Source organism: Gordionus sp. m RMFG-2023, chromosome 1 (genome assembly GCF_954871325.1).
Source record: "Gordionus sp. m RMFG-2023 chromosome 1, tfGorSpeb1-WG-v2, whole genome shotgun sequence".
NCBI classification, from domain to species: Eukaryota; Metazoa; Nematomorpha; class Gordioida; order Chordodea; family Parachordodidae; genus Gordionus; species Gordionus sp. m RMFG-2023.
In genome coordinates this window covers 74497109-74553302 of record NC_088775.1, presented here as the reverse complement: position 1 = coordinate 74553302, position 56194 = coordinate 74497109, and the positions used below count along the sequence as shown (strand labels likewise).

Below are 56194 nucleotides of genomic sequence, written 5' to 3'. Positions count from 1 at the left end.
ATGAAGTAATGGTTTTTGAATTACGATTTTTGTGATTTTGAAAATTGCATAAGGAAGGAGGTAAATGAAATAGAATGTTGTGTTTTTCTTTAAAGATATAATAGCAATTCTACATTTCATTAGAGCTCTGGTATCGTCCCGTCTAGTAGCAATGCAATAAATAACTCTAACAAACCCATAAATAGCGATGACCACATTATTACTTTATAATTTATTTTTTTTGTCAATAATATTCCATTATTTTTAGTTAATAATATTTTTATGCACTTCCCGCAGTTTATATATATATTCCAAAATATAAACCGCTACAACCGGAGTCCTCGTTATCATAATAAATCTAAGAACCGGAATTTAAGACGCCTAGCGACCAGAATTAGACCTTCATTTTGAAAAATATTCCGAGCCGTAAACCCATTTTTATGGTTCAAACTTTGATATAGTAATTGAAGTGCTATCATAAATATTTTTTTTATTCCTTCCATTGTACTTTTATGTGTTTGATTTACACTTTACAAACTTTCATATCGTATCACCCCAGTGGCATATTCAGGATTTTATTTTAAAACCTGTCCAAGTCTTATTTAAGTTTATATGATGAAGGTAGTTAAATTTTAAATTTTTCTTATACTAATATTTTTTTATAAATGAATAATAAATCTAGTGTTTGCAGGGGTCCGGTCTCATGTGACTATTGGGTCCGACGGGAAGGTCCGGTCCGGCAACACGGTCCAATAGTCCGGTCCGACCGAAGACCGATTAAAAAAGATAAAAGATTACAATGAATTATTTTTTAGTTAATGTACATCTAAAACATGATTATTTAATGCCTAACACTTTATAATATCTCATTCATCGCTTACTTTTTATTATCTTCCGTTTCATTTATTCATCAAATAATTTAATTTAGTAGTTAGTATCAGGCGCGTACGCAGCGGGGGGGGGCAGGGGTAGAAACCCCCCCCCCCCCCCCCCCGCCCAAGCCAAAAAATGCAGATGCCAGATATATTTTTCAAAAATATTATTGTCTATATTACATTTATTTATCACATTCATTTATTAAGTTATTTTATCAATTAATTTCGATTTCAAGTTTTCCGGTGTAATATTTACTTATTATTTTCAAATTTTTAGTGACGAAATATTTATCTACCATTTTCAAATTCCTAGTCAAATAATAATTATTTAAACTCCTTGTCCAACAGGGAGAAAGAAATTGCAAGCTTGTCCAACGAGATAGAGTCTTCGCCATCAAGCAGTAACAGCTTTTATGGAGTTATAAGAGCCGATTATTTGCTATTACTGAAATATCACAATGGCCTGAAAGAAATATTTCCTCAGAAGCAAGAAAATTATTGGATTCAATGCTTATTCCAAATTTTTTTTCTTATTAGAAAGTATTATTTAATTATGACATTGACTTGATTAAGAAGATGAGAATAAGGAAATTAGGGCTAATGCTGAAGAAGAATTTCATATTTTATATGTTATTGTTGAGTCAAAAGCTATTTGTCTCCCTCGACTTGCAGCAAGACAAGCTCATCGTTAAAACATTAATATAGGATCAGTAGAAGTATAAAACAAATGTCCCCTCTGTTAGATACATTTATAACCCAAATAAATGAATGGTTTTTAATTCATCATGCAGCACTTACTAATCTACAGATATTACTTCCACAAAAGCTTTACCAACCTTTTTCAGATGGCGATAGAAAAAAAAATATTTGTTTTATCAAGAAGATGTTAAAGTATCTTATGATCCCTTATTAGCTGAATAACTATGTTTATAAAATTAACTATGGTAGATATAGTCCCAATGCTATGGATGCTTTGCATTTGAAACACATTTTAGATTATATTTCCAATGTATTAAAAGGGTTTATATATATTAGCAACTCTTCCTATTAGTAAACTAATGAGAGAACATTCTCTTTTTTAAGAAATAACAGAGCCCTGCAGAGGTACCATTTGTAGGGCACGGGCCGAATTTTTTTTTTAGAATTTTTTACGGCCCTGTTTAGTTTTTAAAAAATTTTTTTTAGGCTTTCTCCGGCTTTTTTTAAAATAAAATTTTCAGGCCCGGCCCGGATTTTTTTAAAATAAATATATTTCTTTTTGATTTTTATAGCTAGTAATAACGATTTCAAATATAGGTGGTTTTAAAATATACAACCCGGCCCGGATATTTTTTTAAAAAAATTTTCAGGCTCCGCCCGGGTATTAAAAAATTAAAATACGGTCCGGCCCCCAGATCTCTGAAAAACATACCAAGAAGTACAACTTCTGAAAGTAGATTGGAAGGTTTGGATCTTTTGAATATTCATAGGCATTTGACGACAAACAAGGATGAGATAATTGAAAAATTAGCCCAATCTGAAAGAAGATTGGATTTTACATGTAAATAATAACATACAAAATACAATTATTCCTAATAAACTTTTTGTGTATTAATTTATATTTCCAACATTTAAATTTTTTATACTTTATAAATTTTAAAGGCTCAAAAAATTCAAATTACTATTTTGGGTCATTTAAGTTATTTATATAGTGGTTATATTCACTTTATATTTTATATCACATTTATTTTATAGTTTTTCCATACCGCCAGTTATATCCGTTTAATTTAATTCACATTTATTTTATAGTTTTTTATATGACGGTTAATACATATAATTTATTTTAATTTACATTTTTTTAAAATTGTGTATTAAAAATAGTTATTAGTTCTAATAAATTTATGCTTGATATTTTTAAAAAACAATAATATTTCTTAAAAAAATTTATTACTCCCTTCCCCCTAGACCCAAATTCCTGCGTAGGAGACCGGGGATGGTTGGGACACTTTTCGTTCATACCTTAATAATTTTAATATTAATAGACTAATCTGAATAATTAAAACATCTTCTGAATCCCAGAAGTATAGGCTATTTGAAATAATTAATATATATTTTATGAAGATTATATTTTTTTAGGAAATTGAAATAAAAAAAAAATTTTTTTTTGTCCCAACCATGACAGACTCTGTGTACGTTGTTGGGACACACATATGTGATAGTTGGAACACTTGTGAAATAGAGGTCTAAATAAATTTAAAAATTTAAAATCAGTAATCCAGTAAGACTAGAGACTATGACACACAAATTTCCAGTCTTATAAAATAATAGCTCAAATTATAATTAGTGTCCTAACTTTCCCCTGTACTCAATGTACCCCGGTCTCCCCTACGCGCCTGGGTAGTATTATGTTTTTATTTTTAGAAATGAAAATGGAAATTGAAATCATAGAAGATGATTATATTATTTAACAACCACCCTTTTCTACAGGTGAAAGAATAACTATTGATTTAGAAAATAGTGTTAGTAGTGTAAATGAAAAAAGGTCAAATTCAAATGTGAAGGATGTTAAACTATGCAAATTTTTAAGAAAGGATAATTTTGGAACATGTAAAATATGTCTCCATATATTTTCCAATTCTTCAAGCATAAGTAAATTATCCATATATATATATATCAATTGAGAGCTCAAAAATTTAAATAATTCTATAAAAACTTCATCAAATAAACTTATATATAGTTATGATTAGGGCTGTGAACCAATATTAAAAACCCAAAAAACGAAATATTGTATTGGTATTAGGTCTAAAATATTGGTATTGGTTTAAATAATATTTTCTATTTCTTGTATTGGTATTAGTTTATATTGGTTTAAATTCAAATTATTAATTAACAATAGAAATAGTAATTTAAAAAATCCATAATTTATAGTTTTAAATAATCATGAAATATTACCATAAAAACAGAGAACCAACTCTCAAAGTTTTACTGAATTCAAATTCTTTATTAAGCTGGGAATTTATTAAGTGATGTGAAATCAAAAATTTTTATATAATAAAATGATTTAATGATATAATTAAAATATTGGTAATTTTACGATTTCATTTTTAATAAATTTAACGGTATGACTAAATACTGAATTGCTAAAATGAATTGCTAAAAAGCAATTAATCATAATCAATCAAAATTTTATTATGTATATTTTATTTAATGAAAATTTTTAAAACTTTTTTTAAAATATACTTAAATTATTTTTTTATTAAATGAAGGATACTGATTAAATATCATATAATATATAATTTTATTTTGAGTTAATATTATTATAAAAGAAATATTTTCATAGCTTATTAAAACATAAATAAATTTTTTTCAATTTTATAAATTAACAAATATATATCCGTAAGAGGGCGTTATATGCGTAAATATGTAAGTATCATTTTAGGAAATCGGAATGATGATTGGATAGCGCTTTTTTTATATTTGGGTATATATACATATGAAAAACCTAAAAATTAAAAAAAAAATTTAGGTTTCTTTGATGTTTAATTTATGAGTAAGTTTAGAATAGTAAAATAATGGAAATTTTCTAAGGTAAATATTGCCGGCGTTATTTATCAAAATCTATTAATTTTTGTTTTATATGTGTTATTTACGTGCTAAGCATTATCCTAAAAAATTTTTGAAAATATTATGATTTGACCGAATGCCGAGCTTAAAACCGACCACTTACTAAATATTCGATTGACCAAATTTACTAGTAATACAATTTGAAAAATGTTGATTTTCGTTTTATATACCTATAAATACGTATAAAACATAATCCCAAAAAATATTTTTAAAATATCGCTATTTGGCGGATAACCGACTCGTAGCCCACCCAATGACTAAATACTGAATTGCTGGCGTTTTAAATCAAAATATCTTAATTTTTGTTTTATATGTGTATATTTACGTGCTAAGCATTATCCTAAAAAATATTTTGAAAATAATTTGATTTGACCGATTGCCGAGCTTAAAACCGACCACTTACTAAATATGATTTAAAATCCAGCAATTCAGTATTTAGTCATTGGGTCGGTTACGAGTCGTTTATCCGCCAAATAGAGATATTTTAAAAATATTTTTTGGGATTATGTTTTATACGTATTTATAGGTATATAAAACGAAAATCAACATTTTTCAAATTGTATTACTAGTAAATTTGGTCAATCGAATATTTAGTAAGTGGTCGATTTTAAGCTCGGCATTCGGAATCACCAACTAATTATAGATCAAAGAGTGCACGATATAGATTTTTATTTAGATCCAACTTAAGGATATTGCAGTTACAACAGTTGATTTATTTAAATTTCTAGATGGCTTATCAAATTTGACAAGAAAAATGACAAAATTTCATTAAAGGCCTAAACCTTTAATAACCTTCATATCTCCAATTTTTAATCTACTGTTTCCTTTAGTTACCTGTGTTAATTTTAAAAATATTTCATCCAATTAAAAAATTTCCTTTAGATGAACATTTTTTAAGTTAGATGAACATTTTTTAAGTTGAACTTTTATCCTACATATAGATTTTGTTTAAAATTCGAGGATTGGTAATCAAACTATAAAATTTTAATTATTGATTTTGAGTTTTTTAGTATTAATAAGTAAAAAAAGATCTTTTACCTATTCCTATATCATGGACTTGTATTAACATAGACTGCTCAGATTAAAAATTACCAGAGTTGTTAATATATAAATGTGGTATCTGTACCTATATAAACTCTTATAAAAAGTATCTGTATTAATACTATTTCAGCGGTATCAGTACCTGTTTTTAGTTATTTTTTAAGATACATTTTGATATAGTTTTATTTAACGCTTTTTAGTATTAAAAATAAAAATATTTAATTGCAAAATTCATTTTATTTCATTTGGGAATATAGTTGAAATAAATATATAATAAAAAATATTAAAACTTATATTTCCCTCGTTATTCAAATTCGGGAAATTTTCCATATCCTCTGAATTAGCAAGGGGATCCACTAGGTCCCTTGCTCTTCGCCATAGGTAAACATAATTTGATCAATAATTTAAAGCCTGATTTCAAATTAATTTATGATACCTAGAGGATTCTTTGGCGGATCTATACGCAAGGTTTTGTAGGCCATCGAGTATTTGAAATGAAAACTTCTGGTCTTTCCTTAAATAGAAAAAAATGTGAAATATCTTCCCTCAACAATAAGTATTTTACCCCTCCCCCAGATTTTAAAATCATTTCGCACGAGTAACTATGTCTGTTGGGTTCTCCTATTGGCTCTTCAACTCCCTTTGCCAAAATATTTCGACAATTTGATTCAATCTCTTTTTAATTAACTTAAGAATATTCCTCATCTTCCCAAGCATCAGTTTTTTTTCCTCATCAAAAAATGTTTTTTCCTACCTAAATTCTTACACATCTTTAAATCTTCCCCGGCTTTCCAATATAATTCCCTTCCTTAAGTCCTTCGAATTAAAATTAAAACATTTTATCGAATCCCTTCTAATTCTAAAGTTTTCCGATTTTAATTGGTCATTTGCCTCTATGCCTAATTACTAAGGAGGACTTGAATTTTTATCCCTCATTTTAATAGCAATTGCTTGTTTCCTTTCTTCAGGTATAACCTTTAACGACTTTATTTCCACGCTTATCGAGTTGAAAGATTCCCTTTTTTCGGCCAAACAATCTTGGCTTACTCTAGTTCTCCAAAGATCTGAGCACCCAAAGTCATTTAAAGAGCTTCTAGTTCTCACGCTTCACTGTGCATTTGAAAACTTTGTTTGTGTCCTGATCTAACTAACTTTTCACTACTCAAAAACGCAAAAAAACATTGTCACCCCGTCAACCGCTTTACCCCGGTCTCCTTATAACTTTATTTTTTTTAAAGAAACGTTAAACGGCTAGATTTGAGCCGATTTTTAAAAAAGCTAACTCAATATTTTAGCCAATTTTGATAATGTGTGTCCAAACCTTTGTGTCAACTATACCTAAAATATTCAGGCTTGCGTAATATTGTTCTAGATAAAGAGCTAGCCATTTTTAAAAATCGGCTCTCTAACTATTTAACAACACTAAATAAAAGCATTTATAAACAAATTTTCTATTATATATCATGTAAAAATAATTAAACAATTTAATATATAAAATATTGTCGGTTCTTTTCTCATCCTGAAATACTTATGTCAGTTAGAAATTTTTTTAAAAAATCCTTGTTTTTTATTATTAATTTTTTAATTGTGAATGTGATGTTTAATCACGGATAAAAGAAGAATTGAAAATAAAATTGATTTTTTTTATAGGCCAATGGTCTGGCCAATATATTATTTACGTTATTATGAACTAGGCTAGGGCCGAGAATTGACCCTTTAAAAAAATTTAAAGTTGTTTTTAATTTGAGAGCATGTTTGAAAAAAATTGTAGCAATACACCTTAGAAGATCTTATATCAAGATAGGTATATTATAAAAAATTAGAATTGAGATTCTGCAGTTTTTAAAGTTAGGATGATGTAAAAAGGGATAAAAATGGCTCAATTTCATTCTTACCACAACGTTTTATCCTAAATAAGGGGAGCTGGGGTTAGGTAAACCCCGGGACCTGGCAAAAGACTTAATCTCATTTTAAAATTAAATACAAAGAAGCATTGGCGTACGCAGCGGGGGGAAGGCAGGGGGAAAAATCCCCCCCCCCTCCCCCAAGCCACAAAAATACAGATGTCGGATTATATTTTCCAAAAATATTATTGTTAATATTAATTTATATTTGTTAATATTTATTCCTATCTCATATATATATATATTTAATTACATTTATTTATCACATTCATCTACTAAGTTATTTTATCAATTAATTTCGATTTCAAGTTTTCCTTGGCGTAATTTGCTTATTATTTTCAAATTTTAATGGCATAATATTTATCTAAATTTCTAGTCAAATAATAATTATCTCTGAAACTCGTTGTACAACATGGAGAAAGAAATTGCAAGCTTGTCCAACGAGATCGAGTCTCCATTATCAAGCAGTAACAGCTATTATGGAGTTAGAAGAGCCGATTATTAATGCTATTGCTGAAATATCACAATGGCTTGAAAGAAATATTTCCTCAGAAGTAAGAAAATTATTGGATTCAATACTTATTCCAAATTTTTTTTCTCATTAGAATGTATTATTTAATTATACAACTATTTTATGTAATACTTTTCAAAAACATAACATTGACTTGATTAAGAAGATGAGAATAGCGGAGAGCATTTTATTAGAACTCAAGGAAATTAGAGCTAATGTTGATGAAGAATTTCATATTTTATATGTTATTGTTGAGTCAAAAGCAGAGTTATACATGTTTAATATTTGTCCCCCTCGACTTGCAGCAAGCAAGCTAATCGTCAAAACATTAATATAGGATCAGTAGAAGAGTATTATAAAACAAATGTCCCCTCTCCCAACCTTTTTCATATGGTGATAGAAAAAAAATATAAATATTTGTTAGATTTTTATCATGAAGATGTTAAAATATCTTATGATGCCTTATTAGCTGAATAACTATGATTAAAAGATTAACTATGATTGATACAGTCCCAAAAAATGCTATGGATGCTTTGCATTATTTCAAACACATTTTAGATTACTCCAGTGTATTAAAATGGTTATATATATATTAGTACCTCTTTAGTGAACTAATGAGAGAATATTCTCTTTTTTAAGAAGAATAACAGAGCTTTGCAGAGGTACCATTTGCAGGACACGGCCCAGTTTTTTTTAAAAAAAATTTTCAGGCCCGGCCCGGCTTTTTTGAAAATAAAATTTTCAGGCCCGGCCCGAATTTTTATTAAATATATTATATTTATTTTTGATTCTTATAGCTAATAATGGCGATTTCATATAATTTAGTTTTAAAATATACAGCTCGGCCCGGATATTTTTTCTAAAAAAAATTTCAAGCCCAGCCAGGGTGTTTTTTAAAAATAAATTATGGGCCCGGCCCGGGTATATTTAAAAAAAAATTAAAATACGGTCCGGCACGGGGGCCGGGCCTGCAAGTCTGTGAAAAACATACCTATGAAATACAACATCTGAAAGTAGATTGAATGATTTGGATCTTTTGAATATTCATAGCATTTAACGCCAAGCAAAGATAGATAATTGAAAAATTAGCTCAAAACATGCAAAATACAATTATTCCTAACAAACTTTTTGTGTATTAATTTATATTTATAACATTTAAATTTTTTATACTTTATTGTATTTTAAAGGCTCAAAAAATTTAAATTTCATTTTGGGTCATTTAAGTGATTCATATCGTGGTTATATTCACTTTATATTTTATAATTCACATTTATTTTATAGTTTTTCAATGCCGGTTTATATATATAATTTTTTTAATTCACATTAGTTTAAAATTGTGTATTAGAAAAGTTATTAGTCCTAATAAATTTATGCTTAGTCTTTTTAATTAACAATAATATTTCTTAAAAAATTTTATTATCCCCCCCCCCCCCCCAGACCAAATTTCTGTGTACGCACCTGAATAGAAGGTTAAAATTTAATCATAATATAGTTTTTATTAGTTTACATTTGTAGACAAAAATCTTTTGAAATAATTAATTGTTAAAAATTTTATTCAAGAAATAAAATTTTGATGAAATTTTCAAAAGATTTTGACAGAATTTTAAATTTAATAAAATATATAATCATTTATTTGTAAATTAAATTTTATAGTAAAGTTTAAACACTTTTCTATAATTTGGGAAAGTATGATTATTTATTTTATCTAGATATTATTTCAATCATGATTTGTCAATTTAGAGCTAGCGGGGCTTGCTAAACCATATACGTCAATAATGGAAGTAAAAAAAAATTCAAAATCTTGAAGAGGCAATTTCATGGCTGTTTATGATTGGTATTTAATATGATAAGAAAAACAATAAAGTTATTCTATAAGTATCATTATTAATAAATAAAAATGCATTTCAATTTATTATGGCCTAAAAAACCAATGATTTAGGAAGCCCTTTGAAGTGGTTTGCCTCACCTCGTTATTGGGGCTTGTTGGACAAAATTAATTTAAAAAAAATGATTATATTCTTAAGATTTTTTATAAGACACCTTTATAGAGTATAGTTTTAGGTATCTAATCATATATTATTTTTTATATTATCTAAAAAACCAAGGAGCTATAATCAATTTTGTAAAAATTGGTTCGAATAACCCCAGTCTCACCCTACTGATTTTATTTTATACATGTTTCTTATTATTAATATACTATATCTTTCCTTAATATTTTTTTCGCCAATTATAATATTAAGCTAGTAGAATATATTTGAATATATATATTAGCTTAACAAAATCCAGAGATATTTGTATTATTTTGATAAATTTATTTAGAGCGCCCGTTTGAAATCTTAAATTAAAATATTTTCTTAATTACTTTGTAATAGAGGTCTACATGGGCAGGTAGCCCGCCCGCCCACACTCATCCATTCCCAGGGCAGGTGTAGTCAGGCAAAAAGTTTTAAACATTAAGCGGATGAGGCGGGTTAAAAATAATATTTTAAAAGGCAGGCAACGGGACGGGTGGAATGGATTTTTTGGGGCGAAATAAGCACTTTTCCTGATGTTAACTATATATAAATAACGGTATTTTAGAATTCTAAAAATTTTAAAATGGATTCTAGTTTCTAAAATTTTTAAATATGGTTCATGGTTCCGTTTTCGGTTTCTAAATTTGTCCCAGTTCAGAGAGTTTCATCTTTTGGTTCAAAGCTCTTCCAAAATAAGAGATTTGTTCCTTCCGTTTTTTGTTTTGTTTTTCCAAGCCCCAAAATTATAATATTATATTACTCATATAATAGTTGAAATGACCATAAAGGCCTCTAAAATATTATATATAAAAATAATTCTTTTTCTTTTCGCAGAATTTTTTTTTATCAATAAAATAATATAATTGGTCTCTTTTTTTTGGATGAAAAAAGGAAGAAATTATCGATTTTTCATGCGTTTAACTATTATTTAATTTTAAATTATATTTAGCATTATAATATTATTTCTAGGATTCTTTTAGTCCATTTTAAAAAATTATTTTTTTACACTATATTTTATTTTAAAAAACAATTTATTTTCATCTGTGAAACAATATGTGTTAAAAATAAATCTGAGGAAAATCTTTTCAGTCCTATTAGGAAATTAAAAGTAAGCCGTAATGTTTTTTCCGTGCATTTGTTAAAACTTTATTATTTTTTTCAATATTTTTCGTCATCGCAATTAGATTGGTCATCTGCAATGTGTGTAATCAGGCAATGCGCATGTCTTAAAGAATTGTCTAAAGTTTTAATTATTGGTTGCGCGCATTTTTAAATTTGAAGATCTATTTTGCCCAAAAATGCATTTACATTCCATTATATGTGTAAAATAATACTAATCTTATAAATTTTAAGCAATTTGTTCATAAACTTTTGAGTAATTTTTAATTTATATATTGTACGTGGATTGAATAAAATAGGCAATACAAGTGTATGTATTGCCTGATTACGCACATTGCAGAAATATAACAGATAAAATTATTCCTTGTAACAATTTTTAATAACTCAGTAACAGTCTTTTTTTATTTGTTTTAAAAAATAGTTTATTATAAGGGAGATTGAGGGATAACCATGGTTGGTGGGCACCCTTTATTTTCTTCATAAAATACTTAATTAGTGTAGTTAGATTTTTTGCCTAATATCTCATCAGTTGTATAGATGCTGCTAAAAAAATTTAGTTTAAACTTTTAAGTTTATATAAATTTTTAATTAATGAAAAATATATGATCTTTACTATAAAAAGTAGGTATACTTTTTTTAAAAATACGATCATTAATGAAAGTTTATATTTTGATAATTAATTGTTTTAGGGAAGATCGGGCACAGAGGACCGATTTTGTAAAATTTGTAAAGCTAACAAAAGATATTGCCTTGCCAGCTATTGCCAGCTACCTCAAATAGTAGCTGACTATACAAAGTATCTAGTGTTATATAATTAATTTTTTAATTTTTTTTAGAAAAGCAAAATTTTCAATTTATTTTAATTTTCAAGCCAAAAAACAGGGCACATTGGACCAAGTGGGGTACATAGAATTACATATAAAATTGCATATAAAAATATTATATTTTAACAATAATATATTTTATAAAGATTATGAGGAATCACTAAAAATATAAAATCTTATGATACAATAAATAAAAATATATAAAAATGTTACATTTCAATGGTAAAAATGGTCCTACATATTTCAGTCTTCCCAGCCCTTAGTCCTTAGACCTGATAAAAGATGATATAAAAAATACTAATAGATAAATATTGTAATATAAAACTCACACATGTGGTAGAAGAGGATTTCATTTCTCATTCGATATGTTATATTTGATGATTTATAATATATTTGTGATAGATTTGGATGTTGTGGGTATCAACAATCCCTCTATCGTGGACGCTAAAAATTATAATTGGTGTTTAATAATATTTGCTAAAAAGTAAGTTCTCCTACTAAAACATTCCAAATAAAAAAGTGAAATAAAATAAGCAATAAATATATTTAAAAAAATAGAAAATTTAAACAAAAAGGAGTTATATCTAAAAAAATATTCATATTAATATGGCAGGTGGTTCAAAAAAAACGTCACGTTTTGAAATATTTATTTCTGAAATTTTTCTAATTCTATTAAAGAGTGTATGAAGCTTAATATTCTTTAAAAAAAATTATAATTTGATCTAGTCATCTTTTAGAAAATTGAGATTAAATATGCTAAAATTTGATTAAAAAAAATCACTTCAAGATTCAATTTTATTTGACGAAAAAAGGGAAAATGAATTATTTAGATTATAGCCTCTCGCCATTTTTCTACCAATTATAGTAAAAATAATGAGGTTATCAAACGAATCTAATTCTAATAAGCCTCTTTTAGTAACACCCATCAGACAATTCTTTAAACAAAAAAATGGTATTTTAATAAGTAATCTCACACTGTTAAAATTATGCCATTGAAATACACTAAATTTGATTCGAGGATTCCCTAAGAAGAAGTAGAGCATTTGTGAAGTTTACGAGCTTTAAATGGCTTCATGCTTAAGATTTTTCAAATCTTATCAACGACCCTCTAGCTCCTCTAGTTTAATTCCACTTGGATTATTTATATGTGGAATGAGTTAAACACATATAAATAAATAACTTTTAGATTTTCAGATGAACTTGGAAAAAAAATTGTGAAATGTGACTCTTAATCTCGCAAGGAAAAAAAAATAAAGTTGGCATTATATCAATGGAAGAAAAGGAGGGCAGATTTAGCAAATATTTCGTTAAATATATTTTGATAATTCTATAATTGTTATTCGATTACAGATTTCAAAGTATGTTTGTGTTTTGTTATAATTTATAATAAGGAAAATATTTTGAAAATAGGCGAGCGTCCGGCTAGTCAAGCACAATTGGGACCCAATTTGATCTCAAATTTCTAAAATGACTTAATTAAATTCTAAAAAATCATGGAGATAATAAGTTCAAACACTAATACAAAATTTAATAAAAACCGTGTGACATGTTTTAGAATTATAAAGATTTTAAGACGAGAAGTTTTTATAAGCTATCTGAGATAATGCTTAAGCTAAGCCCCAACAAAGAACTCATTTCACATAAATGTAGCTTAAAATATCTCAGCCGGCTGGAAAAACAAATTACCAATTTCTTGATATTTAAACTATAAAATAAGATATTTTATTTATATGCAAAATAAATTATTATTTTTGAATTTTAAGCTACTCTTTTTCTTTTTTTTTAAAAAAACGAGGCTTCACATTGTCCTCGGTCTTTCCTATTCGGTTTAAATTGTTAAATAAAATATAGTTTATTTTTACAATAAAGCAAATTTTAGAAAGGAATGAAAAAATACCATTCATAATCGAACCGTTTTCAGTCTTATAAATAATAAAAATATCTCCTGTAAGATTAATAGACATTAAAGAAAAAAAAAAGGAATTTTTATCGGATATAAAAGTTGCCATGAAATTAGGATGTAAAATATTGGTTAATAAATTAAATAATTTTTCTACATAAATTTTTAAATACAAAATAAAATAAGTTATTGATTTTGTATGTCTAAAATGTAGAGAAGAAAAATAAAGAAAAGATTAAACTTTGGCATAATTTTTCAAGCCAGGCCCGAATTTTTTCACAAATATTTGTCCAACCCGACTCGATCCTTTGTCCTGAAAAACGCGACCCGAAATAACAATTATTTGTTCGCCTGATCCGGTTCGAATATATTAAAATATACATATATGAATTAATATATTTTTTCAAAATATTTTGACATTTTTACACTTAACATAATCTTTTGATCATTAGAAAAACAAATATAAAATATTGGCACTTTGTTTCTCTTAAAAATTTCACAATATATCAATTTTATTTCAAAATTTAAGCTTGAATATCAAAATCTAGATTTTACATTCTTCATTATATATCAATTAATCGACACTGGACCACAGAAAATCGATTCCAATAAATATCTAATCTAGTAATTTAAAGCATCAAAAAAATAACAATAATAACAGTAGTCAAGCAATTACAAATGAAACTATGCGAGTAAAAATTACGTGACCCTGATGAACTTGCATGGTAACAAGCTTGAAAAAGACATTTTCGAGCTATCCAAATTACACATAGGTGCCATTAACTACTTTTATTACAAGAACTGCAAATACTATGATTCGATTGGACAGGATAAGGATAATTATATACGGGTTAACGATTTGGTCAAGATGGACCCTCACCTCTGTAACAAATGTATTATATTATACATTAATCACCTACTGTATGAAGAATTGATATACATTTTAATCAAACGAAATAGTTGTACCAAAAATATAATATCATTAAAAAATTGTTCACAGATCCATATTAAGAGCACATACTTTCTAGAAAATTTCTTCCACCCTAAAACTTTTGATTCTTTCTTCAATTATTTGATTATATTAGAGCCAGGAAAGTTGGATATGCTCCTTAATTTACGATTTTACCAAAAAACTCGAAATGATTGCCATAAAAATAAAATTAATTATGCAAGTATTATTAAAAATGATGTAATACCGTCTCACGAGATTGCTGCCTATAGTGATATAATAGTTAGGACTCCTGATCAATATTTATTCGACGTTAATCCTATTTTAAACCTTAAATCAGTCTCATATGAAATTTTTAATAGGGTTGATATTGACACCAAGATCAATTTAATTAAGACCAATGTTAACGCCGACATAGAACATCGTAATTTTAACAACAATAATAATATAAAAAGAATTCATAAAAAATCCAAATTACTCGATAACATTCACACAATTAATAGAGATGAAGTTAACCGCTTCTATGACAAAAAAATAAGTGTAAATAGATCCTACAAACATATCATGGGCAGTTTTAACATAGCCAAATTCAAAAGTATGATGAAAGGTATAGAAAAAAATGCGTTGGAAAGCAAGCTTAACGATTTTTCAACTCCTGGCCTACTCAGATATGACAATAAAATAAACAATGTTATATTATGCGCTAGTGAAAACGATATAAACCGATTGATTTTAAGAGGAAACGTGCCTAAAGCATCCTTAATAATAACGGGTAACAAATTCGCGAGATCTGGTTTTCTTAACTTGATGAGAAAAAAAGTGTCAATACACAAAGCTTTGCAAAACGGTAAAAAGTATGAATCTATAGAGTTTAGCCCACAAAATAATTCAACAAAAAATTTCAAGACTTCAAAAATGACCTTTACAAGACAGGAGCCTAATAAGGATGAGAATGTCCCCTCTAAGACCATATTGATTGGAAGTAACACAAATCAATTGAGATCCCGTAAATTTAGTAAAATTTTAAATTCGAATTTCTTCAACCCTTTTTACAGAGTCAATAAGGTTGACGTGATAAGTAAATCGACTGCCAAGATATGCCAAAGGAAAAAAAAGTTTACACAAAATATGGTAGGTCATCGTAGCGACAAAAACTCTAAGATGATAGGAAAGATTCCTATTAATTCTAAAATTTCCTTTTCCAGAGTTTCAAAAAATTGTTTAACATCATATAATAATCATGAATGGGCAAAATTACCCAATTCAAAATCCTTATTTTATTCTACCCGTTTAAAGAGTAGTGATCCGCAAATTAATTTATCTTGGATGGTCGCTGACTATAATAAAAATAAAAATAGCAATTGCCCAAATAACGATGCGAAATATGTTTCGGCTATTATGGCATTAAAAAACATTGGCAGTGAAGATTTATTGGTGTCTTTGGCGAAATGGGTATTGAGAAAGTTGCATATAGTGTTGCTAATAATCGATTTGGCAGTTTGTGGTTACGAATTTGGCCAAGAACAAAATAATGACAATAAATCCATAGATTCCTTTGTACTTAGTACCTCAAAAAAAAAATTGGATTTGATAGGTTCAGATTTTGAATACGATAGTTTATTAAATAATGATGGTACGAATATTCAGAATAATTATGAATACGAGCGTAACTACCCTATTAGCCCTTACCACACCCCCATGTATGATAGCGAAGTTTATTTAAATTCTGATGCACTGTTACCTATTAAGAGTTTAGGCTCATCGTTCTTGAAGAAAGGTGTTGAAGCGCCAATCGACCATGATAATATAGAATATGTAAATGATTTTGAAATGAACAATCAGCGCAAGAGCCTTATTAACCATAAATTCAAAGCCTCATTTAAGAATTTGATGAGAAAATTTACTCGATTACAAATATCCAATCCCTCGCCAGATCAACTATCCAAAAAAATTAACCCAAGTATTAATAAGTTGTGGAATAAAAAATTGAAAGATATTGATACGAATTACAGTGTTCCTGGGAATTTGAAAGGGCATACTTATAGATTTAGTTATTCTCCTTACTCGAAAAAAAATTATCCAATACCCATTACAAATAATGTCAACAAAGACATGTATGATGGTAATAAGGAATCTCAAAATATAGTAAAGTCAAAATTTTCTCAGACATTTTTGATATGGAAGATGATTAACGCAAGCTTATCCCAAGACACCAATAAAGATACACGTCTTAAAAAATTTGTGCCGCAAAATGTGAAATCCTTAAGATCCATTATCGATATCAATATTGAAGATATAATTAATTGGATCAAAAGGATAGACCGAAAATTATGTGCCCAAGGCTGGCAGGATTTAAATTTCTCGGATGAACCAGCAAATATAATATTTTTATTTGGAATTTTAAAAAATCAGTTTTCAGTCCAAACAATTTTAAATCATTGCTTGACAGCTGTGAAAAAGTATGTCAAGCTTTACTCCCATAGAACTAAAGAGAGCTTATTAAATAAAAGTTTCCGAACAGCCACCGACTCGGGCTACGGCGATAATTCTCCATACCAAGTAAATGAAGTGCACAAAAATATCTTGAATGCTCTAACACTCATATTAAGCTTAGGTGAATATAACGAATCCCACCAAAATAGAGCAAAAGTGAGAAGATATTTTAAATTTAATGACCTTGAATCTCTAACCGCCGATCCAACAATGCAAAATAATGATGGCCAAATAGGTACTTTAGAAAATATCGAAATCAATCTAAATATATTATTAAAGTCTGATAAGCTCGATGATAATGGAATCCAAAATTTTGAATCAGCTTTTCAGAGTATAAACAATGGAAAATATATGGAAATAACGGAAACTATATTGAAAGCATTGTCGCAAATGTCCGATTTTAAAGCTATGGTTAAACGAAGTATTATGTCGACTCTGTACATATCCTTTTGCTATATGGGTAACGAAATTTCTTACCCGGTAAAACCTTTTTTCAGTTTTGATTATACGAGCGATGAAAGTTTTTATGACGATTCCTATGATAGCTTAGATGAGGGTTGCAACGATTATGATTACAATGTGCCCCATAAAAAAGATATAAACAATTCCATGCGCGAAATAAATGTGGGAAAAAGCTTTTGTGAACTCAATAATAGCAATAAGAGCGCGAGAACTCATTCCTTATCTAGATTTTCCATGGATGATAAGGAAATCGAACAACTACCCTTAAACGATGGCAATTATCCATTTAATAATGACAACAATATGGTGGGCAGAAGATTAGTGCGAAAGAAGAAAAGGAGTAAGAAAGAAGAATTTTGGATGGAATGCTTAAACATTATTGATAATTGTAGCCACGCTATGCTCATGACAAACTCGGAACCCAATTATTTGTTAGATCTCTACCAGGAATTGGTGACCTTATGAGTATGTCAAATGTTTCAGCATATCAATTTTTATTATTGATAAAAGAATATTTAAAGTCAACAAAATCATGCATTTTTTTAAATATTTATTTGTCAAAATATTATATAATTATATTAGTAATGCAAGCAAAAAAATATTTATAATATGAGAACCTAATGTGAATTTCGTCTTAATATTTTTTGATATATATATATATATATGATTTAAAATTAATCATATATTAATATTTTTACAATTTGATATGAATAAAAGTTTTAAAAAATTCCCATAATTTATTTGCCGTAGCGGTTAGACCCAAAGTTGTTAACGCTCCTTTTTAAAAGTAGCTTCCCGCTTCAAGTAATGGAGTGCCACTCCTAGCCGCTCCTTTGATTTTCATTTTTTTTAAAGTACACGAAACAAAATCATATTTTTTTATTAAAAAGTTTTACTTATAATATTAAATGATATATCAAAATATTTATAAACTTTTATTAGCTTTTAAAAGTAATATATTTTCTAAGTTTGAATCTAACAAACATCCACCCTTCTCTCCTCAAACCTGTTTAGCATTACTAAAAAGGCGCTCAACAGGAGCACTAGTGGAAAGCGGGGTATTGTATTTTATAAAAATATTTTTTAATTCAGGAAATTTATCAAAAATAGTAATTTTGATATCATTATTTAGAAAATATTTGTCCAATATATTATCTTCCTGATGATAAATTTCATGGAATCCAATAAAATCTTCCAAATCATTGCAGGGTTTCCGTAAACTAGAAGCTATTTTTGCATCAGGAATTTGTTTTCTTATAAAATTAATTAATTTGTATTTTAGTTCCATATTTTGGGCATATTTTATCCATTCCCTATTTAATTTGAATGTAGGATGGATAATAGCCGCAATGATATTTTCATCATTATTGAATATCTGCAATAAAGTTATTTAAATAGATAATTTATTTTTTATTTCCATTTCCTCTTCTATGATGTCTGGATCCCCAAGAAATTTCTAATATAAAAGAAAGAAAAACTTGATGTTTAATATTTTAACTGATTAGATGAAAACCCAATATAAAACTCGGTTCAAGATTAATATTGCATAAATTTAAATAAAATAAAATTTCATTTTTTATTGGATTTTAATTAACAAATAAATAGATTTATTAATATTTAAAATAATTTAATTTATATATTAAAGAGTGGTGGAGCGGCGCTCATCCACTCCAGCCCTAAAAGGAGCTAACTCAGGTGTTTTTAAAAAAGTGTAGCGGCGCTATAGAAGCGCTACTTCTTAACAACTCTAGTTAGACCATATATTGTGAATTTATTTGTAAAAATACTACCAAATATAAAAGTAAATTTTGACAACCTACCAGTCATTGACAATAGAAGACAATCTAAAAAAAATTAAAGTTCATCCTCTATCAACTCACTGAGTGACATAGCATAAATATTAACAAATATATTGATAATAAATATTTTTAAGAGGGACCTGGAAGAGAAATTTTGAACAAGGTGAAAAAAAGAAAGGATAGACCGTAAGGGAAGAATTATTGGTATAAAGATATAATTAATTATTTTGAAAAGCTGCAGCATAATTATCCTGAAAGATGGTCCGTTTTGATAGCTTACAATATATATTTTTTTATACTCTAGATATATATTCTTGAATAAAACAAAGAAATGCTCTTTGTTAGATCAAACTAATAGTTAGATATTTCTATTTTCGATTTACTCTGAAATATAGATACAGATCCTTCCAAAGTTAATATTATGTATTAATTGAAAAAAAAATTCATAAATATTTTTTTAAACAAAATAATAAATTGATCCCGAATTAAATTGTTAAATATTGATATTTGTATCGTTCCTGATATCAATATAAATTTTATTTTTAATAAAAAAATAATTAAATATTTTAAAGTATATGCAATTATTTTAATGTTTATACGCACTTTATCCTTTCTGATTGCTGGGGTAACAAGAAAGGATAAAGTGCGCAGTACTAAGAATACTAAGTAGTTTAAAGGTAGTGCCCATTAAGACTAAGTTAATGGTAAACAGACTTAGGTGGTTTGGGCACGAGAAGGCCTATGAACTACATAGGAAATAAGGTTGAGTTTGTTAGTGATGGGCAAACGTAAAAGAGGAAGACCAAAACTTCAATAGGGCCATAAAGTTAGAGCCAATATAAAGAAGTATAAATTAGATAAAAGAGATTGTATGAATAAAATGTGGAGAGAGATGTTGAAGGAGCTTACCACCAGAAAAGGTGAAAGCTAAAGAGAAAAAAAAATTACTACACATAATTCCCGCATTAAAATTTCTGTTCCCCTAAAAAAAAAAATTATATCATGATTTTATACTGCATCTGGGCGCATAAATCTAGTTGGAAAACTGTCAAGTTGAAATTTTATTGCTCATTATATAAATTACATATAAGGCATGAAATCGTAATAACTTTATTATATTTATAAGAAAACGAATTATTAAAAAAATAAATAAATATATCTTAAAATAAATATAAATTGAAGATTGGTTTTACGATGTAAAAAAAATAATTGTAATAATAGTTTTGTTAAATATAAAGACTTGATTTAAGAGTTGAATAGAGATATGGACCTACTGATATAATTTTAAATAAAACCTTTGCACTGACTATATTTAAGATAGTTAGGTTTGATGAGATTGAAATTGTCTTGTTACAAATACCAAATTTATATACTTAATAAGAATATAATTTCAAATATATTATATCTATTCTAAACTTTTTTGAAGGAATTCTATAGTTACAAATAATTATTTTGATCAATTTAAAAATGAGTTATAATAAGTTAAGCCCGACCACTCAATAAATTATTATGAGGAGATGGTGGAGAAGATGGGGGCCTCTTATCTGAATCTTTATTCGACATGTTTAAAGTTCCAACAGATAGCTTGGAATTGCTAGTTTTAACTTGACTACATACATCAGTCTTGAATAGATGTTTATCAGCAAAATTAGTAGGGGAATTATCGTTGTTGTAATATTTCAACTTTCCTTGAATGCTACTTATAGATGATGCCTGACTATGGGAAGTCGAGTACGTGCATAATTTCCCGTTGACTAAACACTTACGATTTTTTGCGAAAGAGTTGGATTTGTTTCTCATGGCGAAGGTTTCAAATTGATCGTTTAAGGAGGATCTTTTCTTTCTATCGACGTTTATCTTATCTCTTTAATTTATTTGTATATTTATTTTTATAGCATTTAACACATAAATATGATTATGTAATCAAAAAATATATCAATATGAAATTATAAAAAAATAATTTTTGATAAACTATATTTAATGAAGAAAGCTTAAAAATTTAACAGTTCGAATTCATTTGAAATGAATGATAAAAAATAATAATCTTCATTCATCATGGGTTCCAAATGATAAAATTAATTATTTAAAATAAACAAATAATATGTTTATCAGATGGTATTATTTATTACTAATTAAACTTTTATTTATCTTTTTCGACGGTAGACCTGTGCACCATCGGATCACGCCGTCCCATCAAAAAATTTCACCATGACTTGCACCGACAGACCCGCTGTTGATTTTTAATACAACGGCAGCGCGGCATAAAAAATGTATAAATGCGATATATTTAATATCATATTTTTGAATTCAAAGTTTACATCATTCACTATATAATATTAAATTATGCTTTTTACGTATCAAAATTAAATTAATTGATTAATATATCCTTTTCATTTCCAATTATTCATTCATATAATAAATTTTCATGGAACCTCGTTTATAACTATTAAATAACAACGCTCTCTAATAATAATCCAGTTATGCGTGAGTGCGGAGATACTTTGATAAACTAATTATAAAGAAAGAAAACAAGAAAAGTACCATAATGATTATTACTAAGAAAGTTACTTATTATTTTAACAGTTATTTATTTTAATTTTAAACTATTATGATTTCAAAATTTAACGATTATTGACAAAAATTTTATACCCCCCACCCCCTTCAATTTTTAATTAACGTCTAAAACATATTGACATTGATGAGATGTGGAAAAGATTATTCAATTTATAGATCAAACATTAAGCACATAGCTTGAAATATTTTATCATAGGTAGAGCTTTGAATAGCACTATTTGGAGCAGAAATGTTTTATTTTAAGGGGCTTCCTAAACCATTGGTTTTTTAGGCCATAATAAATTGAAATGCATTTTTATTTATTAATAATGATATGTATATAATAATTTTATTGTTCAAAATATCATAATACTTATAAATTGAAGCTAATTATATATAAAAATTGAAACTTAATTTTGGTCAATTTAATAAACATTTTGGACATAAAAAAATATGAATTTTAAGAAGATATTAAAATTTCTTAGCATAAATCCTAATTACCAATCATAAACAGCCATAAAATTGCCTTTTCAAGATTTTGAAATTTTTTTCATTATTAATTGCCATAATTGACGTGTATGGTTTAGCAAACCCCGCTAGCTCTAAATTGACAAATCATGATTGAAATAATATCTAGATTTGATAAAAACTTATAAAACTTACCCAAATTATAGAAGAATGTTTAAACTTTGTAATAAAATTTAATTTACATATAAATGATTATATATTTTAATAAAAATTAAAATTCTGTCATGTAAAAATCTTTTAAAAATTTCATCAAACTTTTATTTCTTAAATAAAATTTTTAGTAATTAATTATTTCAAAATATATTTTGTCCATAGATGTATACTAATGAAAACTATATTAGGATAAAATTTTAACCTTCTGGTGTATTTAATTTTAAAATGAGATTAAGTGGTTTGCCAAGCCCCGGGGTTTACCTAACCCTAGTCTCCCCACACTTTATATAAAAAGTTTAAATATTATAATAATAAATCGATAAAATATTATTGTTAATGTGACTGAGAAAAAAGGATTTTTTTAAAAGAGAAAAAATATATTAATTTATGTAGGGTTACCAGGGAAAACATTAAAGAACTCTATTATAATATAACAATGATGAAACCAAGAATGTCCAAATAAATTGTATAAAATTACATTAAATTATAAATCAATTTGATTTATTAAAAAGGTTAAAATTTGCCGCCGCTTAATCAATGCGTATTCTGTGCATTGACAACCGCCGATTTATATCTAGGCGCACAGGTCTAGGTATAAGTAATGAATAGACTTAAAAATCAAATAATCGATTCTAATTATCGATAATATGATAACAACACATAAATTTAATAGACTACAAAATTAAATAATAGAAAATCGAATCGAACAATACATTGTTTAAAAACGAATCGCATTATATTGAGGAATTCGATTCAATCTTACAAAGTCTAGTAATATAAGTAACAAATACTTCATAAGTCAAGTATAATAATTAATACAGCAGATTATATAATTTTTATAGAAAATCAATATTACCTAATATTAGGCTGATAAAAGGAGGGACTTTCCGAGTAGCGCTTTAACTTTTTAGGTTCCAAAAAAATTTGGTTATTTTGATCTGTGTGAGGGAGAGTTGTGTGGCAATCGGGTGATTTTATGATTCCGTTAATTTTAGGAGATTCGCAATTATAATCGTGATTACTTTGAGGATAAATTTTTTGCGTATATTCGCAATTAAGCCTCAAAAATTGCAATGTAGGCAATGGATCAGGATTGAGCATAGTGGAATGTGTCCCATTTTGAAATGAGGCGGTATGAGGTGTTGTGTTAGGAATAAGATCGCGGTAATTCAAATTATTCACATTTTTTAAGTTTTTTAATGCATCAACAGCTACTTTAATAGGTGTTTTTGTGTATATGTCACATTGTGAAGTCGAGTGATGACGTTTAACGATGACAAAGGAGTTAAGATGCTTGGACGTTTGGTCAATTGGTAATGATAACTTTTTCCGAGTCAATTTTGGTAAAGCATCGGTTTCATTTCCGCCTAAATTAAGAGAAACTTTCCTAGTTTTTATGGTAGTTTCCTGTTCACCAGTTTGTAGCGGTGTTATTTCTTCGGCTATAGAAGGTTGGTAAGATGATGGTTTGAAAATTATTTGTTTTTGAGGGGGTTCTTTAGAGGGAGGGGAAATTTGAAATTCGCCGGTAGTCTGGGAGGGTATAGGGAATACTTTGCTGAACAAGGTATACATTTTGACGTCACATATTTCCTGTTCTATTTGCTCTATTTGTTCGACAAGGATGTTTTCATCGCGAAGGACATTTAATTTAGCATTGTTTAAGAACCATTGATGATTCAAACATTGTTTGGCTGTCATACGTTTCCTAATTTATAAAAATTATATTATAGGATAGTTAATATGTTTTGTTTAATAGTTGTGGTTAAAAGGCGTATTTATATTTATATCTATGGATTTATAATTACGCCGGGAGGATTAAGGAGATGGATGATCAATTATTATAATTATTTTTAGTTTATAAATTTAAAAAATGTTTAATATGGTTTTTCTTTTTTAAAACTTTTATTCGCAACCACCATTTAATGCCAATTCCTTGTAAAAATACAATCATGATGATAAGTTAATCATTAAAAAGTTTTAAAATAACAAAAATAGTAATGGTTTTTTATAAGAGAAAATGTAGTTAGAATTTTATATTTGACTTTAAAAAATCGGTTCGGACAAAAAGCTGAACCAATTCCAAAACTAATTTTATTTAACATTTGTATTATTATATTTTATTAAATTATTATAAGATATTATTTTGAATCGTGGTTTAATTTTTTCTCTTCCTTTAAATTATTTTTTGTTACTTTCTTTCAAAAATAGGGTATATTCGTTTATATTTTTTAGTAACTTGGGATGCAGAACGCACAATTTCGTGATAAAATCAATGGCCTCCTTGGAGATGTGATCAAAAAGTTCTGAAGGAAAATCAAGATTGCACATAGTTATGTTCAAGTAAGTCTCCTGTACCATATCATTGTTAGAGCCTCCTCCCTTACTTTCTAACATAAATAAAATAATTTTGGTATTATTAATCGATGAGCGTGTTTAAAATGTAGGGGGGGGGGGTAAAGAGAGGGCAACAATTTTTAAGATAATTTTTTAACCCTTGAGCATAAAGACCTTATATTTTGTGTGAAGATGTATTTTTATAATCTCTTACCTATGTTTATCTTTCGAAAAACTTTCCTGGAATTATAAAAGTTGTCATGGGCTAAGGTTGTTATGGGCAAACCGCTTAAAATGTTCCATCTGATTTAAGCTTTAAAAGAATAATTCTTAAATATTAATGGTTACACCATATAAAAAGATATTTTTGAGCAAAAAGAACCATTAATAAATAGTTTCAGTGTTATTTGGAATAAAATTTTAAGAATAGTCACATAGGGATAGAATAATTGAAATGTTCAATGGGCCTTTTAAAATGAGCACTCAAAATATTATATTTTTGATATAATATTTTACATTCCGGTATAGTATTGATTAGCTTATATTTAAAAGTGATGAATAGATATCAAAATTGCAATATTTTGTTCGATTTTATTTTAGCCGTTTTACCCTGGGGTAAATGGCGAAAATGAAACACTTCTCATAATTAATCATAGCTCCTAAGGCATCATAAGTAGAGAACTGCACTTTTTTTATTTTGTAAATAAGGGATTTGGCTATATAAATCTATAATTTTCTCTATTTTGTTTGTTTAAAAATTTAATGGCGATAATGCAAAATACCAATCGTTTTACCCCTGTCCCCCCTATTCTAGGTGTAGTTAAATATAACTATTTGCTTTCCTGTGGAATAATTTTAAATAACTTTAGCAATATATATATAATCCTAAACTATATTCTTTCATTTTAAAAAAAGGAAATTTTTAGCAAAAAATATCTCTAACTTCTAAATTAAACAACATATAGTATTTGGGTTTATTCCAATAATTGATCAGTTTAATGAATTATAACATTAAAAATTTGATAAAACCTTCGCTTTCGGATTCCGTATCGGATTCGCTATTATTAGAAGAGAATGGGGAATGACCGGTTAACATGACGTAAGTTAAAACGCCTAGACTCCACATGTCAGTTTGAGTGCTGAGAGCGTCGTAATTCAATACTTCAGGAGCTTTAAAAAAAACAATTCGTATGTTTAACGTTAAACTAATTCTTGAATTGGTGTCGCACATTATAATACGATAATAACAAGCACGGCAGACCACTTGAAACTCTATAATTTGATCATTCATACAAATTATTTGAATCATCATTATTGAGGAGGTAAAATTGTAAAAATTTATTTTTCAGATAGATGTGAGATGTAATCCTAAAATCATAAGGGTTCCCTTGGAATCTTGCCTTGCGATGCCAAATAAATCTTTCACAATTTCAAATCAAAGTATTTTAAGAATAATTTGTTCGGAGAGAAGTTTTATTTTACATAATCGATGTTAGATTTAAAATTATCAATGTAACCCCAAAGATTGCCATTAAATAATAATTTGCACTTATGAAAAGAAGATCCGAATTAATTGCCTAAAAAATATTATAGTCTTGGAGCCATTGCTTTGTCAAAGTTTGACTGCATAAAAATATTGCAAAACACCGTTGATAATAAGATACGAGGAATTTTCATAAATTTAATACATAACCAATTTACCAACATAATCCGGTGTTCCAATCATTTCGCGCATTTCAACGTTGGAGTTGATTATCCTGGAAAGACCGAAATCACATAATTTGATATCTCCTAGGGGCAGGGGCTGCGTCAAAAGGATATTCGAGGGCTAAGATAGTTATAAAATAATGAAGATACTTATACTATTAATATTCAACTGTATATTGAAGAAATTTTTCAAAATATATTACACATGCATATCATATTTAGGAATTTATGGTAAATAAATTTAATTTTTTCTTATGAGTTACGTAACCATTATAGTAGTAAACAGTAAAAAGGAAAAAATTATTAGGAACAAAATTTTGATCAGCTTTCCGATTAAAAAGCGATTGAAAACATTTATTATGAAAATTCTATCATGTTTAGAGTTTAATTAATTGTATATTATCTAATATTGATAGACAATATAAAGAAGAAAAAAAGTTATTAGCAAATTAAGAAAAAAAAATGTCATTAATGGAAAATATAGAATGAAATAACTTTGCGCTAATATTTAATGCATGACTAGTATACATATTAACTCCGATATCAATTTTGCAAACCACAAAGAAACCGAGTTATAAACAAAATGAAAATTATGATGTCACTCTTAAAGCATGAAGTAATCCAAACTTTTGAACAATAATTCTGTAACTTGCAGAGCCATTGCCACGGGGAATCCTGGGGGGGGGGGCAGGCTCTCCAAATAAATTTTGCCCCCAAATTTAAAAAAATTTATTAGTTATTAAATTTTAATTCACAATTAACAATTATATCTAAATAAAAATATAACAAAATTTTAGAAAAATATTATTTATTTAATTTATACAAAATAATAAACAAAAACACACCTATAAAAATATTGATTATAGAATACCCATTCACTCATTACTAGCCCAAGTGATGAATTTTGACAAAAGAAATTCGGCAATTGGAATAAAGCTGCAAAGAAGGAACTGCTATAACATGAAAGCTTAAAAGCTCATTTAAATTCAATAACAATATGGCATGATAAATACGGATACTGAGATAAAACAATTCTGGTAAGCCAACAAATTAACCGTAATCGTTATTATCTTAAATAAATATTTGATTTGATGCTATTTATTAACATACAGGATCCTTTTCGTGGGACTAGTTCAACAAAAATTACGGATGCTGAGAAAAATGAAAACATAATTTATTCTTCTGGACTATTTATAGCAATATTTTCTACACCACCCAAAAGGATCCTAAATTAAATAAAATTATAAAATGAATATACCCAAAAAAGCAAATTTCACATTTAATTGTATTTAAAACAACTTAATGAATTAAATATTAATTCATCGCGAATGTAATAAGCCAAGCAATATGATGGTACAAACTTCACGTTGGCAGAAATGGAGGAATACAAACCCTGCTTAAAAAAAAATTTAATAAAAAGGTGCGATGGTATAATAATATTTTTTATCATTTCTAATTTTTTTAAATTTTTATATTGTATCATTTTTTAGCATTTAACGTATCATGTTAATATACCGGCCATTTAAGAGACTTTTAGGCCAGAGGCGGACTGGCAGTGTTGTTAAAATAGCGCCCTACAAGTAACGCGCTATTATAGCTCACTACTTTTTTCAGTAGCGGTAGCTATAGCGCGCTACTTTTTTTAAAAAATAGCGATAGCGGTAGCTCGCTACTAATGCGCGCTACTTTCAATTTTACATAATAAATACATCTAAAAATTATTAAAATATATTTTTTATAAAATCTAAAATTATAATCCTTTTATTTAATTTAATTTTGAAATTTAAATTTATATTTAAAAATATACATTATTGTTATATATTAGATATAAACAGTTGTTAAATAGCAATCTGTATTTAATTTATATTTCGCGCATTCATTAAATTATATATTTTTGAAATTCCGTTATTGGTATGTCCTTGCTTTTATCTTATTTTATATTTCATTTTATTTATATTAAGCATTATAAATCTTGTTATGTGTGAGATTGTTGAAGATATTAATTTCTTTGGAAAATGAGCAAAATATAGATGATCCTTTCCCATTCAAGAAATACTTTAACCTTGAAGAAAAAATTAATACTGTGGATATCGATTTCGGTGCAAGATGTGCCGCAAAATTATCTCTTCAAATCATACGAGCAGCTTTAATTTGAAAAAACATTTAAAGGTAATATATTAAACAAATTTAATATCAATGTGTAGGCTAATCTTTAATTTTTAAAATAAATTAAAATAAAAAACCAATCATTTTTTTTATATATTCATAAATTTTATCTAAATTATTTAAAACATTTTAAAATAGTTATTTCAATCATTTTTATGTACATATCTCCTACATAATTTTTATTCTAAGAATTTTATAATTTTAGAATGTGCACACTTCAAATTATAAAGAGATTGAAAAATATCTCAAAAGTTTTGGGGTAATGGAAGAAGATAAACCCACTTCCAAATGAAATTTAATACAAACAAAATTAGCCAATTTGGATTCATCAACACCTGGTGTATCCCAAAAATTGGCTGACAAAGTCATTATGAACTTTATAATAGATACAGTTCAACCATTATCCTTGGTGGATAATGATTCTTTTATAAAGATGATAAACACTTTTTCTCCACGGACCAAGATATTTTGCCGGCAGACATTGATGGCAAGAATTTTGGAGAGCTTTAAAGAAATGAAAGAATCTTTGATATTAAATCTATCAGATGTCTCCTACGTCTGTACAACGGCAGATTGCTGGACTCACAATAGAAGGTAAAAATGTTTATTTTCTGATTTATAATATGTCATATTTTTAGAGCTTATTTAGGAGTAACTGCACATTGGATTGATCCTAAAAATCTTAAACGAAAATCTGTAGCGTTAGCTCTAAAGAGAATAATTGGCTGTCAGACTTATGACATTCTAGCCAATATTATTGCAGAAATCCATAGGTCTTACAAAATTCAAAACAAGGTTTGTAAGATGATTACGGATAATGGGTCTAATTTCCTGAAGGCATTCAGGTTTTAAATTTATTATAATTTTTTTATAATATGATATAAATAATATAGAATATTTGGGGAAGATAATAATAAAAACAATACTAGTAATATTCCTGACAAAAATATTGAAGATAGAGAACAAGAAGAGGATGATGAAATGGAGTTTGAGATAATTGATGTTCTTGACATCCTTGGTTTTAAATTATTTTATATTTAATTTTTCACCAATATAAAATAAAATTTATAATATTTAGGATCTTCAATAAAGTCTTCTATGTTACCTAGCCATCATCGTTGTTTCTGCCACAACCAAAATTTAGTTGCGACAGTGGATGCTGAAGAAGCATTATTAAATGAGGATTTTAAAAGAGTATCAAGATCTACATTTTCTAAATGCCAAGCTCTTTGGAATAAACAAAATAAGTCATCAAAGACGTCTGATATTTTCAAAAAAAAATTAGGACGTTATTTATTGACACCAAACACTACAAGATGGAATAGTGTTTACAATGCTAAGAAACTTTTAGCATTGTTTCTAGATGAGAAAAAAATGGAAATGAATTATATATTGGATCAAATGGGAATACAGTATTTTAATGTGGAGGATCATACTTTTATTAAAGAATATACTGAAGTATTTTTAATTAATAAATAATATTATATTATATTTAACCATTTTAATTTTTTAGGTTATGCAATATGTTGCTGCCTCACTTAAAATCTTAGAAGGGCAAGATAATATGAGCATGGGATATTATGTGCCGTCACTGAGTATATTAATTACCAAGCTCAAAACAATCAATAATCTAAAATTTTGCCAACCACTGATAGAGTTTATGCTAAAAGGCATTGAGAAAAGGTCAAAACTTTATTTTTATTTACTATTATACAATTATATAAAATGAATGATTTATTGCTTGATTAGCCATAATTTAAATTGGCTTAATTTACAACACAATCCAGGCGCGTAACCAATGGGGGGGGAAAGGGGGAAATCCCCCCCCATCGCAAATTTGTCTGTTTTCTTAAATATCATTTTAAGCTAATAAAAATTTTACCCTCCACCCCCTCCCCCCCCCCCCAATCAAAATTTTACAAATATTTGAATAACAATTTTCCAACATAAATCTTATTTTTTTATAAATATATTTTATTAAAATTTCCTTTCCTTGTGAGTACATTAACATTATTCAAAAATATTAATAAAATGGAAAAATTTTAAGTCAAAGAGATTGAAATCAAATGGTAATTTAGTTTATTATTATATATAATTATTTTATTAAATTCAAAATTATTAGTAAGTTAGAATTAATAAGTATTTTTAATATTAATTATTAATAAATATCTATAATTTTTTATATATTTTATTTTTATTTCGATTTTGTAGAACAGAAGAAATAGAAATACAAAAGTTAAATAAGGCTGAGCATGAAAAAAAGTAATCAGAGTTTATCAATGCTGCTAGTTGCATCAATAAATTATTTTCCTATAGCTCACTACTTTGTAGAAATTTACAAAAACCAAATTTAGATTTGGTTCAGGTTATTGATTTGGGGGAAAATATATATGAACAGGTTGATACAATAAGAATGAATGTAGATGAATATTTTCATAATATTTATATAGACGTTGAATCGAAGGCTAAATTTTATGATATAACACTAATTAAACCTCGTCTAGCACCTGGGCAATTATTGAGATGTAAAATAAATATTGGCTCAACTGAAGAATATTATAAAATATCTACTTTCATCCCATTCTTACATACTTTTTGCAAATAAAAGTACGGTTTTTAGATAAAAAACAAGTCTTTAGCAATCTTCAAGTTTTAATACCCAAAGATCCATCTTGGGTTTCTAATGCCACTATTGGTAAAATTAAATATTTAGCAAAATTTTATTCCTATGATATTGATACTGAAATAAATTTAATTAGTGAATTCGAATTGTGGTATAAATATTTACTACGTTTAGCTATTTTACCTGGGCATGCTATTGATGCGCTCAATCGGTGTAGAGAAACCTTGGCTCAAATTCCTAATATTTTGAAGTTGTTTTATATTCTACCATGTTTGCCTATTATAACAGGTACGAATGTAAGGACTTTCCAACTTAAGAAGGTTGAAAACATATTTATGAAGTACTACTTCCGAATCTCGGCTAAATGGGTTAGCTCTGTTAAATATCCACAGAGATTTGGTTCCAACGACAAACAAAATTCTTGATTGGCAACATTCTCACGAAAATTAAAAATCACATTATAATTATAGTATTTAATAGAAAACTTTGTATAATACTGTATTTGATAAGAAGTTTAAAAAAACTTGTTTTTTAAATTATTTTCTAGTCAATATTTTATAGTTTTGTTAAACGCCTCGTTTTGAACCGATTTTTAAAAACGGCTAACTCAATTATTTATCCAGAAAAATATTATGCAAGCCTGAAAATTTTGCTCATAGAAGAAGCAAAGGTCTAGACATATAGTATCGAAATTTCGAGGCTTAGTTAATATTTTTCTGACGAAAATATTGAGTTAGCCGTTTTTAAAAATCGGCTCAAAACGAGCCGTTTAACAACATTAATATTTTATACACACTACTATTAATATTTTCAATAAAAAAATTATATTATACTAATATTGTATGAGAATTTAAGTTAAGGATAGCTTTAAAGCAAATTTTATAAAAAAAATGACATTAAAATTTATTTCAACTTTACATTTAAAATACTTTATTAAATATAATATACCTAACTAAAAATAATAAAAAAATAGGCTTGTAATATCCATTAGCACGAATTAATAAATAATAGTTACAAATATAAATATAATTATTATTAAATTATGAATAATTTAATGGAATAGCTAAAACATAAGACCCGGCCGAAAAAAATTTTTCCCACCCCATAAGAAAATCCTGGATACGCCACTGACACAATCTATAATATTAATATATAGTAATTATTAATTAATATAAAATTCAAAATTAATATATTATTAATTACCTTGTGTATAATAATTATATTTTTAAAATTTTTATTTACCATAATTTATTGTTATTTTAATATTTTTTTTATAAATGAATCTAAATCTCAGATAAATTTAAATTTTAAAAATTAAAATGGTATTCTTCTTTTTTTTATAATAAATACAATCGCTTTATATAAATTAGATTTCCAGATCTGTAAGATGATGATAATGTAATAGCTGCTATCGTTCATCCTAGTTTCAAGTTAAATTGGCCATACATTAATTTGACTGAATCTAAAGGGCAACTTGATAGGCTGATGGTAACGTTAAAAAATGGCATGCCTAACCACGATACTATAGCGAGATCGAAACCGCAGCCTTCCATAGACGATTTTTTTGAAATAAATAATAATAATATTATTGAACCTCTAGATGCTTTTTTTTAAATCTAAAAATACTAATTTAAATATTTTTGATTTTTTTCATATAAAAAGTTTGTTTATTAAATTTAATACTGAGTTGCCCTCAAGTGCTAGTGCTGAACGATTATTTAGTATGGCAAAGCTTATACTTTCTGATCGTCTCTCTAAACTTGGGGATGACAGTACCAAAATGTTATTATTATTAAAGTGCAATAATAAATAAATTATATATAATGTAACAAATTATAGTCATGTTTTTATACCAATATTTTATTTGTGGAAATAAAGTTACGTAAAAAAAAATATTTAAAAAAAATATTTAAAAAAAAATCAAAGTAGCGTAAAAAGTAGCTAATAGCGCGCTACTCATTTGAAAACGATAGCGGTAGCGATAGCGCGCTACTTTTAAAAGTAGCGTTTAACAACACTGCGGACTGGTCATTTAGAATCTCGTATTATGAGAATTTTTAAGCTATTTATGAAGTATTATTTTATTTAGAACTTTTAACTCAAAGGTTTCCACTCATGATTCAGTCGAAGCCTCTAGTCTTTAACTCAATGCGTTAATATAAATTAAATTATTGGCCATTATAATTTATAAAGTATTAATAACAATAGATCCACTAAATAAGTATCTATAATCAGTAGGAACTAATATAGTGGATGGTAAAAATTGTATTAACTCAATTAATTGTAAACAGTCATCATCATTGGAGTATCTACGGCTTCTTGCGAGGCCTCGTTCTCTATACTAAAAAGAGTTCTGAGCACTAGAGAATCATCGACGTAAACAAAATATAGTATTTTAATGGCTTATGAAAAAAATAACACAAAATTTAGCATTTAATTTATTTATTTTAAAATTTAAAAATTCGTATTATATTATTATAGTGATATTTTACATATATTCATATAATAATTATTTTGTATTTATATTTACATTTACAAATTAGAAAAAGATTTATATGAGTGCCTAACTATTTGTTTTATTTCAAAAAAACATTGGCCCCCCTAAGTAGTCCCCCCCCCCAACAAGAAATTCCTAAGTAAGGCCCTGGTAACTTGTATTAGACCATTAAATAAGTGCTTATTTGTATAATTAATTGCTTTAATCTATTTGGTAAAGGGGGAAAAAATTATTACAAAATAAGAAAAGGCATCAGGTCAGAATGGGGAATATAAAAATATCTAGTTCTTTGCCCAGACTGAAAAAATAGTATGTCCATTCAGATACCTGCCCCTTCATCCAGCCTAGGTCCCTCTATCCGACGGAGGGGAAATGGTATGAGTGTAAAACTCCGAGTCGGGTTAAAAAATCATAATCCGGACATGTTCAAAAAATAAATAAGAGACCACAAACTCAGGCCGAATTTTTTAAAATATATAAATTAATCAGTTGAAAAATTATCGGTTCTCAATCTAGGTAGAATGGAACTCAAGAATAGAAAATAAAATGTTTGCTGGATTACCGAATCTAATATCCTTTAAGTGGTCGTATGTCAAACGTACTATAAACATTCAGTGATTCACTTTTAGATTTTAAAATTACGGTTCAGTTTGGTATGAAACCAATAAACACCAAGATGCAAATCAATAAACAGCAAAATATTCGAAATAAGTAAATAAAATCTTTTTTATATACTTTGATATCTAAATGGACAATGTTTAAAGAATGCAAGTAAGCTAGGGCTTCTACAACTTGTCTTATCACGCGAACGGTCACATTTTCCTCAATCAACACCTTTTTGTCAGGCATGCACTCTTCCAGTGTCTGGAATATTTCTCCGCCGTGAGCACTTGTAATATAAAATAAATTTATAATGCATGTAAAATTTTCAAGTGCCCCAGTTACCACAATAAAGTTATTAAAATGTGAAGTTAACTTGTGTAAAAGTGGTTCGCCATCGAACTATTTCATGCTAATATATAGTTTGATGGGAATCGCTATCATTCGGAATAAAATAAAAGTTATGGGAAGTGTATTTGAGGGCTCAGACCAAAAGATTAACAAAAGGAAAGGGTTACATTCATAAACTAAAAAAAAAATTTAAAAATAAGTTTTTGTTTACCTGAGCCCTAAAAAATGATGAAAATTTGCCTCTGATGCACTATCTAATATAATAAACTCCTTATTTTTATCTTATATATATGTCGTAAGTATTAATAAATTCGGGGCAATGCTAAGTTCAAAAGTTGACATTCTGGCAAAATCTGGTCTTTTAAAATTAAAAATAGAACGTTTTAATTCATTCTTTAAATTTTACAAATTTGGTAAACCCCCAACGACATACTTATGCTATAAAATAATTTTTACTATTCCATGATCATTATAATTTCCGAACTGGTTTCATAACATTGATACAGGGATATAAATCTGTCATGTTTCGATATCATGTTATGGATGCGTATTTCGTTAAGAACTGAAGCTCTAAAAGTTTTTCCCCTACGCCTTTTCCGTATAAATTTTGCCGCGAATTCCAATCGCTTGTTATTCTTATCGTGGCATTTTTTGACAATAGCAAAGTGACCACTTTAAAAAGATTTTTAAAAAATTAAAAATATAAGACATTATATATGAGATAAATCAACGGAACAATTTGCTAGAACAGGTTAAACAATTACTTATTTTATTTACATCAGTTTTTTTGGCATAAAAAGTATGCGGTAAAGGGGGGGGGGTGAGGTATTTTTATTACATTGATTAACAAACATAACTCTAAAGGCTCAAATAAAGATTTAAATCAATATATTTTATTATAACCAATATAAAATGCTATGGATGTATGCATAATTTTTATAAATATAAAAAGATAGTTATATTAAATTCATAATCAGCCGTTCTGTGTTATCAACTCAAATATACACAAACAGAGGCGTTTAGAAGTTTTATTATTAAAAATACTTCCATTTTTTCAAATAGAAAATATTTTAAGACTGCTAATAGTTATTTATCATTAAGACCTATTGAAAACATTTTTTGTCGTCTCCAATTCATCCCTAGTTTACATTCGCAGCGGATGGATAAAATCTTTATTTTCAATCATTTTTTAAAAAAAATTATCGTATTTTTAAACTTTATCCTATTAATTTTTTTATTAAAATTTAAAAAATTTCATTAAGATAAAGTGGGGTTATATAAGGGCATTATCCTTTTGATAATGTTATAAATTTTTATAAAATATTATAAAATAAGCAAAAAGTTGTATTATTTCAAAAAGTGATTATTTTTTTTAATTATGGAATATTTCAAAATTTATTTTTATAATTTTTAACAATGTAAAATGAATCATTGTTAATTAATATTTCTGAACTTCAAAAATGAAAAAGAAATCTATTTACAAAAAAATTAATCCTACAATCAAATTAATATTTATTTTTCAATCAATCTTTGGTTCTTCTTCATTTAAAACTGTAATAGTTTTTGTTCCCCTCCTATGGCATCACAAAATATCTCAGATTAATTCTTGGAATTTAGTCTATTAAATATAAAATATAAATCAAAATAACATGCTTATATTTAATCTTTTTTTTGTATCAAATAATTACTAAATATAATATAATACGTAATTGGATAATAAATAAAATATTTTATATTTATTTGAATTCTTTTATTATTTCAATGCTCCATATTAACCACATTTTTAAATGATGAGGTTATTATATAATGTTTTTTTTTAAGTTTCCGGAAAATCCCAAATCCTAAAAATTCTTTAAATTCCTTTTAAATTTTGTTATAATATTTATAAAAGGAGGATATGTATTATATACATGTTATATTAAATTATGAAAAAGTTTATTTAATTTTTAAGAAAAACCTTAAAAGTTTAAATTATAGGAGAGATTGGGGTTATTATGAGCCCCAAAAGGCAAACTTCAATAAAAACAAAAGTACTTAATGGTTTTTAATAAAAAATTTGCCATTTTGGTCCTTCTTATTTGTTTAATAGGATGCAATTTTTAGAAGAAAAAAAATGTCTCCGAAAATATTTTAGAGGAAACAGAGGCAGGAAATAAATACTTTGGTCAATTAATGTGTAAATGGCTTGTTTTAACCTGAAAGAAGTGATGAAAACATTTAAATTTTATTTCAAATAATTTTATGGAGCGTTCCCGTAAAATAATATTAAAAATATTTTATTACAAAAATAATATTTATTATATATGTGTATTTATAAATTATAAGATTACCTTCAAAAATACGAATCGAATATTTACTGTTCGTACGATTCATATTTTTGAATCGAATAATTTTATTATTCGTATTTGAGCTTATAATAAAAACATTATTTTATTTGATTCGCCGAATATTAGATTTGATTCGAAAATTTAATTGTTTAGAAATATTTTCAAAAATGAAAAAATGGATTAATAAAATTTTAAAAAGTAAAGTTGTGGAAAAAAAAGTAAAAAATAAAAAGTTTATCAGGAAATTAAATCCTTATGAATTGAAAATAATTTAGTAATTTTTTGAATAATTTTAAATATTTACATATAATTTCGAATATTTACAAATGATTTCGATCGAAAGTTAAAAAAATATTCGATTGATAATATTATTTTAGTTATTCGTATTTCGAATTGAATAATTTATTCGTAAAATAAGAATCGAATAAAATCGATATCAAATTCAGAATAATCTGTTTTAGGTATACTAATAAGCATTCATTTTTTAATTTTTTTTAATTCCAGTTAATTTTACATAACAATATTATTCCCATTATTTAGTATTATGTGAATTGAATTAAGATTATATGATTAAGGGCGCGTGCGTCCAAAGTCCAAATTTTATTTTTAAAAAAAATAATTTTGACAAATTTTTGACTTTGGACGTACCTTAATTTTTATTTTAATGGGTAATATTATTACCAAGTTAGTATTTTTGGAACTCATATTTATATTAAAACAACCACCAAATAAAATGATATATTTTGAAACAAAATCCGGAAAGTTAGAAAACATGGAGCGAAACGGAAATATGTTACTTTTAGCTGGTCAGAAACGGAAAAGGAACGAAAAACCATATTTTTTGGGCACCTGATTAAACAGAATAGGTTTTTTTTGTCAACTTTATTTTTTCTTTCAAGATTTTAAATCATAAGGATAACGTAATATTATAAAAAATTTAACATGTTGTCTAATATCAAAAAAAGACTGTAACATATTTACTAAACCTTAAGTTAAATTATGTATACTCTAGAAGAAGAAAAAGTAGCGCTCTATCTCAGGCTCATTATAACCCCAGCCAGTCTTGTTTAGTCGATTGTATTCATTTATAAAATCATGTATATTGTATATAGTTGTTCAGGTCTATAATTCCATATCAGTGGCGTCACTGACTTTAAGGTTGCCTTTCTTAAATACTTTTTATATTTATATTTAAATAAATTTAAGTGTTAAACTAAAAAATATCGTGCAAATTTTTTTAATATAGGGTCGCTGAGTAACACTTTGCTCCCTCCCCCTTCTGAATCCAATTTCCCATATAGTTATTCCTCTTTTTTAAGATTATTTCATTTATCAATCCCGATATTTACATCTGTGAACAATAATAACTTTTTTATAATATTTCCTTATTTCCCTTTTCTACCTTAATTTTCTTCATTGTTTCCTCTCTATTATATCTACCACACCACACTATATCCTGAAATGTATGAGCACTCAATATAAAAATAACCTACTTTATAAAGAAAATTTAATTAATTTTTTAGATATTTTATATTATATTGTTATAAATAATAAAAAAATAATACAGAAATTTAAACAATTATATGTTATATACTTATTAAATATATAAAATATATAAAATATTTTGTATGACAATAATATGTTGCTTTATAAAACAAAAGACATGCATAGGATAAGGAAAAATCAGATATGTAATATATTATAAATAATTGATAAAAAAAATCACTATTAAATTAAATTAAAAATTATTTAAAATAAAATAAATATGAATATGAATAGGAAAGTTAGTTTAGTCGTTTTTTCAGGGGAAATAAAGTTTGACATTGACACCAATATATTATATAAGTTTTCTTTTTATTAATTCTTTTGAGTTTTCTATATATTATAATTAAATCATCTTTTATATTTATAATATTGAGCAATTGATTATTGTTCTGAATTTAATTTTCCATTAAAATACACAAATAATCTACAATTGTAATTTTTTTTTTTTTTTAAATTTCATTAGTAATATAATAAAATATACAAATTTTATTTATAAAACCGAATTGATTAATTTTATGCACATATAATTCTCCATTTCAAACTAAGATACTATAAAAAAAAATAGTTCAATATCAATAAATTTTCAATGTCAATATCATATCATAATAAATAATATCTGATTTTTTTATAAAGATTTAAAAATTGAAATCTGGTGAATGTGAAGATAAAAATTTACTATTAAATTATTAGTTTTCGTTTCATAATTCTATCTAATATAGATGATTTATAAACATTACATAATATGAAATATATAAAAATGTAGACCCAACTTTCTTGTAACCATGTGTCATTATATTAAATATAGTAATACATGATCGAGGGTAACTATGGAATTATACGATTATTTTAACAAATTTCTTTCCCATTACTCTTTTATTATTATATTATGACGATAGAGCAACCTTGATAGGAAACCCCGGGGTTGGAAATGATCGTTATTCGACAAATATAAGCAGGCGCGTACGCAGGAATTTGATCTGGGGGGGGGGGGATAATAAAAATTTTAAGAAATATTATTATTTAAAAATACTAAGCATAAATTTATTAGGACTAATAACTTTTCTAATACACAATTTTAAATTAATGTGAATTACAAAAAAATTATATATAAAAACTGGCATTGAAAAACTATAAAATAAATGTGAATTATAAAATATAAAGTGGATATAACCACGATATGAATCACTTAAATGACCCAAAATTTAAATTTAAATTTTTTGAGCCTTTAAAATTTATATATAAAGTATAAAAAATTTAAATGTTGGAAATATAAATTAATACACAAAAGGTTTCTTAGGAATATTTGTATTTTGTATGTTTTGAGCTAATTTTTAAATTATCTATCCTTGCTTGGCGTTAAATGCCTATGAATATTCAAAAGATCCAAATCAATCTACTTTCAGAAGTTGTATTTCATAGGTATGTTTTTCAGAGACTTGCAGGCTTGGCCCTAGGATTTTAATTTTTTTAAACATAACCGGGCCGGGCCCAAATTTTTTTTAAAAAAAACACCCGGGCTGGGCCTAAAAATTTTTTTTTAAAAAATATCGGGGCCGAGCTGTATATTTTAAAACCAAATATTTGAAATCGCCATTATAATCTATAAAAATCAAAAATAAATATAATTCATTTTAATAAAATTCGGCCGGGCCTGAAAATCTTTTTAAAAAAACACAGGTCGAAGGCCCTGCAAATGGTACCTCTGCAGGTCTCTGTCATTCTTCTTAAAAAAGAGAATGCTCTCTCATTAGTTTACTAATGGGAAGAGTTGCTAATATATATAACCATTTTAATACATTGGGAATATAATCTAAAATATGTTTGAAATAATGCAAAGCATCCATAGCATTTTTGGGACTGTATCAACCATAGTTAATCTTTTAATCATAGTTATTCAGCTAATAAGATATCATAAGATACTTTAACATCTTCATGATAAAAATCTAACAAATATTTTTTTTCTATCACCATCTGAAAAAGGTTGGAAAGGCTTTTGTGAAAGTAATATCTGCGGATTTGTAAGTGCTGCATGATGAATTAAAAAACCATTCATTTATTTGGGCTATAAATGTATCTAAGAGAGGGGACATTTGTTTTATAATACTCTTGTACTGATCCTATATTAATGTTTTGACAATGAGCTTGCTTGCTGCAAGTCGAGGGGGAGAAATATTAAACAAGTATAGCTCTGCTTTTAACTCAACAATACATATAAAATATGTTCTTCATCAACATTAGCTCTAATTTCCTTGAGTTCTAATAAAATACTCTCTGCTATTCTCATCTTCTTAATCAAGTCAATGTCATGTTTTTGAAAAATATTACATAAAATAGTTGTATAATTAAATAATACATTCTAATGAGAAAAAAAATTTGGAATAAGTATTGAATTCAATAATTTTTTGCTTCTGAGAAAATATTTCTTTCAAGCCATTGTGATATTTCAGTAATAGCAAATAATCGGCTCTTCTAACTCCATAAAAGCTGTTATGCTTGATGGCGGAGACTCGATCTAGTTGGACAAGCTTGCAATTTTTTTCTCCCTGTTGGACAAGGAGTTTTAGAGATAATTATTATTTGACTAGAAATTTAGATAAATAATACGCCACCAAAATTTGAAAATAATAGGTAAATTACGCCAAGGAAAACTTGAAATCGAAATTAATTGATAAAATAACTTAGTAGATAAATGTGATAAATAAATGTAATTAAATATATATATGAGATAGGAATAAATATTAACAATAATATTTTTTACCCCCCTGCCCCCCCCCGCTGCGTAAGCGCCTGAATATAAGGTTTTTATTTAATTAGGATCAATCCCATTTTTTTTCAAACACAATTCAAATATTTTTTTTAAAAAAATTATAGAATTTTAACTGAATAAGGGTATTTAATTTATTATGTTATGCAATTTTTCTTTTAAATTAACGATATTCTTTTTATAATATTTGACATCTATATTTTTTTTAAAAAAATAAAGAACTTAGTTAGATAGTAAGAATGAGAATAAATATTTTTGGCTTAAAATCATTCAAGAAGATCTTTAAAAATAGTAGATGCACTAAAGAATGAGATTTAATTTTTAATATTATTTTAATTAAAAATTTGCTTTTTTTATAAATAAGGAGTATAGTGTATTATGTGTATTGTACTCCAATCTTCATTGTGTATCAATCCTTCAAATTCAGGAGAAAAAAAAATGTAGTTTCTAATAATATATTATAAATACATTCCTTTTAAAATCAACCATTCCAATGATCCTCTTCCAAACCTCTGAATCTACCATGAAAATACAATGACTGAAGGGGGGGGGGTGTAAAGTCCCTTAGCACACCAAAATGATAAGTTAGAGCTAACGACGTCCCAGTTTTTAGTCAAATATAATATAAAACTTACTTATTTTGTATAAGTTTATATTTTTTTAAAAAAAATACCTGGCTATCTCCTTTTCGATTTCGTAAAATTGATAAAAATCTTCTTTCCGGATTAAATTTTCGATCTCTTGGTCCTCTAAGCATTTGACATCATCCGAATTGGAATATCCCAGCATACACGTTTTGATTTTCAGAATTGTGCAAAAATTTGAGGTATATTTCTGTCTAGAAATCAATAAAAAGAATTTTGAAAACAAAATTAGATTATAATGGTTATAATTAATAATAGTAATTATATCAATTAAAGTTTTATAACATATGAAGAAAAATTATAAAACCCAGTTATGATTTAACAATTTTGATAAGATCCTTTTAAATTTAGCCGGGATCGAGATTAAAGGGCAAGATAGAGAAATCATTGTAACGAAAAGGTGGCAACTTAAGAGAGCAGAGGCGTAGCCAGGATTTTGCTAAGGGAGGGGGAGCACTATAAGGTAGGTTTTCCCTCTATAAATTCTATTGGAGGTCTTTAGGCCAACTTATTGTAGGTTTTTGGGGGAGAGGGGTGAAGAGCGTGTAGGGAGTAAATATTTTATTCGCTTAAGATAATATTTACGAGAACAAGTAAATTTCCGAAGGGGGGGTGGGGGGATTTCCCTCCCTCTGGCTACGCCTATAAGTAAATTGCCAAAGTAACATGGGGGGAGGGGGTAAAATTTTAAGTAATGGCGGATGAACTTATGGGAGTATGCACAATTATGATTCCTAATACGTCGATCTTGAATCTATAACACATTTAGGCTACTCTGTTGGCGGAAACTGTGCCATTTAGAACTTCTTCCAAAAAACTGACAAAACTCTGGCTCAAGCTGAAGAAATATTACCTTTTTGCCAACTCATCAATCGTATATCATTAAAAAATATATATATAACATCCCTAAAATCTTATATCTTATACGCATTGCGCTCTACAACCATCTTCAAATTTTCAAAGGCACTTATGAAAATAAAATTTGCCGCTTATTGAATAAACACTCAATTTAAAATTTAACAGTTCCTGGTCTTTTATGCAACCCGGAGGAATCGGGTAATGATCTCCAACGGCCTTTGCAATAAGTGGATTTATTTCTTCACTTCTTGCACGCAGATCGTTAAGAATCAAACTAACGATCAAGCCAACGATCTCCTAGATGGAGCAAGGACCAATCAACCCTGCCTAATATCCCTCGCCCGACAAATGGATTAGGATGCTCATCTCGTTGAAGGTTCGATCGATAACCTTAAATAGAGCATTCATGAAGTTGGGTACGCTCTATTTTCCCACCTGAACAGCGGGAATGGCTACGAATTTGTAGAGGCAATTCCCTCCGAGAATTTAGGCCTTCTTTTATCCAACGAAGAAATTTGCTAAGGCTTAAGACATGCCACAACTTCGTGACAGCATATTTATGCAAAGAATACCGAATATACACCAACAACAAAGGTTTACATAGTCTCCATTACTAATACTGTAAAGGCCGTTTCCCTCGGCATTCTCAGTGCAACGATCCATAAAATGGGCTTTAACTTCAGCAAGTATTCAATCTAAACTAAGCCTAAAGAGCTCTTCAAAACCAACGATAAAAGCCCAGACGGTATAACCTTAATCCCATTGACCATGGGTCAATTCTATCTAAGTTTCGGGCTTTTCGTATACCAACCTTATTTCTCCATCTAACATAAGCAAAGATGGACTCTACTGATATCTCAGCGATTACTGCTCGCCATAAACAATATTCGATTAAATTATTTAAGTTTCTTCTCTTCATGTAATTATCCTCCTTTTTTTCTCCAATTATGGTTTTTTTAATCTGTCTATTTATATTATTTTAATGACTTTCTAAATATATTTTCATGGTATTGTATGTCATTACGTTAATTTTGACCTAAGTTTTAACCCGAAAGAAATTATATTAATTTTTGATTGTCCTTATATGGGTTATATTTTTTAAGAACTAAATTTAAAGTAATTGAATTACATTTTAAATATTATTGTTAATTTGTAAGCAAATTGTTAATTTTTATTTGAAAAACTACGTTTATAGGTGTTCCAACATGTGACTAATTTCCTAATGTGACTTATTAGATGTGTTTGATAATCTGCATTTAAAAATTTAATTCACATAAAATACATTTAAAAATTAATATAATTGCTTTCGGTTTAAAACATAGGACAAAATTAACGTAATGATATACAAATACAATATTATACCTATGACCTAAAAAAACATAAGCCTCTTATATAACAATATTTTTATGGGATTTTTCTCTATATATAAAATTATTTTTATTATAATTGTATCTTCATGCATAATTAATAAAATGTTTTAATTAACATTTAAATTTAGGAATTATTATATAGACCCCCTCCCCTTAATCCTAACAGGTATTTTAATATAATAATGATATTTCAAAGGTATAACAAACATGTTAAATGGTGAGAATAGAAATAAAATATAAAAAAAATTTAAAATTTGATAATACTTGTTATCAAACAAAATAAAACATTGGCAAATGATACACGTAAAATGGTATTTTATTAGAAAAAATGTCACTAAAAAAAATTGAAAAAATCACGAAATTTTTTTAATTAATAAAAGAGTATTTTAAATATTTTTCCCATAATCCTATTAACGATACATTAGAAAGTTTTTACATGTAATCTTTTGTCATTGTATTTGTTCCACCTTCGTTTCTTATTTCTTCCTTTCCTGGACCTTTCTATTTCATTATAAAATTTATTTCTATGTGTTTTCTTTCGAGGCAAAGGTCATAAACTTGAGTTTTTTTATTATATACATAATTGATTTGAGATGCGTTATTTATATTTTGTTACAAAAAAATAATGATAGAGTAAAAAAAAATTATTAAAAACATTTTTTAAAGAAATTACAAGTTATTTGGTATATTTATGTCTTCGAACAGATAAATTAATTTTTTTTTAAAAGTTTTATTGTGGGAAGGAATTTTTAAATTTTAAATGATGCTATGTGATATGGTGGTACCAATTAGATATAATAAGAAATATATTTATTTAAAAACTTTATTTTGGATATAATTTAAGTTATATTTTCTGCCGATAAAATATCTGACAAAAGTCGTCGGTAAACTTGAAAGAAATAATGTTTCGGGTGAACTTTTAACATTTTAGGTGAATCAATAAGTCATTAAGGGCATTATGAAGATGACATTTTGTAGGGCAAACGTTTTAGTATTGTCTGCGGAGGATACTTTTGAGGCTAAAGCCCCATCCAAATTTTAGGGAACCATCTAAAATTTCGAAAATACAAATCTTAAAGCAATAAAATATTGATTTTTTATTTTGAGCACTCAGAGCTCCGGCATATTGAAGTTTAATGCAGTCCCTGATATGTTTCCGCGGCCAGAGTTTAAACTCAGTTCAACTTGCAATTTTCAAATTAAATTTTAAGAAAGAGATAATTTGATAATTAAACTGAATACGTATACCCGTTTGGTTCATGGGCATATAATACCTCAGCAGTTAAGAGGGGGCTGCATTTATTAGGAAATTCGTGTAAGTCTTATTTACTATCGAAAAACATTTTTTTTAATAACTGGTTATTTATTGTGTGAACTTGACGGGGACAGAAAATTTCTTTCACTATTATAGTGAGTTCTCATTTATAATCCGAAATAATATAATAATCATATGAAATAAAATTTTGACAAGGTTTAAAATTAATGGAGGTAACGTATAATTTTGTTACTAACAAGACCTATCATATTTTAAAAGATATTTTATAAATTTGAAAAGAAAAATATATATAATCAAAAATTCGCTATAACGAAACATTGTGAAATTGGAAGTGTTAAATTATTTTTTTATAAGCTGTTGTACCTGATATTTTTATAATGATGGGAATCGGACTTTCAGCCGAACGTTTTGCTCACAATTATATAATTGTATAAAAATGGATTTTCAAACTTAATTACCCATTAATGATTTGATAACCTGTATAATAACCATTATTATCAAATAATTTCTTTTTATGAAAATACTACTATTTGTTGATTTTTTATTATAAAATTTTATTGTAAATTTAAAATGATGTACAATAAAATTTTAAACATTTAAAAGAAAAAAAGTATAACTATATTTACAAAATGACTAAAAAAGGTGACTAAATAAATCAATTTAAAAAAATAGGGTCACTAGGAAGGAGTAGATCAGGAAATTAAAGCGGTATATTCCTAAGAGATCCTTTGGTGGAGACAAACCCTCTTGTTAAGATCTCCAGTATCTGATGTTTATCTTTTCCCAGGGTGTCTTATTATAAGATTTCTAAGGTTACGGGCATGAAAATGACTATTGAGGTTGGAGTATTATTTTCTTAAATGGTTTTCAACCTTGTTATATATATATAACTTTGGCAACAAATCAATTAAATATGGTCCTAGACTAGGTTTAGACCAGGGCATCAATGGTGTATTAACGCTGGTATTTTAAAACTATAACTTAAAAATAATTCTTTTTAATATTAAATATTGTCTCCATTATCATATTTATAAGATATTATATTTAAATTTAAAAAATTAATGTCACGTGGATATTTATTCATAGATTGAATATTTATTCTTAGGTTTTTTTAAAAATATTGATTTTTAGTGAACCCACAATATTGGCGAGATTCTATTATTTTTTAATTAAAAAAATATTTTCATTATTGATTTAAATTTATAAAATGTTAATAATGTCAAATAATATATTTGGGCCACCCCTCTTTAGTAAATAATTACCCGCATAGCCCTGCATTGCGCTAACTGTGAAAGCAGGATAACTTTTAGGACTGAATCATTCAACATTCATCATACGTAGGTAGATCGTAGCCAGAATTTAGGGAAAACTTTTTGATAGCTTTTCTTCCCATAAATTGTATTGGAGGATTTTGGACCCGTTTTTTTTGCAGGTCTTTGGCCTGGTTAGCTTTTTTGAGGACATAGGTTAAAGACTATTTTTCCAATTATAGTCTTTATTTTTAGAAGTTATTAATTTATGCTATGCTTTTTAAAACAAATTATTGTTTATAATGAGATATTCTATTTTTATTTTGAAAAGGAAAGGGAGCGGAAGGAATATAGTAAAGGGGGGGGGGGAGATTTTTATTTGCTTAAAATAATATTTATTAAAGCTTATAAATTTACGGGATTGGGAGGGGGGGGGATTTCCCTTCTCCCTTGGATACGTCTATGACCCACTATTTATATTTTGAGATTAGTTTATATTACAATATGGATTTAATTATATGCTAGTCAATCCAGTCTCTATATCTTTGTTATCAAATCACTATTCGTTTTATTCATATTAAAAATTTGGAAATTATAAACTTGACTAATTGGAAGTTTTAGATCATTTGTATACTTCTTTTTTCTTTCCTTTAACCTTTTTTTTATGTATCACGGAATAAATTTATACTTTAAATATTTTCTGTTTAGACAAAAAAAATCAACAAAATTGGATTTTAAGTTTAGCACGCTTAAATAATAAAAGCTGACAACGGACACTAATTATTATACATAAAATATAATTATCATAAAAAATTTCTTTTGCCGAATATTACTTTTATACTCTATGCCAAAAATCTTATTTTAAAAAACAATGTATATATAACCGTTAAATTCAGTATATATTTTAAAAATTTAAGAAATTTTTTCCAATTCATTTGAAATTATTGAATTAATGCATTATTTAAAATGATCCCATTTCATACAATGTGTAAATATTTGAAATATGGTTCGATGCCTAAAGCTAATAATATAAATGGTTTGATGTTTTTCTTTAATATTTTGGCAAAATGTGAATTTTTTACGATATCATTTTATATTAGATTATAATACCTTTTATGAATAAAAATTCCAAAAATTTGGAAAATGGTTGGCGCGGAAAGATTTATTTTCTTTGGTTGGTTTGTTTTTTATTATTCCTCTTTATCTTATCTTAGTTCATTTTTTCTTCTTTCTTTCACTTATATACATACATATTTTTAATAAAATATTAGCCCATAAGAAAAAAATATCTTTGATTTTATTTTAATCATTATCACAAATATATTCACCTGTATCATTATTTAATGTAATTTTTAAAAAAAGATTCCTTTATTATAAAATATTTATACGTACTCAGACAGAGTCAGACTTATTTTAAAATTATTTTCAATTTTAACATGATAGTAGTTTTTAGTGGTATAATGTGCTAAATTTATTTATAAAAATGAATTATTTTATTATTATTTTAATTAAATTTGCTATAATTAAAACAAAATTGTATAAATATATATTTCTTTAATTCTATAACACATTATACAAAAACGAGGTCAGAATTTGTTAAAAATTTAAAAACAAAAAAAAAAGACATTTGATTTATTTTATAATTTAATAAATTATAATTAATACATATATCAATAAAAAAATTAAAAACTATCATGAAAGCCAATGAAATGAATAACAAAAAAAATATAGGCGTTTACCAAGGGCTCGTAAAATAAAAACATTAAAAAAATTTATAAGGTATAAAGAATCGCCTAAAATATGGGGTTTTTTAAGCGCGAATCCTCTTTTTTAGGTGGGAAAAAAGACATGCTTATAAATTAAATTGGAAAGATTTTGGATTCCAAGAGTGTTTGAGTTGAAAGGTTTTATTTTTTTCCAATAAATTAATATTGTTTAAATTTTTGTTATTTTGAAATTGGTAAAAAAAAAATCAAAATTAAAGGTATCAAGTTTAACATATATAAAATGCGTCTGATTCAAATGCAGTAAATAATTAATTAATGGTATCAGTTTATTTTATTAGTATGAGTTTTTTCTATGAAAATGGGAATTGATATCTAAATTTACTTATTAACAAATCCTACTATTACCCCGCCCATTCTATTTATCAGAGACTTACATAGCTGGTGTGGTTTGTAAATGTTAAATAATGGGTGGGCGGGTTAAGGTTTAATGGGTAGGGGAGGGGGGGGGGGTAAAATTTTTTTTGTTATTCCTCTAACATATTCTTTAAATAAATTTAAATCATTATCATTAAAATTTAAGCGAATGCATTTCAAGTATATTTTTTTAAATAATAATAAATAATGCTCCGTCTGCATATTTTCATTGTCATGTTTGTAGTGCTGTAAATATTTCTAAAAAAATCGAACGCGTTCGCGTTTAACGTTCATTGGCAAAAATCGAACGCGTTCACGTTCAAGTTCAAAAAACGAACGCGTTCACGTTCATAAAACCGTTCAAAATTTTATAATTTTTTTTTTAAATTTAATTTAATATAAATAAACTTATATTTTTTAATACAATATATTTTAGCCATGTTAAAAAATAATATAGTTTTATTTTGATAATATAATTGTATATAATATGGCGAATAAAAAGATATTTTTATTTATAAAAAATTTTTCTTATTAAATTTTAATAACAATTGTTTTCTAAATATTTATCTGATAGACAGGATCACTTGGCAGTTAATACGGCATTAGCTACACTAAAAACGCGCTCTACAGGGGCAGATGAGGGGATTGCGGTATTGTACTTAATAAACAGCTCTTTTAACGTGGAGAATTAATTAAAAACATATTGTTTTGTTATTTCCAAAAAATTGAGATAAGCTATACTCCTCCAATCCATTCTCTACTCTCGACAAAAAAAAGATATCTCGAAATTAACAGTTCTCTAGGGTTTTCAAAGCATTTTTTTTAATAACGCTAAAGTTTATTTTTAATAGGTTCGTTCTGTGAAAGTTTTATCCATGGCCATTGAAGTTTGAATGCTGGATGTATAATTGCAGAAAGAACATATTGATCCTTATATATATGTTCAAATCTTTAAAAAAATAAAAATATATAATTAATTGAGAGTGAGGTTTAATACTTTTTATTAATCCCATTTAATACGGCGTCTATCAATGGTTGACCATATTTGATGCCACTAATTTTTTTAATTTTAAAATAACTATCGTTATTGTTGGGGTCAAATATCCCAAATGCATTATTTCTTCAAATTTAATGATTTAAATATCATATAAAATCAAATAATTAATATTAAAATCAAATGTCGTTTTAAATTGGAACCTGAAGATTTTGACAATATAATACTTTTTGGCCATATTTTACACTTGGTAAGCATTGGATTAGTTCCTTCAATATAGGATGTTAATGTAAAACATTTATCATATTTGGCCATAGTAATGATAATTCATCTGATTTTGGATTTTAAGAATCAGATGATGAGGATTAAAAAATACTATCCATGCTTATGCAAATCTATTAAATTAAAATATAAACAATAATATTCAAATTAATAAACTATGTGTTAAAAAAATTGAAATGTGAAAAGGAAATACACAGCCAATTAAAAAATATAAATATTACATTTTTTAAAAAAATTCGGAAATATTAAATTTTTCAAATAAATAAAAATATTTTTAAAATTGAACGAACGTTAAATTCGAACGCGTCCGTTATAAAAAAGGAACGCGTTCACGTTCAAAGTTCGTCAAAAATAAAAGGAACGTTCATCATTTTTTTCAAAAAAACGAACTTCGTTCACGAACGCGTTCAAAACACTACATGTTTGTATTTTTTATATATTGTTGTTTAGCATAATAATTTTATCCCTTGCATGCAATGCACCATGCTTAATTAAAAATAAGTGCACCCTTTATTTTTCTTCCAAATGATTCATCTATCATGCATGCTTTCATTTTTTAAATTTATATCTCATAAATTTCTTATTTTATTTTTTATTCACTTTTTTAAAACTCTCATCAGTCGTCAGAATATTCTCTTATTTAATTGATTTTTTTAAAATATCTATTTTAATAAATTATTTTAAAATATAATTAAAAAGTAATGATTATATATTAATTGAAAACCCTATAAATATTTTATACTATTTTTGATTTGATGAAATAAATTTATCCATCACCTATTTATATCCTTCATTGTGTAATATTGAATTTATACACCTTTTTTAATTATTTCTCTAAATTATAAAATTATTATATTGAATAAGATACTTAACAATTGTTGGGCAAATCAACGGTCGAATTTTTATTTATATAGGTGAAAGTTAAGCAGGGATAGTATTTTAAATTATGGGCGGGCAGTCTAAAAAATTTTTAAAAAATTATGGCAAGCGTGGGGGGGAGGAGGTCAAAAATTCAAAAAAATAGAAGGGACGTTTGTGCGTTAAAAATCTGCCATTGCAAGGCTTTACAGCTCATATTTTCAATTTTAAAAAATTTGCAAAAAAGACAGCCCAAAATTGTTAAAAATAAAAATTTAAAAATTCCGGGCAGGTTTAATAAAAATGATCAAACATAAAAATCTAAGCCAGCCAAAAAAATTTCAGAAATATCCCCAGAGCCAGGCTTGAAAAAAAATTTTTGAAATCTGGACTGAGTCTAAAATCGAAATCTTCGCAGGGTTTCTGATATTTATTTATATAATATTCCTTAAAGTTTATAAGCAAATAAAATTTGGTAAAAAAAAATGTTTTCAAAAGCATAAAAAAAACTTAGCGTTTTTTGGTTAAAGATCTGTCTGCATAATATATTTTCCTGAAATTAACTTTTAAGTTATTATTTGTTAAGAGAATGAGTTTGTTTAACATTGTAAATAATATGGAAAGTCTAGAATATAAGAAAGGAAGAGAAAGAATTATCCCAAAATAGGAATGTAGATATTAAAAATTTTATTTAAAAAAAAGGATCATTATTGGATTGGAATATTCGAGTGTTCCTTTTGAAAATATTACCGCTTTAATAATTAAATTAGAACGGATTATGTATTGTTTTTCTTTGTTTAAGTTTAATTTAATTTTAGAAGAAATATAAATAGTTAGGAAGTTTTAGAAAAATAGATTTAAAAGCACATCCCTTCCTTATAAATCGACAAATCTTAGAAAATTTAATAAAAAGTTAGTTATATTTAATTAAACTAAGATCAGCCTGTATCTATGTTTGATTAAGTCTTCTATCTAGGGCAATTTCTGGTCATCCTAAAAGCACTGTAAATAATTTTGACTTTGAGAAGTTTGTAAAAGAAGATTAGAATTCTATAAAAAATATTTATAACTCTCTCATAGTGTGCAAGCGTTTCAAATGTTCCGTTGGAAGCGCAAATAATGCATTTAAAATGACCTCGTGCAAATTGGTAAAATTACCGTTTGGCGTTAGCAACCATTTTAAAAAACGCAAATAGGTTTGCTTTTTCATTACTTTTTTTATTCTTCACTTTGTAATATATATAACTTACTTATATCCTAAGAAGGAATATTTAGAAATTAAAGAAATAAGAAGGCAGACGATTATAATTTTCAAAGACAAATCCTTTTATAGAACTTATTTAAAATTTTGAATCGACGATATTAAAAGGCAACCTCCAATTAAAACAAGGGACGTTTTTTTTATTAAAAAATTAGGGCAAAACGTAAACACCCAATTTGTGTGCACTATTAGGGTGGCCTTAAAAACGTCGTGTTTTGTCTCTTCATAAACTATTACGCGTTACTCGTTATTTAAATGAAATTTCGCTATTTATTAATATATGGAATTTAACACTTTAATTTTTTTAGAATTTGATCTAGTCGTTTTTCAGAAAATTGATATCAAAATGCAAAAATTTGAAAATACAAATCCCTTAAAAAATTTAAAACGGGTTAGGTGAGGTTCTATTGTGTTGGATTATAACCAGAGTCGAAAATTTTTTATAGCAAAAAATATTTAAGTTATCAACAAATCTTATTATAAAACGCCTTTTATTAACGCCCAACAAAATAGGATGATTATTTTATAAGTTGAAAATATTATCAAAAGAATATCTATATACTCATAAAATAACATTTTTTTTAGCAAAGAATAAAAATAAATTCTGATTTTTATATAAATCATCTGAAATAACTTTTATCACTCTAGGCCAAAGCTTTATTGGGTAATCAAATATGATCTTTGTGCAAGACTACGCTCCCTCGCATAGTGCTCTATCCAGACGGGAATTTTTGTCTAGCTCAATGACCCCGTGACAATCCTAATCTTAATCCACTGGATTATCATGTGTGGAATTAGTTTATGAAAAGAGGCTATGAAATTTAGGAAGCCTTTAAAGTAAAATTATGGAATGTGACCCATCCTTTCGACATTAAAATATCATGTTGGCGGTTGATCAGTGGAAGAGATCGCCAGCTGTTGTACAAAAAAAATGGATAAAAAATTTATGGAAAAAGATGAACGTCCGGTAACATGCTGGATCAATCTAAAGAAATTGAGAATCTTGAGTTATTTTTTGTCAAAATTTGATCTCTTTTCTAAAAAATGCCTTGATTTTTAATAAAAAGTGAGGTTATAAGTTCCATACGCCCTTTGATTTTAATAAAATTTGAAATTTAATTTAAAAAACAGGTAACGCATTTTAAAGTGATAAAAATTTCAAAACGCGACGTTGTTTTAAGCCACCCTGTATAGGCAAGGATTTGAATTAAAATTTTGCTTAATTTTCTTTAAAAAATTTACCCCCATAGAAGAGCCGGTTCTAAAATAGGAATTTTGGCCTTTTTAAAATGATGGTTGATCTTATTATGAGGAAAAGTACCCGGGAGAATCCAATATAAAGGATGATAGCTTTTGAGGTGATATTAACTGCGATCTACACAAAAATATGTACATCACAACAGAGGGAGAGCTACTGATATGCTTTCAGGGACTTTTGCATAACCTAAATCAATTACGATTACCCCATATTTATTCTCCTACCCACCCCCATTAAAACATGAACTAAAATCAAAACTACATCCTCCCCCCCCCCTCTCAATTGTAATGAGGATCGTCACCACCTGAATTTCTTTGCTGAAAAATAAACTGAGATTTTTACTAGGGACGACTTTTAGTCATTCTCGTGACCAGGCTTGGAAGTTAAGATTGATATGTTTCGGTTGTCCTCTAGATCTAATCTCAAATAGTTAAGCAACGAAGTAGACAACAAAAGGAGCACATTAATGCCATGCAAATTTAATTTTATGGCTCTGACTTGGCAGAAATTTATAGGTCCCAGCTAGACCAATTTTTTTTTAATTTTATTTTTAAGCTTGAAAACCGAGATTTTAATTGAAAAATGTACATTTAACAAATTTTTCTTTCACTCGATGATTAGTTATTATTTTTAAAATTGATAAATTATATAGATTTTTTTTTTTGTATATTATCAGTCAGTATCACAATTATTTATAATATTATATATTCAATTTTTTTACCTTTTTCTGCCAGAGGAATTTTCCTAAAAATTAAAAAATTCATTAAAAATATCCGTGAATTTTTTAAATAAAGAAAAGGAATAAAATAATTATAATGTATAAATAAATAATGAAAGTTAAATAAAATAATAATTGTATATAATTAAAATATTTTTTATTTATTTATTTTTATATACATATAAAAGCCTGTCTAATATGAGCTCTAAGCTTGAACACACATTCTTTCTACTTATATTTATTTTTTTAAGTTATAATAATAATGTCTAGTAGATAATTGGATGGAAGAGGTAGAAATAGTAAATTTGTATTTGATACAAAAAAAATATATTATTTAAAATAAATAATTTTTTGCCATAATATTTATTTACCTAAGGTACAAAATGTTATTAAAATTTTAATGATCGGAAAGCGAAGATGGGCTTGAATTAAAAATACTTTTAGGAGAATAATATTAAATCACGAAAGAAAGAAAAGAAACAAATAGAGAGAAGAAGATAAAGAAAATATTTCAATAGGAATGGGCCCATCGCATTATCAAATTAAATTGATTCATTATTCTAATATATTATTTTAACCAATCGCCTGTCTTTTGCATGTGAAAAAAAAAGAGTAAGCATGGAAATCAAAACAGCTGTTTAAAAGATATTAAATATTCCTCTATTCAAACCACTAATTAGAAATTTTTAAAAAATATTCAATACACGTTACTTACATTATATGATGTAATATGATTATATATTTTAAGAATATATTAATTTCATAATTAAACTTTTTTTCTTCAATTGTTTATGTAATAAATATTTTCCATGCATTCTTTATTATAAAGTATAGCAGAGCCAAACCTTTATTTTACCGTTAATTTCTACAAAGTTTACTCTATTCTTAATTGTATCTAGTCTAGTAGCATAACAATAACAAATCACGGGATGCTCCACAGCCGAGCCTTCGCTATATTGGGGTCCCGCTAAAAAAATGGCATATACTAAAAGATTTCCAACCAAGCTCGAGCATAGTTTTTACGCTCTTGCAGCGGCTGAGGAAGAATTAAGCGAATCGTGGTTTGATTGCAAGCTCATAATGAGTAAGTAAAATAATTTTTTAAAAACTTATTATATTAGAGTTCTCCATCGGTCCTCAACATCAATAATATAGTGACCGGCTCGCGGCTCTAAAAAATTAAATTTCTATTAATATTTGATGCAATCATTTTTGTACCCTAAAAAAATTGTATTTTTATATACAGTAATCTGATATGATAACAAGCGTGGGCCTGAAATATAAAAAATTCCCTTTAAACATATATTTTCAGGACAGAACTTAAATAGAACCGTTAAATCGCATTAACCATTATTATTCCTAAAATTTTGTCAACCGTCCCAAATTCAATCCCCACTTTTCTAACATGGAAATGCGATAACTATTGACTTCATGTTTTCTTACACAAATTTTATATAATTTATTACAAAATTTGGGTTAAAATAATTAAAACAATACTTATTGTAGTTAGGCCATGGCAAAGATATATACCTGAGTCCGACCCCGAACTATCAGATATATTATATATTATTTATATAAAATAATTTTTAAACTAAAGCATAATAAAATAAAACCATATTAGAGAAAAATAGACCTAGTCAGAAAAAGGAAATGAAAAAT

General features: G+C 26.8%; 2 protein-coding genes across 3 annotated transcripts; one reads left to right on the top strand and one right to left on the bottom strand.

Annotated features, from left to right (window-relative positions):
* Positions 1–10897: 10897 nt before the first annotated feature.
* On the top strand, positions 10898–18269 carry LOC135931268 (uncharacterized). 2 transcript variants are annotated; one of them, XM_065468264.1, is made up of 2 exons: positions 10898–11036; positions 14301–18269. In XM_065468264.1, the coding sequence occupies exon 2, from the start codon at positions 14484–14486 to the stop codon at positions 18138–18140; it is 3657 nt and encodes a 1218-aa protein (XP_065324336.1). In that variant the 5' UTR covers positions 10898–11036; positions 14301–14483; the 3' UTR covers positions 18141–18269. The 2 variants fall into 2 exon arrangements, with proteins under 2 accessions (XP_065324336.1, XP_065324337.1); XM_065468265.1 differs by lacking the exon at positions 10898–11036 and adding an exon at positions 14041–14130.
* A 2437-nt stretch (positions 18270–20706) lies between these two features.
* On the bottom strand, positions 20707–54665 carry LOC135924642 (death-associated protein kinase related-like). Its single transcript, XM_065459736.1, has 9 exons — positions 54539–54665; positions 42299–42463; positions 35446–35661; positions 34774–34927; positions 26747–26873; positions 26075–26215; positions 24948–25098; positions 23565–24416; positions 20707–21338 (listed from the first exon to the last, which is right to left on the bottom strand). Exons 2-9 carry the CDS (start codon positions 42412–42414, stop codon positions 20957–20959), a joined length of 2139 nt encoding a protein of 712 aa, XP_065315808.1. The 5' UTR covers positions 42415–42463; positions 54539–54665; the 3' UTR covers positions 20707–20956.
* Positions 54666–56194: the final 1529 nt, after the last annotated feature.

Bases quoted from the DNA above. Each gene is read 5' to 3' on its own strand.
- LOC135931268 (XM_065468264.1), top strand. From the start codon at position 14,484: ATGAACTTGCATGGTAACAAGCTTGAAAAAGACATTTTCGAGCTATCC.
- LOC135924642 (XM_065459736.1), bottom strand. From the start codon at position 42,414: ATGCTGGGATATTCCAATTCGGATGATGTCAAATGCTTAGAGGACCAA. The intron at 34,928-35,445 runs GTAAAAATTATT...TTATATTACAAG, and splicing joins ATTATAATGATCATGGAATA to TGCTCACGGCGGAGAAATAT. The intron at 24,417-24,947 runs GTTACTAAAAAA...TTTATAAATTAG, and splicing joins TTGTGCGTTCTGCATCCCAA to GAAACGTATGACAGCCAAAC.